General features: G+C 37.9%; 9 protein-coding genes and 1 non-coding gene across 21 annotated transcripts in view; 3 read left to right on the top strand and 7 right to left on the bottom strand.

The window, feature by feature from the left end:
• The first annotated feature begins 2,813 nt into the window (after positions 1-2,813).
• On the top strand, positions 2,814-3,668 carry LOC111480710 (alcohol dehydrogenase 1-like). Its single transcript, XM_023125885.1, has 4 exons — positions 2,814-3,008; positions 3,077-3,172; positions 3,267-3,428; positions 3,521-3,668. Exons 2-4 carry the CDS (start codon positions 3,089-3,091, stop codon positions 3,635-3,637), a joined length of 363 nt encoding a protein of 120 aa, XP_022981653.1. The 5' UTR covers positions 2,814-3,008; positions 3,077-3,088; the 3' UTR covers positions 3,638-3,668.
• Positions 3,669-9,862: 6,194 nt separating this feature from the next.
• Positions 9,863-19,223, bottom strand: LOC111480592 (alcohol dehydrogenase 1). Of its 3 annotated transcripts, XM_023125719.1 has the most exons (10): positions 19,089-19,223; positions 11,746-11,761; positions 11,521-11,657; positions 11,404-11,450; positions 10,980-11,305; positions 10,807-10,889; positions 10,667-10,742; positions 10,439-10,596; positions 10,198-10,359; positions 9,863-10,114 (listed from the first exon to the last, which is right to left on the bottom strand). In XM_023125719.1, the coding sequence occupies exons 1-10, from the start codon at positions 19,206-19,208 to the stop codon at positions 10,004-10,006; spliced, it is 1,236 nt and encodes a 411-aa protein (XP_022981487.1). In that variant the 5' UTR covers positions 19,209-19,223; the 3' UTR covers positions 9,863-10,003. The 3 variants fall into 3 exon arrangements, with proteins under 3 accessions (XP_022981487.1, XP_022981489.1, XP_022981488.1); XM_023125721.1 differs by lacking the exon at positions 11,746-11,761 and having other exon boundaries at positions 19,075-19,167; XM_023125720.1 differs by lacking the exon at positions 19,089-19,223 and having other exon boundaries at positions 11,746-11,866.
• LOC111480702 lies at positions 12,464-13,069 on the bottom strand. Its single transcript, XM_023125877.1, has one exon. It carries the CDS (start codon positions 13,051-13,053, stop codon positions 12,604-12,606), a length of 450 nt encoding a protein of 149 aa, XP_022981645.1. The 5' UTR covers positions 13,054-13,069; the 3' UTR covers positions 12,464-12,603.
• LOC111481319 (alcohol dehydrogenase 1-like) lies at positions 18,355-19,026 on the bottom strand (the record flags this gene model as incomplete). The annotated part of the gene is made up of 4 exons (XM_023126760.1): positions 18,355-18,502; positions 18,597-18,758; positions 18,848-18,943; positions 19,012-19,026. Coding segments are annotated over 4 exons (390 nt in total), but the record flags the coding sequence as incomplete, so codon positions are not given.
• A 5,675-nt stretch (positions 19,224-24,898) lies between the features above and the next one.
• On the bottom strand, positions 24,899-26,509 carry LOC111480757 (protein trichome berefringence-like 7). Its single transcript, XM_023125921.1, has 3 exons — positions 25,743-26,509; positions 25,512-25,670; positions 24,899-25,205 (listed from the first exon to the last, which is right to left on the bottom strand). The coding sequence occupies exons 1-3, from the start codon at positions 26,507-26,509 to the stop codon at positions 24,899-24,901; spliced, it is 1,233 nt and encodes a 410-aa protein (XP_022981689.1).
• A 2,062-nt stretch (positions 26,510-28,571) lies between these two features.
• LOC111480690 lies at positions 28,572-32,878 on the bottom strand. The gene is made up of 4 exons (XM_023125856.1): positions 32,807-32,878; positions 32,633-32,775; positions 32,173-32,518; positions 28,572-28,791 (listed from the first exon to the last, which is right to left on the bottom strand). The coding sequence occupies exons 2-4, from the start codon at positions 32,761-32,763 to the stop codon at positions 28,726-28,728; spliced, it is 543 nt and encodes a 180-aa protein (XP_022981624.1). The 5' UTR covers positions 32,764-32,775; positions 32,807-32,878; the 3' UTR covers positions 28,572-28,725.
• Positions 32,879-43,561: 10,683 nt separating this feature from the next.
• Positions 43,562-43,659, top strand: LOC111481330. The gene has a single exon (XR_002718044.1). It is a non-coding gene; the product is annotated as a small nucleolar RNA Z221/R21b (small nucleolar RNA).
• Positions 43,660-45,556: 1,897 nt separating this feature from the next.
• Positions 45,557-48,328, bottom strand: LOC111480621 (uncharacterized protein C57A10.07-like). Its single transcript, XM_023125764.1, has 3 exons — positions 47,374-48,328; positions 46,395-46,519; positions 45,557-46,191 (listed from the first exon to the last, which is right to left on the bottom strand). The coding sequence occupies exons 1-3, from the start codon at positions 47,966-47,968 to the stop codon at positions 45,871-45,873; spliced, it is 1,041 nt and encodes a 346-aa protein (XP_022981532.1). The 5' UTR covers positions 47,969-48,328; the 3' UTR covers positions 45,557-45,870.
• Positions 48,329-53,263: 4,935 nt separating this feature from the next.
• On the top strand, positions 53,264-56,145 carry LOC111480663. Of its 2 annotated transcripts, XR_002717884.1 has the most exons (10): positions 53,264-53,557; positions 53,651-53,716; positions 53,804-53,884; positions 54,008-54,061; positions 54,142-54,210; positions 55,163-55,225; positions 55,342-55,424; positions 55,521-55,586; positions 55,686-55,821; positions 55,918-56,145. XR_002717884.1 is itself a non-coding variant. In XM_023125823.1 (9 exons), exons 1-9 carry the CDS (start codon positions 53,339-53,341, stop codon positions 55,714-55,716), a joined length of 732 nt encoding a protein of 243 aa, XP_022981591.1. In that variant the 5' UTR covers positions 53,264-53,338; the 3' UTR covers positions 55,717-56,145. The 2 variants fall into 2 exon arrangements, 1 of the variants encoding a protein (XP_022981591.1); XM_023125823.1 differs by having other exon boundaries at positions 55,686-56,145.
• Positions 56,146-66,175: 10,030 nt separating this feature from the next.
• The window catches only part of LOC111480637, a 5,816-nt gene continuing 2,086 nt past the window's right edge, over positions 66,176-69,905 (bottom strand). Inside the window, exons 3-9 of one of the 9 annotated variants that reach the window (XR_002717881.1) lie at positions 69,455-69,540; positions 67,747-68,064; positions 67,449-67,670; positions 67,236-67,360; positions 66,859-67,018; positions 66,711-66,779; positions 66,176-66,606 (exon numbers count right to left, since the gene is read on the bottom strand). Coding sequence is in view for 4 of the 9 variants with exons in the window: in XM_023125786.1 (XP_022981554.1) it covers positions 66,767-66,779; positions 66,859-67,018; positions 67,236-67,360; positions 67,449-67,670; positions 67,747-68,064; positions 69,455-69,540 (924 nt within the window). In the remaining 5 variants the exon portion in view is untranslated. Of the gene's footprint in view, positions 67,019-67,235; positions 67,361-67,448; positions 67,671-67,746; positions 68,065-69,454; positions 69,541-69,905 lie in introns of those variants that run through there. The other 8 variants (XM_023125789.1, XR_002717880.1, XM_023125788.1 and 5 more) reach the window with 8 other exon arrangements.

Genomic DNA, 69,905 nt, shown 5'->3' with positions numbered 1-69,905 from the left:
ATGTCATCATCAATGTTAGCGAGTCCTTCTACCAACTTCTTTGACCACAAAGATCAGTATGAACTAGCTGCAGTTTTTTCGAGGCTCTCCATGCCTGTTTAGGAAAGGGTTGCCTATGTTGCTTCCCAAAATTACAAGTACGGCAAGGAGGTATGTCATCATCAATGTTAGCGAGTCCTACCAACTTCTTTGACCACAAAGATCAGTATGAACTAGCTGCAGTTTTTTCGAGGCTCTCCATGCCTGTTTAGGAAAGGGTTGCCTATGTTGCTTCCCAAAATTACAAGTACGGCAAGGAGGTATGTCATCATCAATGTTAGCGAGTCCTACCAACTTCTTTGACCACAAAGATCAGTATGAACTAGCTGCAGTTTTTTCGAGGCTCTCCATGCCTGTTTAGGAAAGGGTTGCCTATGTTGCTTCCCAAAATTACAAGTACGGCAAGGAGGTATGTCATCATCAATGTTAGCGAGTCCTTCTACCAGCTTCTTTGACCACAAAGATTAGTATGAACTAGCTGCAGTTTTTTTGAGGCTCTCCATGCCTGTTTAGGAAAGGGTTGCCTATGTTGCTTCCCAAAATTACAAGTACGACAATGAGGTATGTCATCATCAATGTCAACGAGTCCTTCTACAAGCTTCTTTGACCACAAAGATCAGTATGAACTAGCTGCAGTTTTTTCGAGGCTCTCCATGCCTATTTAGGAAAGAGTTGCCTATGTTGATTCCCAAAATTACAAGTACAGCAAGGAGGTATGTCATCTCAATGTCAGAGAGTCTTTCTACCAGCTTCTTTGACTACATCTGAAGCAAACCTCATTAATGAAAGTGCCCAAGTCTTTTGTGTCAAATCTCAGTGGCACTAGCTCTTGGATATAAAGGCTATCGGCTCTTTCTCCATCAGATTTAGAGCAAAGCTTTTTTCTTTCATTTTGAGATTGAACAAGTCTTTGCCATTAGGATCTTTGATAAAACACGGCTTATTCTCAAACAACACTTTATAGCCTTTATCAAGTAACCGACCAACTTTTATCAAGTAACTGACCAACACTTAAAGATTTTGATCAATTTTAGGTATCTGGAATAAATTTTGTACCTTCATAACTTGTTATAGGTACTATGCCTTTTTCTTTGACTTCCAAGTGTTCACCATTGCCAATTCTCACTCTCTTGACTTTAGTGTCTCTTAATTTCTCAAAAAACTCTTTGTCATATGTTATATGGTTTGTGCACCCACTGTCAATCAACCAGCTCTCGCTTGATTCTTTGCCTGAGAAACAAGTGACCACAAACAATTGATCTTCTTCTTCTTGATCAATTACCTGTGCCTCTACTTCTTTCACCTGTCCTTTGACTTTGCAGATCACAGCTTCATGTCCAAGTTGATTGCATTTGGGAGCATTTGGCATCAGGTCTTCTCCAACACTTGTATGGTGGATGACCTTTCTTCTCAATATGGTGGCAAGGTGGATAGGATTTTTTGAAACCTCCTCCTTTTCTCTTTTGATAATTGGCAGATGAGTTTCCATTCGACGATTGAATTTTGAAAATTTTCTTGTTTTTATAACTGCTATCGTCTTGATGCTTGACCGGTAAGGCACCTTCAATCACCCCTTATTGCCTCATAGATCTCATTTGCTATTGTGCTTGTAAAACATTCAAGAGCTCTGTAAGAGAAATTTTTGACAAGTCATTGGTGTTCTCTAGAGTAGTAATGGTAGCTTCAAACTTCTTTGGAATAGTGCCTAACAGCTTTTCAACGATCCTGGAATCATTTAACACATAACCAAGCAATCTCACCTTGTTGGCAATGTTGAGAAGTCTGTCAGAGTACTCTTTCACCGACTCCGACTCCTTCATCTTCTGCAACTTGAAATCCTTAATCAAATTAAGGACTTCCATTCCACGAATCCTCTCATCTTCTTCATATTCAACCTTAAGATAATCCCAGATTTCCTTTGCTATTTTGAGGGGCATTATTCGCATGAAGATTATTAACGACAAATAGGCAAACTTTTTCCTTTGATTTTCTTGTCTTCTTTTCCTTCTGTACTTTGATTTGTGGTTTAGTAGGATTTGCTGGAAGCAGAGGGACCTCGTAATCCTCTTCTATTGCTTCCCGAAGATCCAAAGCCTCTAGGTAAGTCTCCATACGAACTGCCCACATTTGATAATTGTCTCCATCAAAGGCTGGTGATGCAACAACTGAAAAACCGGATTCTCCTTCCATTTTGATCCGACAAATCTATTAAGAAGATAGCTTTGACACCATTGGTTAGTGAAAGAATGGGTGATTGAATGGTTGATGAGAATATTATATTATGGAGAGAAAGAAGGCTCTATATTATATTAATAAGATAGTAACTTAAAATAAAAAACTAAATCGAATAAGATACTAACTTAAATGAATTTAAACAAATACATAATCTTCAACATCCCTAACCACCAAGTTGCCATTTTTCTAACTATTTTCCCACCCTTTGTCGAATCCCAAAACGTCATCAAGAACCCAAGGAACCTAACAAAACCACATAGCCCACAGAGAGATTGAAAATAATTAACGGTTTTCTTTGGCACTGTGAATATGGCATTTCCAGTCCAAGGTCAACGCATGGGAGGTTTCAGAAGGTCAACGCATCCACCTCCAAGTTGTTCATTGGGTGTTTTCTCTTGTCCAAGTTGCCATTTTTGTGTGTCTACTTTTCTGTTGGTTTTTTAAATGCCAAAAGAAGCCAAACGCAGACAACAAAACCACATACGGTATTCATCGCCCACAAGGACGACTGCCCAATTATATTTATACTCCTAATCAATGCTTTTCCTAATACCCACTATAAAATACACCCTTCCAACTCTAAACATTCATCCATCAAAATACAAACCAAAACAACATCTGATTCTTGAAAGTCATGTCCAATACCGCCGGTCAAGTCATCAAATGCAAGGGTTCGAACCCCATATCATATCATATCAGAGTTGTGGAGAGCGTAGGAGAGGCCAGTCCAGCAGGTTAGGGTTTAGGGTTAATCAATTTTAGGGCAGTAACCAATTAATTTGATTTGAAAAAATGAACACAGGTGATTGCGGAGATGACCAATGGAGGCGTGGATCGAAGCGTTGAATGTACAGGAAGCGTCCAAGCAATGATCTCTGCGTTTGAATGTGTTCATGATGTAATTAATGATTATAGTTTCAGTTATTTGTTAGACAGGTATGTGTTTTAATATTAATTAGTGGATGATATGATATGATATGATATGTGATCAGGGGTGGGGCGTTGCTGTGCTTGTTGGGGTACCAAACAAAGATGATTCCTTCAAAACACATCCAATGAATTTCTTGAACGAGAAGACCCTGAAGGGAACGTTCTTTGGGAACTACAAGACCCGTTCCGACATTCCAAATGTGGTGGAGCAGTACTTGAAGAAGGTACATATGATTCATATACATATATATTAACTGAGGCAACCATATTCGCATCTCATTCATTAATAGCTTCGAATATGTATTAATTATGGCAGGAGTTGGAATTGGAGAAGTTCATTACTCACTCTGTCCCCTTTTCTGAGATCAACAAGGCATTCCATTACATGCTACAAGGACAGTCAATTCGATGCATCATCCGAATGGAGCATTGATATGTTTCCAAACCCCTTTGTGTTCCTCCTTCAAAAACCAAACAAATAACCAAAATAAAACATCTTCTTCTTTGTTCTCTTTTTTCGTCTTCTGGTAACAAACTGTTTTTCTTCTGTTTTGTTGTTTCTATAATTTCAAGTTTGGTTGTACATTTGAGTGTTGTGGATGTAATTACAGTTCGTTGAGTAATGTATTAATTCAAATTTCTTTCTTTATGTTCCATTCAATTACTTTCATCACAAATTTAATTGTCATAATAAGCATATCTTCCCTTTAATTTATTATCAATAATATGTGATTACATACATAATAGAGAACTTACAACACTCATCACTAAAAGCCTTAAATCAAATCGATATAAATTTGATTTGTCGATGATCAAGCATAAAAAACACTTACTTCTAAACTCAAGGTTTGAAGCACTTGTGACCACAACCAAGAAATTTTCATGCCTCAAGGTCTAATTATAAGGGTGAGAACTAACAATTTACCAAGTTTTAGTCACTTATATTCAAGCTATGGTGAACTCGTCAAAAGGAAAGTCTAGAAGACATTGGAGACATTCCCTGCACGTTGACCAAAGTTGAACTTCAAGATAGAGATACACTTTACATTTGCATTGAATGAACTCATAGTTGAATTTATAAAACTAGTCGAGGAGGGTTAATAAACACATTTCATTTATTGTATTATTTAATTCTAATTTAAATATTTATTTGTTATTTAAGCTAATTTTTAATATATGAGTTAATGTTATATGGTAACTTGGGTTACCATATTTCATCATTGACTAGTTATTTTAATAAGAAGGTTATGATATTTCTCTTTAACTAGCCAGTTTAATATAGAGGTTATGTGTCACATAAGTTAAGGTTGTCAAATGATATATAAAGCTTCTTTTCTTTCCTGACAAACATCACATTTTAGAATTGATGAGAACAGAGTTTCTATTTTAGATTTGTTGAGGGCCAAGTTTTTATTTTGCAAATTTTTGTGTTTAGAACTTGCATGTTAAAGTCATTCACTTTGCAAATTCTTGTGTTTAAAACTTGCATACTAAAGTCATTCAAGTGGTATTGATCAAATCTCTTGTGGGGTGATTTGAATCACAAGTTTAGAAACAAGTTTTCTTTATTCTTAATCTTGATCATCAAGGTAATCAGTTTCAAAACTTTTTCTTGGGTCGATATGTGAACGTTATGTTGTATGATATGACATGATAGGTGATAAAATGATATGATGTGTTAGAAGACATGATAAGTTATGATATGACTTATGTTTGACATGAATGATATATGATAAGATTGACATGCAAAAATGACGAATTGGCACAAGATATAACCCCGATATACACATGACAAGTTATGATAAAATGAAATGATATAAAGGAAAATGTTGAGGGAGTTCTTATACATGATAATGAAAGGAAAACTATTGGGACCTCATGCATCATTGCGTGCTCATGCATCAAGGGATACCCCTTATCTTCATTTACGATGGAATGGACGCGTACACTACGAGACAAGGATCGATCATTACATTTATTATAATACTGCGATGGTCACTATTCCTAACGAGTGTCCAGCATCAACAGCTACTAGAGAATGCTCGCCCGACAAGAAAGGGACCCAGGAGGTGTGCGAACCGACTAGTGGGTCCATACTCGCACGTGTGGGTCAAGTGTAGAATAGTAAATACACATCCAATTACCGGTTTAGGATAGCTGCCTAAAGAATATAGACTAATATGATAGGTCCTACTCATGATTGTATGTGCTTGCATCTAACTCCAATAGTGGGGTCACTTACAGAGTATTTCTCAAAATACTTAAGCCATGGGCTACTCTTATTTTTTCAGTAACGACAAGGCTCTCATGTACGGATGACGGTGGCATCTCAACTCACGAGATCATGACACATGCATAGAGTAGTTTGCCATTTAAATTTTGTAGACTATAGGTAGTGTAGATTAGTTGCATTTTCATTTAGTAGTATATAAGTTAGTATAGAACATTTTTACTTTATGTTATTTAAATTTTTGTTATTTATCTCAAAAGATCTTTCTAGAAAACACGCAAATTAACTATATTTTATGATAAAGTTTTGAATGAAATATTTTTGCATAAATGGTCTATGATATGAGTAAAGTAGCGACTCTAAGTAAGTAGAACTCTAGAGTCGTTACAAAAACGATCCAGAAATGAGCATTTGATGGAGGTGAGTATTATGAGTATTAGTTTTCGATTTTGGTTCAGATCCAAGCTCATAGATGAATATTTTAGTCAACAAAGGAATTTGACTTGAGGTCTATGTAAAAAGATAGGAAGAAAATAGAAATTCACGAAAACGTCAAAATTTTGGGTTTCACGAAAATAAAAGAAAATCCCTACGAGAGAAATCATATTTCATGATCGAACACACCCCGTTGAACATGCAGAAAAAATGCGTTTGTAGGGGCTCAAAATAAAGAATTGATGTTATGATCATCCTTATGCAATACGTGTTGTTTGTAACTGCATGTTAGATATCCTAGTCATGCTTGTTAAGGGTGTATTGTCTATAGCCACATGCTTGTTCTAAATCCTTTTACTTATTTTTCATGTTACGTTAATACAGGGGTTTGTCCATTCGTCAAAATCATGTATACATCTATCAAGGCTAAAATGCCTCAAAATGTACTAGGGATGTGACTAGTCGTCCATTCTTCCTATCCGGATAATGCACTATCAAAGCTTGGTTGTTGCTTAATTGCTTTCTGCCGATGACATTGTTTTCTTATAAATCGATTTCTAAATCTTTATCTATCCCTATTCCTAAAATACTTTCTAAGGAAGGGGTCAAAGGCTTAAGTACGTGTCACTCTTGCCAACTAAGACCCAAATTTTAGTTAGGTAACTTACTTGAGGTGAGAATAAGTGTTGCATAATCGCATTGTGAGTCCTGAAAAGTGCGATTGCGAAAATTGGTGTTAGAGTCGAATCAGCTCCTTGAATTTGAGTTAACAAACATGTCCACTCCAAAACAACTAGGCAAGTCCTAAAGATCGCAAATTAGTTGCATGAACGAGATTGCCATTAAAGTCAACAAGATCAACAAAATGGCAAGCCAATGCCCATACATAAATTAATATTGAGGGTTGAGACACTAGAAGACAAGGTCACAATAGCTATTGTGGCTTGGAGCATGGGGATAGCTCGACTGGCTCGAGCCTAGACAATTCCCAGAAAATATCATTAAATGGTTTATGAAATGTTGAGGACATAAGAGAAGCCCTGACTACAAAAAAAAGTGTCCCTCTATGCTTTCCAAGCCAAATTTGGAATGAATTTAACAGCTAACCAAAAGCTTTGAAAACTCTCGCTTCTTCTAGTGGAATGTGGTCATATGTATGTCGAGACCTTGGTTAATAATAAAGTAGCCAAGAACACTATTATATTTGGCTCACAACCTTATGACAGAGACCGAAACTAAGTGCTTAAACATCCTCTAGCATCGATACACAAGAAGGGTTAAAGGCGTCAATTTGGTAGCCCGCTAGGGACTTGGACTGAACAAACCAGTAGCCCGCTAGGGACTTGGACTGAACAAACCAATTTTTGATGGACAACTTCAAAGTCATATTAGGGATGGATTTCCTACTAAAAAACAAAGCCATCTCGTGCCCCTAGCAAAATGCTTAGTAGTGACAAGGTCCAACTCCATCATCATTCACACTAAAACCCATCAATCAAAAGGGATGAAGATGATGTCAACGCTATAGTTGAAAATGGATCTTACACATGATGAACCCACACTCACTGTAATTGTCATAGTTGAAGAGAAAAGCTAGAGTGAACAAACCCCAACAGAAACCTCACAGTTGCTAAAGGAAACCATGGCCAAAAGGTGAAACTAAGGTTTGTTCTGACCTAGGGAGATAGATCACAAAATCGCATGCCATACAGTGTGTTGCAGCACTCAATCTAAGTTGGTTGTACTCCACAAGAAACTAAATAGCTGGTTGAAGGATGAGTTTATTAGACCTGCAAAGGCTCCTATCAGCCATCATCTAAATGTTGGGGAGATGACACAAGCCAACACCTTCAATGAAGTACGAAGACAAACATCAAAAGTAATTCGTGTTTATTCGGGAAGAACATCCATATGGATGAAGAGAAGGGTCAGTCAGAAACGCAGGTCACGACAATTCCAAAGTAGAGAAAGGGTTCTTATCAAGCTAAAGATATATCAATTTTAATTCCAAAACAACAAAAATACGGACCAATCAAAACCATTCAAAAGATCAGAAAGTTATCAAATAGGATTCAATTCCTCCCATGGATGCAGATTATTCTTGTTATCCACGTTAATAACTTGAAACATTACTATCCCGATCAAAAAGATGTTAAGCACAAGGAGGCGACACGACCTCCACCAAAAAGGAAGTAGGAGAGATTCTAATTGAGAAGACACGAAAAGTTGACAAACTAAGAAGTGATTTTCAACATTTCCTAGTAGATTGAATGAGACTCCTTAGTGCTGAGATCGACTGGAAATGCGTCGAGAGACCTAAAGTCAGCCTCATCCTACATCACTGAGTTCATGAAGAGTCGATTGATAGAGACGTCAACCAATAGAGTAAGGGAGGATGTCATGGTCATGATTGTTCAAGATGTGTTGTATGTGGTCATAGCCAAATATCCTGGTCATGCTAGTCAAGGGCATGTTGCCTATGGCCGCATGCTCATTCCAAACCATTTTACTTATTTTCATGGTAGTTAAGTATTTACCATTCATGTTATGTCAACACAAGGGTGTATAAGTGTTTGCCAAAATTATATGTACACCTATCAAAGCTAAAATGCTTTGAAATGTACTAAAGGGAATGTTAGTAGTCATCAATTCTTCCTACCCGAGTTATATGCCATCAAAACTATGATGTGTTGCTTATTTGCTTTTAGCCTATAACATTGCTTTCTAAAACTTTATATGCATCCCTATTTCTAAAATGTTTTTGAGCAACTGGACCGAAAGCTTAAACCTACATTGCCTGTGCCAACAATGACCCAAATTCTAGTTTGCTAACTTACTTGAGAGTGAGGTAAGTGGCACACAACCACGTTGTGAGTCTAGATACAGTCCAATGGTGACACTTGGCATGCAAGGAAATTTATGAAAATAAAACAAGTTTTTTTCACTTGGTGGAGCTGGAAGGTGTGAATGCATGCACGAAAGAAAAGAAATAAATAAAGAGGAGATTGTGTAACCTTGAGTTCGAACGCATTCACAGCTGCGAAAAAAAGTCCTAAGAAAATTCGAGTGAACATATGCTCTAAGTGAAATTGAACGCTAAGTCTAGAGTCGATTGCACAAGGGGCGTCCACATGTGGTCAGTCACACGCAAGTCTCCCTCTAGTCATGTGTGTACCTATATTAGGTTCTTGGGTGGACTGGTTTTCTCCTATTTGATTGTTTTTAAATTTGATTTTGATTCTTATCCTATTATTGACTTGACTTAAGACGAGCTTGATAAATTTCATCGAATTTGGATAACTAATATAGCACAAAAAGATTAACTTAAGCCGTGATCATGAGCAAGCAAGTGACCGTAATGCATTTCTTTCAAGTAATACTTATATGCTAGCATACAAGTATGATCACCGAATATAGCTTATGTGTGCATTGAAGATTTCCTCCATACTAGAACTTCGATTTAAGTTAAAGAATTAAGATTTAGATTATGATCTTAGAGAACTGGTATATTTACGATGATAAAATCACGACGTTTTCAATAAGCCGATCACCCATAGATAATGAGTTGCGATCAAAGAACTAGACTTTAATGTTCCCAGAACACAATTAGCTACCAGAGCAATTCCAGAAAGTCATGAAAGAAGAAGTCAAGTTATAGTCTAGGAAAATGCCCTACACCACCTAGAAAAATGCCCTACAACACCTAGGTTACCATCACGACATTTAGGAAAGACCAAGATATTTCAGGCATTGTGAATTGTATCACCATAGCCAAAACCACTTCCTATTCCCTCTCGTATGATTCAATATTTCGAGCTTGACTCAAATTTATCAGATAAGATGGTCTATTGCCACTCTAATGTATGGAAATGGAAACCCCATCTAGAGCAGGACACAGAGGAAATTCTATGTGACTTTATGGTCCCGTGGAAGGGTTAATTTATGATAAGATTGTCTTTCATACTCGCACCTTTTATGGACTTCAAAAGAAAATGTACCAAAAATATCAGGATGAACATCGAACTCCCAATATTCGGAGCTTTATTAGTTTCACAGAGGGAAGAAATGCATACAAAAACCAAGAACAACATAGTTCCCCTCCAACAAAGCAAAACACAAAATCAGTCCACAATCTCACATCCTAATAATGCACCTAATTGACTCCCCCTTCAGCATGTACTCGAATGCCTTGTTGATCTCACCAAATGGCACCGAGTGTGTTATGAACTTCTCCAATTCCAGCTCCTTCACCAAACAAGCCAAACCACCCTCAGCAACAATCAAATAACTCTGTCATCTCTACAAACCTAAACAAACAGACATCTTACCTTCTTCAAGTACTTCTCCACCACCCCGGGAATGTCGGTTCGAGTCTTGTAGTTCCCAAAGAAAGTCCCCTTCAGCGTTCTCTCATTCAGGAAATTCATGGGATGAGTCTTGAACGCGTCGTCCTTGTTCGGCACCCCGACCAGCACCGCAACCCCCCAACCCTGTCAACCACACAACAAGTTCGTTTAATATTTCGGCTTCCTCAATGCAACACTCAGATTGAGATTCCTAAGGAGTTACATCATGGACACATTCGAACGCCGAGATCATTGCTTGAATGCTCCCGGTGCATTCGACACTCCGGTCGACTCCTCCATCGGTCATCCCGGCAATCACCTCCTGAACAGGCTTGCTATGATCCTTTGGATTCACAAACTCGTTGCAACCGAATTTCTTTGCTGCACTTGTTGGGAAAAATAACATCATAATCCATCCTAAACTATGAAAGGCCTTGTAATTTGATTTTACCTTCTTCAAATCGAGCTGGGTTCAGATCAACACCAATGATCCTGGATGCCCCCAAAATTCTTGCTCCTTCGGCAGCCTTCAATCCAGAGAAAATTCAGTGATTCGAAATAATGAAAATCAGAATCTGCAAGTAAACTTACTGCGAGCCCAACAGCTCCAAGTCCGAAAATTGCAACAGATGAGCCCTTTTTAGGCTTTGCAACATTCAAAGTGGCACCAAGTCCTAAATTTCAAACCTAATTGGGTTAATTCATGAATTCATGAATTCATGCTAGCGTAGTATTATAAAAACAGGGCATAAAGTTGTGGAAACCTGTGGATATTCCGCAGCTAAGAACACAAACTTTGTCGAGGGGGGCAGCTGGGTTGATCTTGGCGAGACAGCCGAAGTGAACAACGGTGTATTCGCTAAATGTGGAGGTTCCAACAAAGTGGTGAATGGGCTGTCCTTTTATGGAGAACCTTGACTTGCCATCACTTATCATAACACCACGGTCGGTGTTGATCCGAAGAAGATCGCACATGTTGCTCTCTTCCGATTTACAATGGAGACAATCCCCGCATTCCCCAGTGAACACAGGAAGAACGTGGTCTCCTGGTTGCAGATCCTTCACACCCTCCCCTACACTCTCCACAACTCTGATAACATAACACAACACAACACAACACATCTCAGAAACAGAACAACCTTAACAACACGAATCCCGAAACCGTCTCAAAATCATTCAAACATTTACCCTCCAGCTTCATGTCCAAAAATGCGAGGAAACAGGGGTGTTTGGCCCTGACAGAACACAAAAGAAGCCATTTTGAGAAGACCCACAGACTAAACAAACATGTTTGAAATTGTTTACCTTGGCCTCCCAGAAGTAGACATCAGTGTGGCAGAGGGCAGTAAAGAGAATCTTGACACGGACTTCATTAGCTTGAGGAGGGGCCACTTCCACTTCCTCGATCACCAGTGGCTTTCCGGCTTCCCATGCCACGGCAGCTGCACCAAATAATTATCATAGCTTCAAATCGGATCATGAAAAGGATAAAATTAAAGAGGTTTGAAGAATTGAAAATGGGGTTCGAACCTTTGCATTTGATGACTTGACCGGCAGTGGCCGACATAGCTTTGAGAAGATGAAAGATTCAGATGAGTGAGTATTTGATTAGAGGTTGTGTTTGTTGATGGAAATGGGGGATTTTATAGATTGAAAGAATGAATGGTAAAAGCAGTAGCGGTTGGCGCGGGGAGCAAAGCCGCTGGCGTGTCCAGTTATCCGACAGGGCGGGTTCGTAGTGGCGACGCGTGGTATTATTAATAAAGGTTTAGAAATGGTCAATGGGTTCACCGTCAAATACTCTTCAAGTATAAGTTGGAATAGAGATATTTCATCCACAATTGGGATAAGATTAACGGAAAGCATTGACGAGGATTGGGTTATCACCAAAACATTTTTCTACTTCTCATTCTTATACAAAATAATCATTTCAAAAACAAAACTTCCTCGTTTTTTCCATATAAATTATTAATTACTGTTAATTTATTCCTCTTATTAAAATATAAAATTAATGTAGGCATCAATAATTTGGTCCGATAATTGAGCGGTAACGAAAACATGGATATATTTCTCCTTCTCCGACCCCATTTATCTAATTGGGAGAAATTTCTTCCCACTCCCTCTCCAATTCCTTGTCTAAATGGGAAATCCCCACTTTGTTCGAGAAGAGTCCCTACAAGACTTTTACTCTATAGATTAAATGGACATCTTTACTCTATAATACTTCAATTTTTAAAAAATTGTGTACAGTAAAACCATGCAAATATAATTTTATTTAAATAAAATTTTGAAACAGTAAAAAATAATTATAGAATTAAAGTTGTAATTATCACTACAACATTATTATTTTTATAGGAATGATAAATTCAGATGGGCACCAACATGTTTTCAAGATTGGTGATGGGTAACATTAGAATCCAAAGTTGAAGAAGATGGTGGCACTTGGATTGTGCTAGAATTGCTTCCTTCATGCTTCCCATGCAAGCCAAACCCATGCCTATGCTCTTTCTTCTTTGCTATTTCGTCGATATGGACATCGTCCTCGATGGTCACCGTCACAGCCTGCCGCCCGTGGGCATCTTGTGCGACATCTTCATGGACCTTCCTGTGTCCATCAACACGGATGACCTCTGCAACTTCGTCTCGTGGACATGGTTTCTTGTTTCTCTTTTTGATGAAACAACAAAAGAATGCAGCTGCGACAAATGTGAAGAACAAAAGACATGAGCCTAAGGAAATGAAAACGATTACGATAACTGCGGTGTGACCGTTCGGGGACGGGGACGGGGGCGGGGGCGGAGGGATGCGACCGAGATTGGAAGTGTTTTGAGCGGCCATTTTGGTGTGTAAGTTGGTTGGTGAAAAGAGGTGCGTAGATTATGCGTATTTATAGAGTTTGATTGGTTGGTTTGTTTGGTTTGAGCGTTAGAATTGGAATGAAAGAATTGAAATGACTTGACTGTTATTCTAAGGATGGGTTTTTTTGGATTTCAAAACACTCCAACTCCCCCTATTTGCTTACAGTCTCTTACAAGCTTATTATTATTTTTTCTTTTTAATGCTAAGAATTTGCTGCTAATTGCTTTCCATTAATAAAATACTTAATTTAAACACATGAAATCTACTTATTTTGATGCACAAACAAGGACAATAATTTATGCTCTCAAATTACTTTAATAACACACCCATCATTATTACTATAAAAATGGATAAATCACTCGTTTTGGATTGGGCTATGGTCCAAACGTTAAAGATGAGTTTAATAGGTTGGATGAAAGTTCTACATTGACTAATTTAGGAAGTGATCGTGCTTTTATAATCAAAGAATATTCTCTCCATTGATATAAGATCTTTTAAAGAAGCCGAAAATAAAGTCATAAGCTAGAAGTTATTTTTATTAGATGGAGTTCAAATAAATAATAATTTTATGAATTAAATTTATTTATGATTTATTAAAATTAAAATGGGTTGAAACCAACTATTTGAATTATTATTAATTCTAAAAATATATTTTTGCTTATAGGATACAATTATATGCCATTCTTTTATTTTTATTTATTTAATTTCATTATTTTTTTAATGATTTATTCTTCCATAATACTTAAATAATTTAACAATTTGGAAGGTAATTTTTCATCCAGTAACAAATTTTAATTAAAAAGTTTGAAAATAAGTAAATATATATTTTATGAACTAACATTTTACTTTTATTAAAAAAATATTTGAATAATGACCGAACCACCTCAAGGTTCATCATCTAATAAGGATGGTTTATGTTGAAAAAATTTTCAACCTAAACAATTGGGTTGAGTTTAAAAAATGTCCTAGTTCGACTAAACTCATTCCATGAATGCCTCTAATCAAATTAAGAATATGCATGATTCAAAATATGAATTTTATACGCGTATTTGATACTCCTTAAATGTCACACAACCCAAATCTGCAACCCGTGACCCGGATGCCTGCAGCAACTGACTTGACAATCGGTGCCTCGACCTAACTTCAACTTGCACATGCATCAGCACCTTATTGCACCGCATCAAGTCTGTAGCAAAAAACTCCTTTGGCTTACACGGCTTGGTTGGCTCGGCTCAACTCTGCGGCTTAGAAATTAGTGTCTCGGCTCAGTAAAGGAGATAAATACTTATTTTGACCTTGGACTTGTATCGTGGCATTCCTCTAGCGATCGCAAGGTTTCTCTTGGAGTTTGCTCACTCTAGCTCTTTTCTTCAACCATGAAAATTAATGAGCGTGGGTTTATCATGAGTAAGATCCACTCTCAACTGTAGCGACGAAATCATCATCACCATCCATTCTCAACTGTAGCACCGAAATCATTGTCACCCCTTTTATTTTGTTAGTGAAAGAGTGAGTGTTTGAATAGTTGATAAGAAGATCATATTAGAAGAGCAAGAAGGCTCTATTAAGAAATCCACCTAAAAATATGGAGAATATCCGGTAACAAAGGAGTAAATCAAATCAAAACTATAAAGAGATTTAATCTGATACTAATGGATAGAAATCTAAACAAACATGTGATCTTTAACACTCTTCATTGTTTAGATGTTGTGAACTACAAGCTTTTTCCTGACCACTCATCTTACTCCAATTATCTTTCTGTTTAGATGTCGATCAACCAACTCCCAGGTTTTGTTTTTCTCGATCATTGAAAGCTCCTCCTTTGACAGGTGCATCATCAACCAAAACATCTTGTCATTCATCTTTAGACTCTTCTATTATGCAAGCTTCAAATGGTGTAGTTCTTCACAGCTTTTGTTGAAATTCGATTTTGCAAGTACACAACAGTGTTTGCTGCTTCTCCCCAAAAACGTTTCGGAAGATTCTTCTCATGAAGCATGCATCTTGTCATCTCCATTATGAATCTATTCCTCCTTTCACTAACGTCATTCTATTGAGAAGTGTATGGTGCTGTCAATTGATGTTCAATTCCAGCCTCTTCTCAAAACCTGTTAAAGGTTTCTGAGGTGTACTCCTTGTCATTATTTGATCTTATAGTATGAATTAAGCATGCACTATCATTCTCAACTCTAATATTTAATGATGGTGTTCGCTTTGGACCACAAAGATCAGTATGAACCAACTGCATATTTTCGAGGCTCTCCATGCCTGTTTAGGAAAGAGTTACCTATGTTGCTTCCCAAAATTACAAGCACAGCAAAGAGGCATGTCATCATCAATGTCAGCGAGTCCTTCTACCAGCTTCTTTGACTGCATCTGAAGCAAACATCGATGATGAAAGTGCTCAAGTCTTTTGTGCCAAATCCTAGTGGCACTAGCTTTGGACATAAAGGCCCTCTGCTCTTTGGATTTAGAGCAAAGTTTTTTCCCTTTTATTTTGACGTTGAACAAGTTTTTGCCACTAGCATCTCTGATCAAGCACTGACCAACACTTATAGCGATCAACACTTATTCTCAAACAACAATTTATTGCGTTTATCAAGGAACTGACCAACACTTAGAGTGAGTGATTGAATGGCTTAGAGTGAGTGATTGAATGGTTGATAAGAAGATCGTATTATAAAGAGCAAGAAGGCTCTATATATATACAGAAAATATATAAAGATATTAAAAAAACTACCTAAAAATATGCAGAAAATCGGGTAACAAACTGGTAAATCAAAATTAAATCAAATCAAAACTAATTATAGATTTAATCAACTGACAACAATCTAAACAAATACCTGATTTTAACATGTTTGAAGGGTGTTAGTCTGAATGATAATGTAGTTGGACCAGCATTTTTCTAGAGGCATGAGTATGACTTTGTGTTCGAGCAGGAAATCTATCTCTAGCATGACTTCGAAGTTAACCATCTTGGTAATCACAAAATCGGTTTGTTCAGTCTAAGTCCCCAGTTGGTTACCGCATTGACGCTTTCATCCTTCTTATGTATAGACGCTAGAGGATGTTCAATCACTTCGCTTCAGTCTTCGTCGTGAAGTTGTGAGTGGCTCCAAAGATATTAGTATCCTTAGCTACTCTATGATTAACTAAGGTTTCGACTTATATAAGACCCTATTCCACTAGCTCTTTTATCTCTCTCACTCTCTTCTAGAGATTAGATAAGCACTTTAGGGCCCCCGTGCAAGAGTTTTCAATACTTTCGACTAGCAGTATTTCGACTTCTAGTATTTCGACTTCTTCTATCTCATATTCAGCTTCTAAATTTGTTTCAAATTTTGCTTGGAAAGCATAGAGTGATGCATTTTGTGATATTCAGATTCTGTGGGCATCCTTAAATATGAAGCAAAACGAGGGCCCTTGACTATAGTTGTTCTGGTTGTGAGGTATCCGCCATAGAATTTTACCTCTCTATTGGAAGGATTTAGTGTTCGGTCCTCCAACTTCGAGTTTGTCACCTCCCCTGCCTTTAGGGGAGTTGGATATGTAATTCTCTACCTTCACTTGTCAAAGCTTGATTTCACCTTACATCGTGGGATTGGTCATTGCTAAGGTCAAACATTTGTTCGCGGATAGCATAGGGTGTAAAAAGGTTAAACTATTTTTTTATTTTTATTTATTTTTATTTTTTATTTTTATTATTATTATTATTATTTTATTTTATTTTATTATTATTATTTTTTTTTTTTGAGTTTGGTCTTTGCTCACCCTTCAGCCTTTTGACAAAATTGAATATTTTGTATTTATCTGACATTTGACGAATATTCAACATAAGCCTATAAAACTGCTTAACGTAGTCTTAGATATTCCTAATATGTCGTAGCTCCCTTAACTTACTCCTTGCTATTATCTCAACATTCTCTTGAAGAAATGTGAGAGGAATTCTTTGTTTTAAGCTCTCTCAAGTGTCTATGGTATATCAACTATCTTGAATGTCCATGTATTTGGATCTCCATAACAACTTTGCATAGTTGACTAGATGCATTATTGCCTGTGTGACCTTTGTCTCTTTTGTCGTAGTATTTGTGGCTCGAAAATATTATTTGAGGTCAAAGATAAAGTTTTCTAAATCCCTAGCATCTTGAACCCCACAAAAGGGCAAGCCCCTCGACCTTCACCTTATTATATTGGACCGCATCCCCCAGTTGGGGTTTGGTTCCCTACTAGTGTCATGGTGAGGGTTAGCTTGGCACTCAAATCTGCCACTACAGCTCTATCCACCTCAAGGACTGCTCTTATGTCCTAGTACATTTCATAAACCATTTGAATGATATTTTCTGGAATTATTTAGGTTTGTGCTAGTCGAGCTATCCTCACACTTGAAGTCAATAGCTGTTGTGACCTTGTCTTCTAGCGTCTTGACCCTCAACATTAGTTCATAGATAGGAATTTCCTCAAAGTGGCTTGCCATTTCTTCGATCTTGTCGGCTTTATTACAATCTCATTCATACGAGATTACTAGAATCTCATTTTGTTATGAACTTAACTTAGATAGAGCAATCAATCTTCAATCTTTACTAGTCCGATCAAATTCAAGGAGTCAATTTAGCTCTGATACCAACTATTGCAATTGCATTCCGTCAAATTCATAAAGCTTTATGCGATACTTACTCTCCCTCTTGAGTAAGGCAGCCAATACCTAAATAATTTGGAAATCAATTTATAAGAAAACAATGTTATAGGCCGAAAGTAATTAAGCAACAACTCATATTTGTGTAGTAATTAAGCAACAACCTCATATTTGTGTAGTAATTAAGCAACAACCTCAAATTCGATTCCAATCCTTTTTCCTCTTTCTTTTCTTCAAAACCTTTTTCTTTCTTTCTTTTTCCTTTTCTTTCCTTTTCTCTCTTTTCCCCCCAAATTATCACATGTTTCGTATCAATTTATATGAATTTGATTTAAGGCTTTTAGTGATGAGTGTTGTAAGATTTGTATTATGTATGTAATCACATGTTATTGATAATAAATTAAAGGGAAGATATGCTTATTATGACAATTAAATTTGTGATGAAAGTAATTGAATGGAACATAAAGAAAGAAATTTGAATTAATAATACATTACTCAACGAACTGTAATTACATCCACAACACTCAAATGTACAACCAAACTTGAAATTATAGAAACAACAAAACAGAAGAAAAACAGTTTGTTACCAGAAGACGATAAAAGAGAACAAAGAAGATGTTTTATTTTGGTTATTTGTTTGGTTTTTGAAGGAGGAACACAAAGGGGTTTGGAAACATATCAATGCTCCATTCGGATGATGCATCGAATTGACTGTCCTTGTAGCATGTAATGGAATGCCTTGTTGATCTCAGAAAAGGGGACAGAGTTAGTAATGAACTTCTCCAATTCCAACTCCTGCCATAATTAATACATATTCGAAGCTATTAATGAATGAGATGCGAATATGGTTGCCTCAGTTAATATATATATATATATGAATCGTATGTACCTTCTTCAAGTACTGCTCCACCACATTTGGAATGTCGGAACGGGTCTTGTAGTTCCCAAAGAACGTTCCCTTCAGGGTCTTCTCGTTCAAGAAATTCATTGGATGTGTTTTGAAGGAATCATCTTTGTTTGGTACCCCAACAAGCACAGCAACGCCCCACCCCTGATCACATATCATATCATATCATCCACTAATTAATATTAAAACACATACCTGTCTAACAAATAACTGAAACTATAATCATTAATTACATCATGAACACATTCAAACGCAGAGATCATTGCTTGGACGCTTCCTGTACATTCAACGCTTCGATCCACGCCTCCATTGGTCATCTCCGCAATCACCTGTGTTCATTTTTTCAAATCAAATTAATTGGTTACTGCCCTAAAATTGATTAACCCTAAACCCTAACCTGCTGGACTGGCCTCTCCTACGCTCTCCACAACTCTGATATGATATGATATGGGGTTCGAACCCTTGCATTTGATGACTTGACCGGCGGTATTGGACATGACTTTCAAGAATCAGATGTTGTTTTGGTTTGTATTTTGATGGATGAATGTTTAGAGTTGGAAGGGTGTATTTTATAGTGGGTATTAGGAAAAGCATTGATTAGGAGTATAAATATAATTGGGCAGTCGTCCTTGTGGGCGATGAATACCGTATGTGGTTTTGTTGTCTGCGTTTGGCTTCTTTTGGCATTTAAAAAACCAACAGAAAAGTAGAGACACAAAAATGGCAACTTGGACAAGAGAAACACCCAATAAACAACTTGGAGGTGGATGCGTTGACCTTCTGAAACCTCCCATGCGTTGACCTTGGACTGGAAATGCTATATTCACAGTGCCAAAGAAAACCGTTAATTATTTTCAATCTCTCTGTGGGCTATGTGGTTTTGTCAGGTTCCTTGGGTTCTTGATGACGCTTTGGGATTTGACAAAGGGTGGGAAAATAGTTAGAAATATGGCAACTTGGTGGTTAGGGACGTTGAAGATTATGTATTTGTTTAAATTCATTTAAGTTAGTATCTTATTTGATTTAGTTTTTTATTTTAAGTTACTATCTTATTAATATAATATAGAGCCTTCTTTCTCTCCATAATATAATATTCTCATCAACCATTCAATCACCCATTCTTTCACTAACCAGTCTTTGATGGAGACAATTATCAAATGTGGGCAGTTCGTATGGAGACTTACCTAGAGGCTTTGGATCTTTGGGAAGCAATAGAAGAGGATTACGAGGTCCCTCTGCTTCCAGCAAATCCTACTATACCACAAATCAAAGTACAAAAGGAAAAGAAGACAAGAAAATCAAAGGAAAAAGCTTGCCTATTTGCCGTTAATAATCTTCATGCGAATAATGTCCCTCAAAATAGCAAAGGAAATCTGGGATTATCTCAAGGTTGAATATGAAGAAGATGAGAGGATTCGTGGAATGGAAGTCCTTAATTTGATTAAGGATTTCAAGTTGCAGAAGATGAAGGAGTCGGAGTCGGTGAAAGAGTACTCTGACAGACTTCTCAACATTGCCAACAAGGTGAGATTGCTTGGTTCTGTGTTAAATGATTCCAGGATCGTTGAAAAGCTGTTAGTCACTATTCCAAAGAAGTTTGAAGCTACCATTACTACTCTAGAGAAAACCAAAGACTTGTCAAAGATTTCTCTTACAGAGCTCTTGAATGTTTTACAAGCACAAGAGCAAATGAGGTCTATGAGGCAAGAAGGGGTGATTGAAGGTGCCTTACCGGTTAAGCATCAAGACGATAGCAGGTATAAAAACAAGAAAATTTTCAAAATTCAATCGTCGAATGGAGAATCATCTGCCAATTATCAAAAGACAAAAGGAGGAGGTTTCAAAAAATCCTATCCACCTTGCCACCATATTGAGAAGAAAGGTCATCCACCATACAAGTGTTGGAGAAGACCTGATGCCAAATGCTCCAAATGCAATCAACTTGGACATGAAGCTGTGATCTGCAAAGTCAAAGGACAGGTGAAAGAAGTAGAGGCACAGGTAATTGATCAAGAAGAAGAAGATCAATTGTTTGTGGTCACTTGTTTCTCAGGCAAAGAATCAAGCGAGAGCTGGTTGATTGGCAGTGGGTGCACAAACCATATAACATATGACAAAGAGTTTTTTGAGAAATTAAGAGACACTGAAGTCAAGAGAGTGAGAATTGGCAATGGTGAACACTTGGAAGTCAAAGGAAAAGGCACAGTACCTATAACAAGTTATGAAGGTACAAAATTTATTCCAGATACCTAAAATTGATCAAAATCTTTAAGTGTTGGTCAGTTACTTGATAAAGGTTGGTCGGTTACTTGATAAAGGCTGTAAAGTGTTGTCTGAGAATAAGCAGTGTTTTATCAAAGATCCTAATGACAAAGACTTGTTCAATCTCAAAATGACAGAAAAAAGCTTTGCTCTAAATCTGATGGAGAAAGAGCCGATGGCCTTTATATCCAGAGCTAGTGCCACTGAGATTTGGCACAAAAGACTTGGGCACTTTCATTAATGAGGTTTGCTTCAGATGTAGTCAAAGAAGCTGGTAGAAAGACTCGCTGACATTGATGATGACATACCTCCTTGCCGTACTTGTAATTTTGGGAAGCAACATAGGCAACCCTTTCCTAAACAGGAATGGAGAGCCTCGAAAAAACTGCAGCTAGTTCATACTGATCTTTGTGGTCAAAGAAGCTGGTAGAAGGACTCGCTGACATTGATGATGACATACCTCCTTGCCATACTTGTAATTTTGGGAAGGAACATAGGCAACCCTTTCCTAAACAGGCATGGAGAGCCTCGAAAAAACTGCAGCTAGTTCATACTGATCTTTGTGGTCAAAGAAGTTGGTAGAAGGACTCACTTACATTGATGATGACCTACCTCCTTACCGTACTTGTAATTTTGGGAAGCAACATAGGCAACCCTTTCCTAAACATGCATGGAGAGCCTCGAAAAAACTGCAACTGGTTCATACTGATCTTTGTGGTCCTTAGAGAATGCCATCATTAAATGAAGTTGCAAGTGTACTTTGGAAATTCAAAGTCAGAGTTGAGAATGAAAGTGCATGCTTGATTCAAACTATATGATCAGATTATGGTAAGGAGTACACTTCAAAAACTTTTAACAGGTATTGTGAAGAGGCTGGAATTGAACATCAATTGACAACACCATACACTCCTCAACAGAATGACGTCAGTGAAAGGAGGAATAGATTCATAATGGAGATGACGAGATGCATGCTTCATGAGAAGGATCTTCCAAAACATTTTTGGGGAAAAGCAGCAAACATTGTTGTGTGCTTGCAAAATCGAATTTCAACAAAAGGGGTGAAGGACCTGACACCATTTGAAGTTTGGTATGGTTACAAACCTTCTTTAAAGTTCCTTAGAATATTTGGATGTCTTTGCTTCACTTATATTCTACCGGTCAAGCATGATAAGCTTGACAAAAAGGCAGAAGCTGACATCTTTGTTCGGTGTAGCACTATATTCAAAGCTTACAGAGTTTTTAAACCACATTAGTCGTGTTATTGTGAGCTGAGATGTTCATTTTGCTGGAAATGAGCAATGGAATTGGGAAGAACTGACGAAGGTAAATAAGATTTCTAATGCACCAAACAATTTAATCTTTGCTAGCATGTTAGAAGAGTCGGAAGATAAACGACAAGAAGAGTCTGAAGATGAACGAGAAGATGTTTTGGTTGATGATGCACCTGTCAGAGGAGGACCTTTCGGTGATCGAGAAAAACAAAACTTGGGAGTTGGTTGATCGACATCTAAACAGAAAGATAATTGGAGTAAGAAGGGTGTTAAAAAAAAAGTTGGGAGTTCACAACATCTCAACAATGAAGAGTGTTAAAGATCACATATTTGTTTAGATTGCTATCACTTAGTATCTGATTAAATCTCCATTAGAAGTTGATTTAGTTTTGATTTGATTTAGTTTTTGATTTGTTCAAACCACATTTTTGCAAATTTTTAGGTAGATTTTCAAAATATATTTTTGTATTATCTATATATATATAGAGCATTCTTGCTCTTCATAATATTATCTCCTCATCAACCATTCAGTCACTCATTCTTTCACGAACATAGGACAAACGTGAAGAAGAGGAAATTCAGATTGGGGACTACAAAACCTTGATTGTTCCCTTTTTGCTGTTTTATATTATATTATTGTCACGACCAGAGTTTCGAAGCTTCAAATTTTAGATAAGACAAAATTAAAAATAAATAAAAATAAAATAAAAGATGAAAAATCCATAAAATTTAAATCTAAATAAAGTCAACAACACCAAAAATAAATAAAAGTTAAATCCAATTATAGGGTATTATTTAAAATATTACAAATGGGGAAACAAGTTTGTGATACAATTATAAAATAAAATACAATGACTATAAAATTAAAAAAAAAAAAAAAATTACACTCCAGAATACTTCCTTTGAAAAGGAGAAAATGTGTGAGTGTAAAAATATACTTAGTAAGCAACCTACTTATAGACTTTCACCATATCCTTAACCTAGGAGATATCCACGGGATTTTCTTTGGGCTCTAGAAAGTTCAACCTAAAATGACCTTGACCATTTCTACACATGATAGTGGCACTAAACATAGAATAACCTCAACACACTACCCTATCTGAAAAATTTGAGTCAAGCTCGAAGCATTGAATTGTACGGAAGGGAATAGGTAGTGGTCTTGGCTACGGTGATACCATTCACTATGCGAGTAAACATAGTAAACTATCTTGCTCTTTCCTGAATGTTGTGGTCGTAAACTAGGTGTTGTAGGGCATTTTGATGGTTTATAACTTGGAATTTTTGTTTCCATGACTTCCTAACTTGCTCTTAGAGCTAATTGTGTTCTGGGAACATTAAAGTCTAATTCTTTGATCAAACAGTGATCGGCTTATTGAAAACATCCTGATTTCATCATCGTGAAACCTTTAAGGTCATAATGTTGACTTAGATGATCTATTCATGTTTATATAGGGATTTAAATCTATTAATCACCTAAATCTTAGTTCATTAACTTAAATTAGAGTTCCTCACATAGCAAAAAAAACTTCTTGTATAGCAAGACGTATTGAATTATGCATATATAAGTTATATCAAGTAACCATGCTTGCAGCTTATATATGCATAACTTAGTACGTCATGCTAACGTGATTGTGTGCCACTTACCTCACCCTTAAGTAAGTTAGCAAACTAGAATTTGGGTTTTCGTTGGCACAGACGATGTATACTTAAACCTCATGTTTTTATTTCACAAAAATTATTTTTGAAAAAAATATTGTAGACTATAATTTAGATTGTCGTTTGGCACAAGCGACATATGCTTGAGCCTTGGGTCTCGTTCCTCAAAATACATTTTAGAATCACGGGTAAAGAAACTTTTAGAAAGTATTTGAAATCGGTTTGTAAGAAAGCAATGTTATAGGCTAAAATAAATAGTATCAACCATAGCTTTGATAACATATAACATGAATTTAGCCTTGACATGATTTTGGCTTTGATAGGTGTACACATATAGCTTTGGAACATCAACCATATAGTTTTGACAGGTGTAGACATAATTTTGGCAAACAGTCGTACACCCTTGTATTGACAGAACATGAATAGTAAAGGCTTAACTAATGTGAAAACAAGTAAAAAGGTTTGGAACATGCATGCGGTCATAGGCAACACACCTTGTACAAGCATGATCGAGGCATTCGATTGTGACCATAGGCAACACGTCTTGGACAAGAATGATCATGACATCCTCCCCTACTCAATTGGTTGACGTCTCAGTCAACCGACTTATCATGAACTTAGTGATGTAGGATGAGGCTGACTTTAAAACTCTTGATGCATTTCCAATTGATCCTAACATTAAGGAGTCTCTTTCAATCTTCCAGGAACTGTTGAAAATTACTTCTTTGCTCGTTGACTCGAATACCCAACCACTAACCCAATATCCAAACCCTCTATCCACGACCCAAATACCAAGCCTCAGCACAACGCAACCAAAACCAGCACCAAGATCCACAACTCGCGACTTAGATCTACAACTGAGACCCACTTCCAACCCGAGACCCATGCATTTAAATTCTTGCAAATGTTGTGTGTGATCGTTTAAGTTATAAAGTATTTGTACTCATTATCACTAAAGTCATGAAATGTGTATACGCTCAAGACCTAGAGAGTATGAAAGCTCGGTTAATCGTGTACATGAAATTGATATCATAGAGTTAGGAGGTAAAAACAATGTTTTACCCCCAAACAAAAAATAATGTAAAACATAGGGTTTCAATTGTGGTGGGAATTAAAAGAGGAGATTGTAGGAAGAAAATAAGTGAAGATAATTTGATTCCAAATATCGGGAAGGCCAGGAAGACACCAATGACCACAATCTTGCATGCCTGGATTGTCTCCCCAATTCCCCACATGAGCGTCGCTTCTATACGATCCCATCGCCGTTAAATGCATCACTCTCACCGGAACCCTCTTCATCCTCTTCCTCAAAACTTCAATTATTATGTCTGACTTTTCACTCTTCTCTCTTCCGTTCGTCTCCTTCAATGGCTCCCGACTCACATCGCATTGGTTCGGCCCTCTGCATGCACCATTAATCTATTAGGAGTCATACTCTTAACTTAATCATGTCAATAAAGAAGGTATGAGCCTCGAAAGTGCAGTAAAAAGTGACCAAGTGTCGAATAAAAGGTGTACTTTGTTCGAGGACTCCAAAAAAGGAGTTGAGCCTCGATTAAAGAGAGGTTATTTGAGGGCTCCTTAGGCCTCAGAAGAGGCTCTATATGGTACTTTTGTTTCATGTTGACTAATTTATGAAATTATCGTGGGCTTATAAATAAGAAATACATCTCAATTGGAACGAGGCCAATAATAAGATCAACGTTACCTCCAATGAGTAGACTCAATAGTGCGGAAGAAAACGGCTGTCCTATTCGGGTTGATATTAGCCTCAGCCCAATCAGCCCACGTATTCAACGCCATCTTATACCCATCAATCACAGACATTCCCATCACCAATGAGTCCCCTATTTGAAAAAAGCACCTCCTGTCCATCCATATGATCAAGTATGATAATATAGTAAACTATAATTCAGTATGACATATCCTTAACACTTACATCTCGTTGAAAAGTCGATTTTCAGTCCACCAACCACCAGTGTTGAAAACCAAAACATCTGAATCAACCCATTGGTCACGGATATCGTCCACTTCGTCCAATCTAACCGTCATCCTCACATTGTTCGGTGCACCCGCCGGCACTTTATAATCCTTCTTCATTAAAAACACGGACCTATAAAAATCCACGCTGATATTATGGTCCCTAAACCTCACTCCCAAATGCCGAATTGTCTTAGTGATATTACTCCCATTGATTTCATAAACGCTCTCCTTATTCTCCACTCCTTCCATCAGCATACAAACCCACGACTCCCATTGTGTACGGCTGAGTGAGTCGCCGACAATCACTACCCGTTTTCCTCTCAGCATCTCCAGCGCTTTCCCAGCCTCGAACCTTGGAATGTCGCATTGCTTTGGCTTCCACCGCCAGTTGATGTACGCCGTGTCCTTACGCCCGTTTTCCAAGCAGCTGAACCCTCGCTCCGCGAAGGGGCAGTCGGTGGAGTTGTAGATTGGGTAGGTGGAGGAGTTGTCCTCTACCCATTGGCCGTCGAAGACGTTGCAGTGTGGTGGGACCGTGGGGGTGAGGTGGAGGATTTTGTGGATGTTGGGGAAGAGGAGTGTGTAGGTAGAGGCGATGGCGATGAGGAAGGTGAGGAAGCAAGGGAGGATCCATACTTGGTTGAAGCAATGGAGGGTTGTTCTTGATTTGGCATTGTTGAAGCTTGGAAGAGTTGAGTAGGAGCTTTGCTTGTTCACCACCATTGTTGTACTCTGAATTATGGGTTATGAATTATGGGTTAAGCAGAGGAGATGGAGAATGGGAGTTTAAAGAAACAATATGGAAACCGTTGATTTGTTGTTACATTTCAATTCTTTTCTGTATTGAATTAGGAGATTAAGTTTTGGAGTTTTTGAAATGGGAGAAACTTCAAATTTAAACTGATTTATTGTGTATTAATTACAATAAATACTTAATCTCTATGTAAGTTAATTAGCAACATTAAGAGATTATAGTTTATCATATATAGTTGATCAATATCTAAATCCCGTATTTTATTTTGTAACCCCTTAAGTCTCATCACTATATCTAGACACTATAACTCTAAATCGTCTTATTGGGTTAATGCTTACTCCTTAACACCCTAGGACATTATCCAAGTCTTGCTTACTTAGAATTGTTAGCATTAACTTTAGGTCACGTTCGAAAGCTTGTCTACTGGTGTAGATACAATTAACGTGTTTTCTAGAGGCTCTAATCCTATTGATCATGTTCATCAAGTCTTTCTATCCTGCAAGAATGCATAAAACTAAATTCTAACATCATAAATACTAAACAGTTAATGACTAGCATGTCAGATTATTGGGAGTGAGTCTCACGTTAGTTAATTTAGTAGAAGATCATGGATTTATAAGTGAAGAATACTATCTTTATTGGTATGAGGCCTTTTGATGAAGCCTAAAGCAAAGCTACGAGAGCTTATGCTCAAAGTGGAAAATATCATATCATTGTGGAGATCCATGATTCCTAACATAGCAGAGTACTTGTCACAACAACGTCGGGCTCTTTAGCATTCTAGGCCATCATGTTGTGAAGTCTCCTAACCTCCCATGTTCATGTTGTGAAGTCTCCTAACCTCCCATGTTGTGGAGTCTCCTAACCTCCTCGGTCTTGTCCTGCTAGCTGGTTAATCTCTTAGGTCATCATAATGCATAAAATAATATTGACATATTTTTTTAATTTAAGTTTTACTACCAAACAAAATTTAGAAACCATGAAAACATAGAATTCAGTTTTTACCAAGGTGATTAAGTTTATGGCCTAGAGTCTAGATAAGCCCAAACACCTACGGTCGGTGACCAGCGCCACGACTCGTGACCCGTGACCTGTACCACGACTCATGACCCGTGACCTGTGCCTCGACTCGCAACCCGCACCTCGACCCCAAAATGCCTGCACACACATTGGCCCTCTATTGCGCCAAGTGGCACACTTGTAGCATGCATCCCTCGACTCAGTCGTTTTAAATGACTCGACTCGGCTCTGCGGCTCAAAGCACGCTCATTCGACTCCTAAGTGAGTTAAGAACTCCTGCTTGAGTGACTCGTTAATTAAGAAGATTAATATTTCACACAATGATCATATGTGACTCAATCTTAATCTTGAGTGAGTTAAGAACTCGTACCTGTGAGGACTTGTTATTCGATTTGCATGAGTATGAATGACTCTTGTAGTCAATTCAATATACCTACCACTTTAGGGACCGGACCAAATAGAGAACTAGAAATCACTTAGATGAAATTCACTCCACTTTCTAGATTTGACCACACAAGATGTTGAAACATAATAAGAAGTAATTCACTCCTTTCCACGTAAATGAGTGGTTCTTTTAAAGGTTAATTTAGAGATTTGATCCATGGAGCCCACTATTTCAATTGTCGGAGATGGACTTGATTTATAATTGAACTATAAACAAATTATTCTATATAAAATGAATAATGAATATAATTTGTCTTATAAAACAGACTTATAAAGGACGGACATGTTTGATAAATTAATTTGACATTATTGATGCTTATAATTTGTAGGGGCTCAATTAAGGTTAAAATTAATATTTAATACATTAAATATATTAAATAAAAAATAGATATATTTTGAAATGTTTAAATTAATAATTAATATATTAAATAAATAAAAGAAAAATATATTTAATTGAAGGTTCACAATTACTGGTATTTTTTTTGCTCAGCAACTTATCTGAAAAATCACTCACAAAAAAAAAAATATTAAAAATGATTTATCATTAACCACTTTTTACAAAACTTATAATAAAAGTAAATTTTGCTAAATTATAATTTAGAAGTATCAAACACTTTATTGAATCTTTGTTCTCCACACGGCATTGTTCTAATAATAATAAAAAATAATTTAAAATTTCACACAACTTTACTTACAATCTTGGTGGCGATGAACTACGGATCTAATCCTCAATTTCAAATGATACCCCATTTTCCTTTCCCAGGTCGTAAGTAGTATGATCAACAACCTACCAGGAGAAAGAGAAGTTAGATGAAGTAATATTAAATTGTAATAGGTATTAAATGAACCATGGCATTCTAGAATAAGATGATTTCGAACTTCAACAAATGGACATAAACATTATTTCAACCTAATATGATCCCTTAGAAATTCTCTATTTCGTATTATCGGCATCTCACGATATCAGCTTCATTTTAATGAAAAACAAATAGTTGTTCTAAAATAATTTTGGTGGTTTAGAGTTAAAAATTCAAGTTTTAAATCACACCCCATAATCAGAATATATTACAAAAAATCATATTGAGAATTTAACATTACCGGGCATCGCGGTTTTAAGTTACGAAGAGTAAAAGAGAATATAAGAAAAAGGAATAGAAAAAATGGAAAAGAAAAGGAAAAGTACTAGCATAGTCATCTTTTTCTTCTCACGACTTTTTTCACGACTTTTTCACGAAACCACCAGCCTAGACTACCACAGTTACCAATACTTATCTAATGTGATAAAGTCCAATTCAATAATGGTATGATATTTTAGAAAAATGATTTAAGTTTTCATCCCAATACTTTTACTATAAATACTCCTCCACCCTACCAAGGTTTTCATCCCAAGAAATTCCAATTCCAAGCACAACAGAATGTATGAGTTTCTACAAGGTGTTCTAGATTGGTGTTAATAAAGAGCATGAGTGTTTCCCATAAAGAGTTGTGTTCAACAATTTGGTAACAGAGGAAGGTTGGTGTAAGTTATCTGTTCTCTTAGAATTCTAAATGTGCTCTGTGGTTGCGGCTCTGTTTGATTTTTCAGATCAAAAACAATTTCTTGATATAATTAGTGAATCATTTCTTTGTGTCATGAGTTGTCTGTGACTCTACAAGTTTTGTGTCAAAAGAGTTTTTTTTAGTATTATTGAGGCATACCCAACACGATGGGTGATTTCCAAATTGTTAGAGGAATCAAGAAACTCAACAACAGCAACTACAACACATGGACAACATGCATGATGTTCCATTTACAAGGACATGACCTTTGAAAGGTCGTTTGTGGGAGAAAAACTACGCTGCCAGAAGATGATTCTAATGGCGTCTTGTGCAAATGGAGAATCAAAGCGGACAAGACAATGTATGCCTTGAAGACCACAATCGGAGAAGAAATGTCAGAGCACCTGATGTGGCGCGACATGTCTGACATGGGAATATAGAATCAGTCAGGCAACGAACTCCCTTATCATCTATATTCAAGAAAATAATCTCCCTTAATGATCAGGTTGAGCATTGAGTGAGTTATTCCCAAAGAAAATTGGCCAACAGAGCAAAAGGTGAACACATTTAGATGTGAAATTTATGAAAACTGATATGAGATGTAAATTTCGACTTCCTGACATTGCAGCAATTACGAGTGTTAGTAAGACCTTGGTCGACCAAGGGAAGAACCAGAATGGTAACCACACCATAGGAGGGGTTGAAGGATAAGCAGATAGCTTGCCACTCATAGGGGCATTGATGACGATAGCAAGGAAGCCTTCTTACTAAACCACAAAGTGTTAAAAAGGAGAGAAGTCAGAATGAACCTCAAGAAAACACCTAAGGAGGGCATTGCATGAGTAGATACGAGCTCGAACGGTGTTTCAGAGAGATTTCTGATAGAAAAGCTAAACTGTCATGTAGGCACAACATTCAAATGGTTACGAACGCCTCATGTGGCGAGAAGAGTTGAACCTAAACACTGACTCACTGGTTCAAGCCATCTGTGATATCTATGTTAGAGATACAGTGGCGCTATTACATGAAGTTAGAAAAATGAAGAAAGTAGTTCCTACCAGGGGGGGTAAGATATTTGTCTAACAAACTTATGTTGACAAAAATAGCGGCCAAGGGTCGTCGCTATTAGGCTACAATTGTTGCATGTACAGTTAGTAGCACGAATTCACTAACATCAGGCATGATACGAAAGCGACATCCCAGAAGTTGACATACCACGATAGACCCTGTGTAATAACGAGATGGACGAGATTGAGAATCTACTACTGCTGGTATATGCAATAAGGACATTGATACGAGAATATGCTCAACTCTAGAATTTTAGAGACCTTCATAAGAGCCACATATCTTAAAACCCGACATAAGGGTCTGCTACTTCAAAGCCTGTTACAAAGGCCGGATAAACTAGAGTAGAGCTTGCCATAGAGCCTAATAATTATATACTCCTATACCAGAAGTGTATAGAATTGTAAGCACAAGTCTTATAGGGCAAGAATAGACTAGAGCCTAGTCAATGGCTAAGGATTATAGTTGAGCACAAAGCCTAAGGATATGTTATGAAGTATACGTTGACGAGAGCCTACAAGTAGGTTGCTTATTGAGTATTTTTATACTCATTCCATATTATTCTATATATTTTTTTTTTTTTTTCAAATGGGAATGTTGATAGCAGGAGCGTGCTGAGCCATGCAACTCCAGGACTATCCTTTAGATTGAATCATCTTCCTTGTTGTCATTTTATTATTATTTGAAATGTTGTTTCTTGAAACTTATATACTTTTTGTAAGTCGTTTTGACTTGACGCACCTTTAAATTACTTTTATCGATTTGAATGCATATTTGAATTTCAAATTCCATGTGTATTCCACTTTACAAAAAGAAAATTTTACCACCCTTTACTTTGAGTGTACATGGCAACTTGTGATTCAAGGCATCGAAAATTAGGCCATTATAATAACAATTTTTTTCTTGCCTCTTGAGTTTGAGTTTATTGTGATAGTCTATTGCAATTCCAACCTACCGCTGAAGAATGATTTTGGAATACTGTGAATGTAAAAGATTTCCAAAATCTAATACGTATCTTTGAGAGGATGACAAAGACATAGGAATGACAAAAAAAAGTTCCCCAAGACTAATAGTTGAAATGGACATAGGAAAGACAAAAGATTCGCTACGTCTTGTATATAGTTGAAAGGTTGGCATGAACATAGGAAATATAAGAGATTTCTGAAATCAAGTATCTATCCTTGAAAGGTTGACATGGACGTGGGAAAGACAGAAAGATTCCCTAATACATTTAAAAGGTGAATTGGACAGGAATTCTAACTTCTAATGTGTATGTTTTCATTGGTTAGCTATCAAATGTATATGTTAATTGTTTGGATGGCAACTTCCTCCACCTAGTTTCAGAAACTACAAGAGGGAAAATAAAATAAAGAAGTTTTGCTTTCTCATATTCTACCTTTTCCCTTTAAGATAAAAAATCTGGGTTGAATCTTCAGAATTAATTCAACAAAACAGTTTGTTCAGTTCACTTTACGAATTCAACACTGCAATAGAAAAAGAAAAGGCAAAAAGAAAAGGCAAAAAGAAAAGGGCAGAATCATAGAAAGAAAGAGAGAGAACTCACATTGGTATTAGTCAATTCCAAGTTGTAGAAATCCCTGGCGCTTTCTCTAAACAGAGGACCAGCATGCCATGTCCCTTTATTCAGCTTCACAAACTTGGCCCCTGAAATTTTGAACACCTTAATTTCATCAACACAAGGCGGCAGAAACAGATGGCCACTCTTAGATCTCAAAACCGATTCGCTCTTATCAATTCCAGTTTTATGTTCATCGTCCACAATTGACGGCTTCGCAACCGCAAGATACCAAGGCTGCCGATCCACCGATCCAAGGCACTGCGTTACTCTCGCATGATGCGTAATCATCGAGAAATTGAAAGGCCGATTCTCGATATGGAGAATGTAAAACCTGTTCGCTCAGATCAGAGCTATCTAATTCAGAACCCTAGAATCGAGATTTTGCAAAGCAATTCGGGGGAATCGTGACGGAAGAGGATTTAAAGGGATTTTGTTGGTGATTTACCTAGGTGTTCCATTGCTGAGGTCTAATTGAGCGTCATCAGGTCCAAATCCAAGGCCGTCGTCTGTAGGCTCGATGACTTGGCCATACTCCGCGAAGCTCTCTGGCGTGGCTTCCATGGCCTTCAGCTTCATCCTCGGTTTCAATTTTCCTTTTTTTTTTTTTCTGTTCGGTTGAAGAAATCGTATTTCCAGTTTATGTGTGGCCCGACTTTATACCCATTTCCAATGTCAGATTATCACATTTAAATTAGGTGGACACATTTTAGATCGATAATAAGTAGGTGGACAGCATTTTCCCAAAATCAATCAAATTTGCAAGCATAAGATGTTAAATTAAAACTTTAAGTTGCCAAAAGTTGAATGAACTAATACCTTCCCAATAAAATTTGTTTATATTCACATTTTTCCTTTTTTTTTTTTATTTATTTGAATTACCAGTTTCATGTACGTTATTCAGTTTTTTATTTCATCCGTTAATTATGTAATTGGTTTGTTCGTCGAACTTGTTATTTTTCTACTTGGGCATGAGTGAGACATGTTGAGGATGGTTGGGAGTAAGTCCTACATTAGCTAATTTAGGGTCATGATTCCTAACGTGATATTAGAGTCATGCCCTAAACTTAGCCATGACAATAGAATCCTCAAATATCGAACAAAGAATTGTGAGCCTCGAAAGTGTAGTCAAGGGTGACTAAAGTGTCTAACAAATAATGTACTTTGCGTCAACTAGACTTTTTTTACTTTTGGGATTTTTTTTTTCTTTCTCTTCACAATTGCATCTCTCGATTCTCTTTAATAACTCTACTCTTTTACTACTTTGATCGAGTGCTCTTCATCCTCGTAGTCACTTCCATACCGTTCTTGATCACTTATTTTCAATCGAAGTCAACCATTACACTTGATTGTCTCAATGATGGTAACTACTTGAATTAGTGCTACAAATCTCTTGGTATATGAACCCGAAAAATAGTATGGTAACTTGAGGGGAGAGTTTCTTTTTATTAAGATGATTTTCAATTTTCTCTCTAAATAAAAATATAAAATTGATGGCTATTTAAAGAGATAAAAAGGCTATACATTATTTCTTCTAAAAATGCTCCAACATTAATAACTTCTTATAGAAATGTCCTACCATTCATAACTTCTCTTAAAAATACTACATGGTTAATAACTTCTCCTAGCCATACTCAACAATTAATAACTTCAAGTAAAAAATGCTCAACAATTAATAGATCGTCCAAATACTAAATCACTCATAAGTCAAACTTATTGACTCATATTCTCACCTATGAGCTTGACTAAATGTATGCATGTGCTTTGTGGTGCAAACGAACTCCACAACATTTTGTGGTTTCTCGACACACTCACATATAAAGTGGAAACGAGTGTCAATGTAACGACCCGGGAAAAAGAAAAAGAAAAAAAAAGAAAAAAAAGAACAATAAAAATAAAAAGAAGAAAAAAAAAACTCAGTCGCCGAGTTTCGCGGACCCCACGCGAAACGATAGCCACACCTCGCTCAGCCTTCAGCCCACGACTCCCAGAATTGATCAGAATACCTGCAAACAGAGAAAAGAACGAAAATACGAGAGAGAGAGAGAGAGAGAGAGAGAGAGAGATTTTGGATAACGTCGCGAGTTTTCAATTCCTCCGACAAGCCCTAAACCACCCTAAAATCGACGCCAAATGCTTAGTTACCACCACAAGAAGGATCCCTAACGAAAGCACAATAACTCAGGGTACGTTTGTTCCTTTTCGTAAGCGTCGTCGTCGGAAATCGAGGTTGAAAAATTGGATTTTCCTAAACGTTCTTAGATTTGTGGTTTTAGGAAATTTTGAGCCATTAAACTTCGAGGAAGGAAAGAAGGACGACAAACTAGGAGGAAAAGGAAGAAAGAGAACCGAAATCGGCAACGGAAACACCGCGGGAAGGAGAGAGAAAATGTGCTAGAAAATCGACCAAAGCCGGGTAAGGAAGACGAGATCTACGGATCCGAGTCAACCCGAACCCAAAACCCGATAGATCAGCCCGACTTCTTTCCCATCAGCCTCTACCTTCGACCTAGCTCAACTAGGGCGGCCCAAACCTCTATCCAACCTAGAAGCCACGGTTCAGCTATACCGACCCAAGACCAGACCCATGGTCCAATCGAACCGACCTGCAACCCAAATGCTCGTGGCCTAATCTAGTAAACCGAGGGCCAACAAACAGCTTGGCCTAGTAGCCTTCTATAGTAGTCGGCCCGAACTAGAGTGCGACACGCACCTCGACCCTACGCTCATCGCACGACGTGGCACGCTCTGCTTCTACCACTTGGCACACAACGCCGCAAGCGATCCCTTGGCTCGACTCGGTGCAAACAACTTGGCACCTCCCAGCAACGGTTTGGCTCGGCTCCCCTGTTTTCAGCCCAGTTTCCACTATTTCGACCCTTCCGGACCTATTTTCGGCCCCGATTAAGGTATCTGAGGCCGTTTTAGAGCCGTATTTCACATTTATTAAATTATTGGTAAATTAATTGTGAAATACTAATGGAAGGTGGCAAACGGTGTGATAGGAAATAAACCCCAACAATGTAGGAAGCAGCTCTCACGAAACGGGAGCTTGCGTTTAGCTAATTAGGAAGTACTTCGGCCAAGGCCAACCAAGTAAGTGGCTTTAGTATAGGATAGGCTAAAGATTGTTTGAATTATGATGATGTATGAGTATGATGTTGTGCTGTGATGTATGTTAAATGTATGTTATTTATGTTTCGATGCATGACTTACATGTTATACTTGATGCACTTCATGGCTCCTATGATGAGTATGATGCATGCATGACAATGTTATTAACATGATAATGTTTTCCATGGGGATTCACACTCGCACGTGTGAGTCGTGTGTAGGGAAGTACTACACATCCAATTTGTCTGAGACTGCCACCCTTAAGATGATTAGAGATAGGTTCTTAATTCATGATTGCATGTGTTTGCATTTGCATGGCCCCTATAATGGGGTCACTTATTGAGTATTTCTCTGAAATACTTAGGCCGTGTGCCATATTGTTTTTCAGGTAAAGGCAAGGCGCCCATGTACGGTTGACGGCAACATCATGATCAGAGACTGTGGCGCGTGCATAGGATAGTTGCATATTTAAAATTCCTAGTCTTGGTCAGGATAGGGTGTTTACATTTCTTTATTTAAATTATTTAATTTGCAATTGTTATCTTATTTTGAACTCCTGTATGATGTTTGAAACACGCAAGTCCGGCAGTGTTTTCTAATGTTTTAACGTATTTTGAAGTTTTAAATTTTTCTGCTAATAAAGATAAGCATTCTTAGAGTTATATTCTACATTAGAGATGAGCATGAGACATTAGTAGCGACTCTGAGTATGTGGAAATTTAGGGTCGTTATAGTCAATATGTTTGTTGCATCCATGAAATACCAAATTCTTTATTGATGTAGTTGCAAATATGATGTCAAGAATTACCTGCTTTAGCTCACTTCTGGTCACCTTGTTCAATAAGTTTCTCAATATCACTTCCCAAATTTTGAGTCTTTAGGAAGCGAGGTTGAGACGGATAAACTACGCAAAGAAAACATGTATGATTTGAAACAATGAAAAATCTAATAAATTTTGAACAATTTAAAATCAATACTAGACATATTAAAACTAACGTAAAAATTTATAAGTACATATGTATTATGTTGTTTACAAAGAAGGAAATGGGTTCAGGATACAAAAATACATGGTATGAACTCTATAGAATGTAGACATAATAGATTTCTCGAGTTGATACCCCTCTATGGTTGCAAGATATCACAATCGCACTTTTGATGGTAGCGGACTTGCGATTGTGCGGCACTCACTTCCCAGTAGCAAGTGAGTTAAGTCAATTCGTTCTTGCGTCGCCTATGGCCAAGCAACGTATGCTCGAGTCTCTGGCCCCAGTTCAAGAAGAAAGTTTTAGAAAACGTGGGCAGAGAGAGATCTTGAAAGAGAGTTTTGAAAATAAAATATGAGAGATTGAAATTGGTGTTATATAGGATGCAAGCAAAAAAGCAACAACAACGACTTACAATATATAACTATCGGGTAGGGAGAAGTTGACAACTAGACATACCCCCTACAGTACATTTTGAGGCGATTCAGGTCTGACAGGCCTAGATATGATTTCGCCGAAACATCATACTTCCTAGAAATACAAAATTAAAGCATTACAACATGGAAAAACATAAAGGGTTTGGCTTGACATGAGCATGCGGTCATGGGAAACACGTCGTGGACGAGCATGACCGTGACATCCTCCCCCATCTAATTGGTTGACGTCCGTATCAACTAACTATTTTCAAACTTGGTGATGTGGGTTGCGGCGGAGTCCAGATCTTCGGCGCGTTCCCAGCTTGTTTCTTTCGTAGGGAGGTTCTTCCACTTGACAAGGAATTCACGAATCCTCCCTACATGTCTTCCTACCTTCCTAACCATGTCGGCCTGGATTACCTCGACTTCTTTGATGTCTTTTATTTTCAAATCGATGCCCGATCTGGTATTTGTATTTCGCTAATCGTCGTTTGGATCTGGGTGTTAGGGCTTCAGGTTACTCACATGAATTACTGGGTGGATTTTCATCCATGTGGGCAACACAACTTTGTAAGAAGTAGCCACAATCTTTTTTAGAACTTCAACTAGGCCTTCATATTTTCGAACAAGTTTTTGGTCCTTTCGACTGCGGAATCTGATCTGTTTTGGCCTCAACTTGATGAGGACTTGGTCTCCTGCTCGAAATTGGAGGGGGCGGCGATTCTTGTCCGCCCACTTCTTCATGTGTTTGAAAGCTTTTTCCAAATACACTCGAGCTATATCTGTTGTCTGCTTCCATTCTTTGGTGAAAACCTGAGCTTGGGGTTTTTTCATGCATAAGAATGATCAATAATATGGGGCAAGGTCAGATGTCGCCTACTTACAATTTCGAAGGGGCTCATTCCCATAGATGAATTCGTTTGACAATTGAAATAGAATTGAACAACATCTAGTAGTTGTACCAGTTCTTCTGACGAGCGTCGATGAAGTGATGTAAGTATTCTTCGAGCAAGCAGTTGAACCATTTTGTCTATCCATTGATTTGGGGATGGTAGCTCGAGAAGATGTTTAAAGTCGTTCCCAAAAAGGCGACTAACTCAGTCCAGAATGTGCCAATGAATCTACCATCCATATCGCTGACGATGATCGACAGAATGCCCCATATCTTCACAATGTGTTTGAAAAATAGTTGGGCTGTTAGTTCGACCGAGAATATTTTAGGGGTGGGATTGAACATTGCATACTTCGAGAATCGGTCTATGATAACCAAGATGGCTTCATACTCACCGATTTTTGGGAGGTGTGTTATGAAGTCAAGAGACACACTTTCCCAAGGCCTTGTTGGCACTGGTAGACGTTTCAAAAGTCCCGAGACTTTGGCTTTCTCGACTTTATCCTGTTGGCAGATGGGGCACGTCTTGGTGTACTGTATTATGTTGTCATGTATATTTGGCCAAAAAGACCCCTAGGTCTTCGGCCCATAAAGTATCATGACATTCTTGGATGAGCTTCTTCCTTAGTTCTCCTATTCTTGGGACACATAGTTTGTTTCTTTTTGTCATTAGAAGGTCTCTCTCGACCCAAAATTGTCGTGTCTTCCCAGCTTTAGTTAATTCAACGACGACTTTGGCCAACGGGTCTCTATGTAAATGTTCTTTGATTATGTCACACATCGACTCATCGATCTTACTTGAGTGAATATGGGCTAACATGCATAGGGCTGCATGTTCGCTCTTCTGACTCAACGCGTCGGCTGCTTAGTTACTCTTTCCTATCTTGTGTTCAAATTTGAAGTCGAATTCAGCCAACGACTCTTGCCACCGAGCTTGTTTTGCTGTCAACTTCAGTTGATTAAAGAAGTGACAAATGACATTATTATTTGTCTTCACCATGAATTGTGATCCCTAAAGGTACTATCTCCAGACTCGCTGGCAATGGACCACCGCTAGCATTTCTTTTTTAGAGACAGTGTACCTCCTTTCTACATCATTGAACTTTGGACTTTCGTAAGCGATGGGGTGACCTTCTTAGATAAGGACACCACCTAGGGCAAAGTCGGAAGCATCTGTCTCTATTTCAAATGGCTTAGAAACATCCACCAACCTAAGGACAAGACCCCTCGTCATGGCTGTCTTTAGATCTTCGAAGGCCATTTGACATTCATTTGACCACAACCAAAGGTGGTCTTTCTTCAGGAGTTCTATTGCTGGGGCAGCTCGTCGTGAAAACCCTTCGACGAACCGCCTATAATAGTTTGCCAATTCCAATAAGGATCGTACATCAGATATGAAGTAAGAGTTTTCCAATCTTGGATAGTTTTTATCTTGTCACTATCCATACTGATCTGCCCACATCTGATAACATGTCCAAGGAAGTTGATGCACGTATGTGCGAAGTTAACAACAACGACTTACAATATAAAACTATCAGGTAGGGGGAAGTTGACAACTAGTCATATCTCCCTATAGTATATTTTGAGGAGATTCATGTCTGGCAGACCTAGACATGATTTCGCCGAAACGTCATACTCTTTAGAAATACAATAGTAAAGCATTACAACATGGAAAAACATAAAGGGTTCGGCTTGGCATGGGCATGCGGCCATGGGAAATACGCCCTAAACGAGTATGACTGTGATACAAAGCACCTAAGCACCCCTCACCTCATTCACACAACACTATTTATATGAAAAATAAATGTAGGGGTGAGTATAAAATTATACCTAGTAAGAAACCTACTTATAGGCTCTTATCGCATCCTGAACTTAGTAGAGTACCATGGGTTATTCTTTTGACTCTAGGTATATGACTCTGGTCACTCACAGACTTATATAGCTAGCTTAACCTATGCATTGGTCAACCAGGTGGTGATAGTATGGTGGTGCTAGCCTGCTCGTCATTTGTAGGAGGTTAGTTGGTGAACTCATCCCACAAGAACATATAGTCATCCAAAGTCGGGGGAGTGACCCACCTATGCGTGCCAACTCCAATTTCTACCTACGTGATCCACATTCCTATTGGGTTTTATGACCTAAAACTTATAGTTTGTAAACAAAAACATATTCTATTTTCAATAAAGTTATTATTGTTGTTTATTCAGTAAAGATTGTTATTGAATAAAGTGAACTTTACGATCATTAATCTAGATCCAATAAACTAAGAACACTCTGACTATAGTATGATTACTTGAACTATATGTAGAGACATAAGAGTTGATCAAGTTCAAGTATATAGTCAAAATGATCTATAGTACAAGGATAAGGCTGAGTACCTTATTCTAGGGACACTATGGATGCGACCCACTTTTGTATATGAAATAAACAATGTGATCACTAAAATTGTACATGTGGAGACATGTGAGTGGGGGCGTCCTATGCAATGAGTATTGCATATGATCGGACCATGAAAAAAATCACTCTCACTTTATAATGTCGTTTATTGTTGAGACTGATTTTCTTTTCATTCGATGACCTAGGTAACTTGATCTTAATCCTGAGCTAACGATGAACTCTTGTTTATTCGGAATTATCCTTAGATTTGCATGGGTGAGAGTGGCTCAAGTTCGCCGACTCAATAGACCTCCCATTTCAGGGGTAAGACTAGGTAAATGGCTGGGGACGTGGGGTGTAAGATGGAATTCACTCCTACCCACTTTTAGGGATAGAAGAGAGGTAGTTCCCTTAAGTACTGACCCTAGGTCTTGAACAAGGGGCCCCACCCTCTCATTGGCACGAGAGGGATTCGGTTTACTAGTTGGACCACAAACCAATTGTTCATTAGAAGATCAGTGAGACATAAGGAACAAAAAGTAACTTCAGGGGTAAAACGGTAAATTGACCCAGCTTTAGTTACGAACAACCTGTGAAGGGTCGACTTACTAATCATGGTTATATCAAATGGACAGAAATATATCTATAGTGAGGGGAGTGCAACTACTAGGCTATAGTGGAATGTCCTAGTAGTTAATGAATGTTGGTTAACAAGGTTAATGAGTTTAACCGGTTAATCTTGGATCGTTGGAGCCCATGATCTATAGGTCCATTAGGTCCCTCTGTTAGCTCATATCGGACTAAACCATAGAACAGTGTCTAGTGAGTTCGAAGTGTTCGAATTCAAATTAGAGAAAATGCGCTACACATATATGCGATATATTTAACCGCATTTTTGTTTCATTTACGAATTAAACAAAAAGAGAGAATCTGAGAGATATTTAAATAAAATTTAAATATCTTAATCAAATATGTGTCGGAATTAATTGGGATTGACATTTGAATTAATATTAAATATTAATTAAATAGTTTAATTAATCCTTTAATATTACTTTAATTTGGAATTAATAATTCAAATTGATTGTTGAATCAAAAGGAAGAAAGTCAAAATGTTAGAGTTCATTTAATGGAAAAATCCATGTTAGTGGAATTTTGAGGTATCAAAATTTGGTTTAACCAAACTTGCATGCTTGCCCAATAAACCTCACAAATTTGAGTGTCAAAATTTGGTTAACTCAAGCATGCATGCTTGTCACATAATCCCAAACATTTGAGTTTAGGGTTTAGAGTGTCAAAATTTGGTTGATTCAAGCATGCATGCTTGCCACATAATCTCAAACATTTTGAGTGTTAAAATTTGGTGATCTCAAATTTGCATGAACATGCAAACATGACTCTATAAATAGAGTGATCATAATACATGAAAGGTCTTCTTCTTGAGAAAAACCTCTCACAAACACTCTCTTCATATATACAAAATCCCTCCCAAGTTTAAGTCACTCACTTGATTCCACAATCCCGTTCTAAGGTCGGAGGATAGTGGAGAAGACACTAGTGGTCGTTCGAAACCGGTTCGTGAAGAAAAAGGAATTTGAACTACAAAATGTTAGTATTCAAACTCATTAAGTTTTAATACTTATGGACATGCTAGTTATTTACTATAATTGATGTTTTAGAAGTGCCTAAGATCCAAATTGCTTCCGCATGTGTTATATTAACACCATCCCCCCCCCAAGAAGAATCAGTTGTGCAAGGTAGTCCAACTAAACAGTCAAGTCATACATCCCTAACTGACGCTATGTCTGGCTCAACGATACTATAACTGGAGTGAAAAGAGGCTAGTTCAGATGGGAGCACTAGAGACTAGCCATGCAAATCGTCCCTCACGACTCTAAGGTGCTCGAACTACTAGAGGTAATTTGTCCTAGGTCATAGTTTAGACAAAGTGACTCTAGCGCTCTAATCTTATTATGTTACTACTACTTACACTCTACAGGGAGATCATACATTCAATCACCTGAGGTTAATGTATATTAAATCATGCCTATAGTCACACATGCTCAATTGAGCGATAACATCAATCAAACACCTGTTTCGTAAATAACAAAATTCTCATCCTTCTTTCTAGCATAATCATGTACAAAACTGTAGTGAAACAATCAGTAACTAAACACAAGTTTAATCGATCACTTTAAGCTTTATACTAGCATGCATGCATATCCAAGCGGTGCCTATAAGTATTACTTACCTAGTTTCTATGTGGTTACTTACTTGATTACCACGTACCTTCCCTAATTTATTTTTCTGCTTGTAGGATGCTCCAAATATCTTGAAAACCCATTAGTAGATCTTAGCTCCAATAGAATTAAGGTAAGTTGTGATGTCCCATATTGGTTGGGAAGGAGAACAAATCACCATTTATAAGGGTGTGGAAACCTTCCCCTAGCAAACACGTTTTAAAGCCTTGAGAGGAAGCCTGAAAGGGAAACCCCAAATAAGACAATATCTGCTAGCGGTGGATATGAGTCATTACAAATGGTATCAGAGACACGAGGCGGCGTGCAGTAAGGACGCTGGGCCCCAAAGGAGGGTGGATTTGGGGGCGGTCCCACATCGATTGGAGGAAGGAAAGAGTACATAAGATTGAAATTGGGGTGAAAAACAATAAAAGAGAGATCAAACGTAGTGAAAAGGGCCACATACATGCTTCCCACACACGCTCACATGCTACAAAAGGATACCATGTGTGTCGTGTTGTGCAGTTGCATGTCGCAGAAATCAATTCAAGTCAGCCGGAGGGATGTAGGTCATGATTTATGGGTTAGTTTCAAAGGCGTGGATCAGATGCGGTTAGACGTGGGTTGAATTGTCCGATTCACTAGCGACGCATGTCCCTCTAGTAAGTCGATGCACTACTTCGTCCAATTTCTAACACATATCGACGACATACACAGATGCGCTATCTGGCCAAATGGTCGATATGCGTCCCTCAATTCCTTCAACGTGTGTGATTAACTTAGGATAGAATCACTCAACTATATTTGAAAGGACAATATAGTTTCAGAAAGTCGTAACTAATAGAATAGGATCACTCATGAATCTGTGGATGGTCATTAGGTATAAAAATTCAGAATTATTCGAACCGGAGGTGAGCTTACTACTAGTAGAACAAAAGGCTGAGGGGGCTAACTGATGATGGATTTTCGGGTGACCACATGGTTTACGTGTTTAAACTTTGAGCCAATCAATAATTCTATGGAAAGTATAGTTTCAAAAAGTCCTATGAGTGAGTTGAAAATATAAAATATACCAAGATTTAAGCCAGGCCCAGGCCCAGGCCCGTGGTTTCGTATCTCGAGTCCCTTCCGGCCATTGAATGGCAGCAATGTAAATTCAAAATAATCATCGGGGTAAAATAGTAAAATAAGTAATGCAAATTAGGGCTTCTCCTTCGACGCCTATATAACCATGAGAGCCGCTTCCATTATCAATTGAATCGCCAAGAGACAACTTCTTCGTCGAAGAGTTCGTTTGTTTCTCTACCGTAGGTTTTATTTTGACTTTTAAATTTTGAATTAGAAAAATGCGAAAAGTTGCGGCAGTGATGAGGATCTGAGATTGTCATGCACCACTCTGATGATGCTTGCATCAATATGTGCTGATAAGTTTCTCAATACCCATTGAATCTGAGCTTCTTCTTTCTCAATTTCTCTCCGATCCTCTCTTTCTCTGTGTTTCTATCTGTTTGTTCTCGTGGTTTTCAGGTTATCGAGTCGAACATTTGAAGTTTTAGATTCTAATTCTGATTTTGATTTTGTATTTGTTGGAGATGAAATTAAGGAACCAAATGATGGGCGTCTTCTTAGGAAGGCGCAACCATGATGCGGACCGTACAGCGTTTAGCTACTGGGGATTAATTTTGGTCTCTGATGGTTCCTTCTTTTATTTATTTATTTATTTATTATTATTATTATTATTATTTTTTTGTGGGATTTGAGTCCTCGGCCCTTTGAATGGATATGCCGCACTCGACTTAGCTGAAAATGGTACTCTGATGGTTCCTTATTCGTCACTTCTCCACATGATTTTCGATTTTCATGTTTTTCAGCATGATGCATGCTATTGTGTTACATTCGAAGTGATTTTGAATGGTTAAAATTACTTTCATTTACGAAATCTCACTAAGTTCAAAGTTATTCTAATGTTTCTGTCTACGTATTTTTTAATGTTAACGTATCATCGATTAGTTTGAATGGTAAATGCCCATTGTTTTCGTATCGTTCTCAAACATGTGTTTGTTTCTATCAACTATTGAATCTATCTGCTTAAATGATTTTAATCGTTAATTGTTTAGATGCATTAAAATGATTTTCTAATCGCAACTTTCCTATCAGTCTTTTGTGGAATTTCAGATCTCAAATGTAATTGTGAGAAGATAGTAGCCTTGGTGGGGGATGTCATTGCAGGCGTCTAATTGTTGTAATTCAAAAACCCTCTTGTTTACCAGATAGCAGGTTTATAATTGTTCTGTGTTAAATTCTCAAATAGTAGTGATTACTCTGTTTTGAGAATTTTAAAATATCAACACCCTCGAAGGGGAGGGTTCCTAGGAAACATACTACCGATTTACCCTTTCAAGAACTCCACCTCCACCTCCACCTCATGTCATATCATAGAAGAAACACTAATGTATTTGCTGGCGCTCGATGTAATCAAATATTGGTTGATGGGCAGACCAAAAGGTTCAAATAGATTTTTCTGGATCTGTTGTCAGCTTTCACATTGGATTGTACAGGCAACAGATGAGAGATGATTTTTGCATATAACAATACTTTCCAGACAATCTGACATCGTTCCAGTAACAAGCTATGTACACGAGTTCATCCATCAGTTATGCTAATATGAGATTGAGGATTAAGTTTTTTAACGCTCATTTACCAAGGGTCAGATTAAGGCTAGCAACATTGTTACCACTGATGTATATTACGTGATTGAAATCATATTTTATGCCTATATATTCACGATTTTTATTAAGTAAATTATATCATTTTCATACTACCATGGGTCAGTAGTAACATTGATTGTTTTCCTAGTAGCAAGTAAGACATGTTTGAGCATTATGCTACGTATTTTAATTGTTTATTATTTTTTTTAATTTCCCTTGTAATTCATTCCAAATATAGTCATTTTGTCACAAAAATTCCTCTTAATTGGACCTATATTTTCAGGTTTGCTTTCTAATCTAACCCAATTTTCAGGTTTCTCCTTTTGATTGAAACTCGGGGGAAGATAAGCTTCAATCTTATGAGCATACCCCAACCCTTGCCTCCAATCGCTAGAAGAAAGTGTGAACTCCCGCGAATCTCAAAATTTTCAGTCGATGTGTTTCATGTCTGCTACAGCATGCGTGACTTTGAATGAAGACTCAAGACTAATCAAAACTTGCTAATTAGATTCTACAATTTGATTCTACAATGTGAAGTCCCTTTCATTGGTTGTAGCATTTATTTACTACATTATGGTTGATGTTTGTGTAAAGGACATGTCATTATTTAGTTAATGAGGTTAAATAGTGAGAGCAGATCCAATCATAAATACAAAAATTATCATCTATACACCAAACAAAATTTTACATTCATAATTATTCCATGCCTGTAAACTCAAGTTCCAACAACATAGTAATAGAATGATAGCAGTGCATTTGTAAATACTAAATCCTACATAATCTTCTCCAACAAATTCACGTTTTCATCTCTTTATATCAAGCCATCCATTAGAATAGCACCTTGTGTTGTGCTGTGTTTTGTTCACATTAAGAATGTTAGATCTAACCTGGTTGTTTAGGCAAAACCATTGGTCCACAGTATAACACTACTCCGTCCTACTGAAATCATGCCGATACACCTCATACAGTCCACGGCAGGGATCCCGGATAAGGAGCTGCTCTACAATATTTGAAAAGGCCAGCAATCTCGGGACACCCGTTTGGATAAGGTATCGACCGATGAAAAGGGTCTCTTCCAAGCTTTTTGCGGTAGAGGGCACCTTGGCATCCGAAGGGATCGTCTTGGAACTGAGCTCGTACCAATGCTTCGCCTTTTAGAGCAGCTTCTTTCAATGTCATTGAAGCTGGTGTGCCAGCGTAGAAGAACCTTGATTTCGGAAAGTTAATGGCCGACCTATGCAAATTTGCAAATCTCTTCTCTTTAAAATCGTAGCTTACCACCTGATAATTCAAATATAATTAGTACCACTTCCAATAATTGCTTCACAATACAACACAAATTGACCAACACACCCCTTATCCTCCTAACAAATTAACATAGAAAACCAACTACACAAGAGAAGGAGAAGCCTTTCCCTTTATGTCTCAAACATTCATGTACATATTTCTACTCTTTAAAACGTTCTTCAACTAAAATGACTTACGGTAATGTTCTGAGGGTATTTTCCAGTTAGCTCCCGGAACCGACAAACGCTGAATAGGAGATTCTCAAAGCTGTCCCTGGCATGCTCCTCTGTGAGTGCTCTTGACCTCACATTCTCCTTCTTCCCTAGAGAGATCACCACAATTTGTAAGATATTCATGTTATCATTACCATGATCAAATTACTATCTATAATAGCATACTTTCTATGATCTTTCCATGTAATTATAAGCTATTAAATGCTCATACTTAATGCATGAAACATACTTTGGAATGACTACAACTTGAATCAGCACTACAAATTAGATGGAATGTAGGCTGGGAGAATAAGCTTATGCAAATGCACAAGCACAAGATGTATGAATAGAAAATAGAAAATAACGTGGACTAGAAAATATTGTCTGCTTTGGTCTGATAGGGAGAGGTTTCTACACCCTTATAAAGAATGTTTCGTTCTCCTCTCTAACCGATGTGGGATCTCACAATCCACCCGCTTGGGGGCCCAACGTCCTTGCTGGCACACCGCTCGATGTCTGGTTTTGCTACCATTTATAACAGCCCAAGCCCACCGCTAGCAAATCGCTTTACCCATTATGTATCGCCTTTTGCCTCACGGTTTTAGAACATGTCTATTAGGGAGAGGTTCCAGACCGATTTCTCCTCTCCAACCAAGGTGGGATCTCACAAATAATTACAAAAGAGTAGCCATAAATACTAGCTAATGCAGACATACAAATCCATTTCATTTACTAGATTCAAATCAGAAGGCAGCACCAAATCTAAGTATCATTAACGATTTCTATAAAAAAATGAAAACTAGTTAAGATCAAGAATTATTATACCGAAAAGGTTTACTGTAAATCGATTAAATGAAGAGTACAACAAGACTTAGAAAGCCAGAAGAACAGAAATTCATGTACTTGATCATTCAGATAACCTATGAACGTGATATCAAGAGTTACGAAATGCAAGAAAATTTACCAAACCATTGTTGAGATTCAGCAACAGCCCAATAACTCTGTGCCTCACTTCGAGGACCAGCATTTTTTCTAGTCTCTCCACCACTAAACAGCAACAATGCAGCATCATCCCACGCTGCAGTCTCAATTCCCTCTTTAATATGTGAAATAAACGTAGCAGCTTGGCCTGGATGCTTCTGATACGACTCCAAAACCCATGATTCTTCCTTCTCAACCTTCTCACAGCTACTGCTTACATAAACCGAATGACCCGCAACCATTACAAGATTCTGAAGCTTCGGAAATGGGAATCCCTCCGAATTTACATTCGATTTCTCGTAATAATTGGTCATTCGATAGTGGTTTTCGTACACAGACAGGATTAACAAAAGTGTAACTCCAATTGACAAACAGATGAACAAAACTACAACTGGATGCAGCTTGTAATAGTAGTGGATCCGGTTACTAACAGATTTGAACATTCTAACGAGATAGATTGGGGAACTTTTGGTCTTTCGAATTCTTTTTAGGGTTCCTCCAGATTCTAAATCGAAATCGCCTCTTGTATATGCATTGAAGGGGTTGGGAGTGGAGGACCCATATGAAAAATTGCTCATGGTATCACAAATCTAGGCGATGGGTATCGAGACGGGAATGAATTGAACATACCCGAAAGGTGAAATGGAAAGTTGATGCTATTGGATGATTGATTCCTTAAACGATCATCAAATTCAATCAATTTTAGGATGAAAGGTGGAAGCAACTGACCAGATCTGCGTGCAAGAGAGTCAAACGATCCATCAAGAACAGATAAATACACTTCCAAGCTTTGAATAGGGAAGTCGAGCAGAGATCGAATGACGTATTACTCACAGCACGACACCTACGGTAGAGAAATTTCAAACACTGTGCTGCCCATTGGTATTTATAGGGATGATTATTCTCCAATTTCTTTTAGAAGCGAATGGAGTTCAAATCACAATACAATTTGAGACAACGAGCTCAAGGAGCCAAATCTAAATCTTGACTTTCGTCTGCTGTTCATTAGTTCTTTGAAGTAGTCGAATGGAAGACACAATCAAAACTCTACATTTAGGGATAAAATGATGATTTGAGTAAGATTCAATCATTTCTCACAACTAGTGATATTCATTTAATCCGCAATGTCGAGACCTTGTGAAATTCAAGACGGGATATCTTAAGATTTCTCAATGTTAAATAATTGGACTCGAGAGACGAAGATTATACTTTTGTCTTTGTCCCCACCCAATTTCCCAACTTGTCCTGCCCCTACTTCAAAGTAGAGACACACGTTGCGGGATAGCCCAACCTGATTCAAACTCGAGATCCGAAGTTCTGGTACCCAACCCAAATTGACGACTGACCTGTTGATCAATCCAACCTGACTCTACAACCTATATGAGTGCATCATGCATTGTTTAGGGAGCGTGACTCGAGCCTAGAGCACACATGAGATCACACATAAGACCTTATTCTGGCTCTTGAAAGTCGTGAGTAGTGTACGTGAGTCCCTTTTTTTTTATCCGTTTGGCCTCTATTGTCAGCTTTTTTTCCCGATTTTGATATTGAGCTTAATTTTGTTTGGTCTAAAGCCTACAGTAAATTTTTAGAAAATTTGGAGCCTCCTACTATCAGAAAAGTGAACTCGGGAAGTCACGCTACAACCACATAAGTAACCACACATGTCCTTAGAAGTAATACTTGTAGGTATCATTTAGTAACCCATGCATGGTAGTAAAACAAAACTCTAGGTTAATAGATTCAGTATGACCTAAGCCTAAGACAATCGGATAAGCATGAGAATAGTTACACTTGTTATTAGCATAACTGAATTATTTTTTGCATGATGTAATAGATTGTTTTTCCGCTGCTTGTACTTAATCGTGTTATATTGGAAAATAGGAATTTATCATGTGCTCCGGGTGCTTGGTGGATGTTATCATGTGTTGAGACGACTAGGTGTTCCAACCTTGTAAAATGGCCAAGGGTCTCCTAAATAGGGTCACTGAGCTATAAGCTCGTTCTTGAGGGGTGAATGAGACCACATAGGTTGACTCAGTAGCTAGGTAGCACATGAGGGGTTGCTCCCTCCAAATCTAGGTGACTTTATGGTTTTGTGGCAAGGTTTAGGGTTTAGACTAGCAAACACCATACTCTCCCACCAAAGCTTAATGAGGTAGCACCTCAACCCAAAATACTAGATATTCACCCCATAGCCAAACCAAACTATCTAAGTCAAAGAACGAAAAGGGTTGGACAACCATACAAACCTCTAGGGTTAACATTCATACTAGAGATTTGTTCATACTTCAGGCCTCCCAATGGCATAGATAGCCGAAGAGATAGGGCCATAACTGCCTAGAACCTAGAGAAAAGTTTGTGGATGCCTACTTGGTTAAAAATACAATAGGAGCTTGTAAGTGAGTTGCTTACTAAGTATTTTTATACTCGCCCCTTTCTATATTTTCTTTTTCAAGTGAAGGATGTCGTTGGTCGAGAGTGGGTGCTTGTGAGCTCTACAGCCACAGAGAAGAGTCGACATATCCATATGGGTTGTCATTGCATATGTTTTGTATCTGATCCCATTCCCTCTTTTGTCTGCATATCCATAAACATATCAGGTTTCATAAACGTTTTATATTGGTTTTAATAATGGTGTTTGAATAACTTTAAATCACGCGAAATTTTATTGTATTTTCATTGTTAACACTTATACATGTTTACTTTCTAAAGTTTAGAGAAAATTCCATGGTAATCCATAGACAAGGATGCAATGGAAGCCTACAATTAGGCTCATACTTAACACGTTGCTTATTGAATATTTTTATACTCACTTCATTCTTCATTTTTTTTTTTGTCAGGTGACTACTGACCACGAGTCAAGGTGGGGGTGTGCTCAGGAGTAATGGAGGAAGTAATCCCGAGGTGTCCATCCTGCCTATGTATTTTGAGACTTTTTTTAGAATATCGGCTAAAATCACCTCGCATAAATTATGTATGAAAGTTCTCTATTTATAATCAAATAACTTACCACGATATAAAAGTAGTAATAAATAGAAAGAATAATATATAGAAATATACCTATGGTATAAGATAAACCTCTCGTATTAAATATGATATATATATATATATCTGTATCCTATAATTATATATAAAAAATGATATAATTTAGAGTTAGATAAACAAATTATATAATAAATTATAATTTTTATTTTATTTAAAATTATATAACAAATTCATTCCAAAAGGTCTGGTTCGTAATTAGATTTCAATTTATTTTTAATTATAGTATTGCTCGTTTTAATTACCTAAATTTAAAATATTTTATTTTATTTGTCTTGTTTTATCTTTTTCATTACGGTTTAATATTCATAACCTGAACACCGTTAAAAGAGATACGCTCCGAACTTAACAGAGCTTGAAAGGGCCTGAGATGCAGCCGCACGTGGGCAACGATGGCTCAAATTCAACATATCTTAATCAATTTGAATCTTTAAATATATATTTATATTTTATTATATATATATATATATATATATATATATATATATGCATAAATTATTATTTTAATATGCAATATACAAATACAATAAATATAATTCTCTTTTATATTTAATATTAATTTGACTACTTCAAATTCAATATATATTTTTATTTTATATTTATTATATCTAATATATTTAATATTAATTTTAATCATTCAAATTAAATATATTTTATTTAAATATTTTAAAATGTTATTTTAACTAAATAGATCATTTTAATGTTACTAGGGTAATAGGGAGCCTTTATGGACTAATAACCTCCGATTATTCAAATTTAATTAATCAAATTTCATTCAGTAGGTTACTATAGATTTAAAGTTGCACTCTGATGCATTTTAAAACAATTGTGTCTATAGACATAATCATTACAACCAAGTCGATCATTTATGAGTTGTTCATAATTATTACTAGATCAAAAGTTTGTTTCACCCATGTAATCACTCTTTCATCTTGTGTATCCGTGTTTCTTTCATGACTAATTTGTTTATTATCCTCTTAGGCAAGTGAGAGAGCGAGGTTATATTGTTCTAAGTCTTGAAATCAAATACTTAAGAAACTCATCTTATTGTTGTTTTATGAGAATGAGTGAATCCTATCTGGTAAGGTTATGTTCCCGAATCTCTAATTTTTTGAAGTCTCAAAATAGTATGCATATTGAACCGACTATAAAAGTCATTCTCATTCATGCAAATCAAAAAAACAAATGACACAAGTGAGTTTATAACTCACTCAAGATTAAAACCATATTAACACCGTTAAATCTCCCCTTTTCTTTCAATCTTAATCTTGAATATTCACTTATACTTCACCTATTTTGAATATTCACTTAATTGACATATTTTTAATTTAAGTTTTAGTACCAAACACAATTTAAAAACAATGACAATATGGAATTTGATTTTTACGAGGCAATTAAGTGTATATTCAAAATAGGTGAAGTATCGACGTAAGTGAGAATGAATTTGAATGATGAAAACAAGAAAATTTGGAGCAAGATAGAACTTTGGCTAAGACCAACTAAGTAAGTGGTTTTACTATCGATTTGGTTAGAAATTGATGTTATATGATGACATGTGCTCTATGGTCTTGCACGTGTCATATGCTTGATATGTGTGAAATGTTTATGAAACGATATGGTTAAGATATGTTTTTATGAAACAACATGACTATGATATGTTTATGAAATGATAGGACTATGATACAATTATGAAACGTTATAACTATGATACAATTATGAAACGATATTACTATGAAATATTTATGAAACGATATGAATATGATATGTTTATGAAACAATATGACTAGGATATGTTTATGAATGATATGACTGTGACCTGTTCTTGAAATGGTAGGACTGTGATATGTTTACGAAATGATAAGTCGAAAATATGTTCATGATATAATGTGACTATGAGATGATACATGAATGTTATGATATGTATTATGATGTGATGTACTGATGACATGATAAATGTTATGGTGTATACATTTGGCGATATAGTACATGATGTTACATGATATGCTGATGATATGATATATGTATGATATGACACGATGCATGATATGATAAAATGTGTTGACATGATGCACAACCCTAAAATTTGTATGAAAAGTTATGATAATGATGAGATAGGATATGAACGAAAATGGAAGAGAGTTGTTTTACATGGTAATGAATGAAAATGTTACGATCTCATGCATCATTGTGTGTTCATGCATTGGGGAACACCCCTCATTACGATGACACAGACGCGTATGTTACGAGATAGAAAAATGATCATTATGTTTACCATAATGATGCTACAACCGTCATTATTCTTAATGGGTGTTCGACATCAATAACTACCAAGAATGCTCGCCCGACAAGAAAGGGGCCTAGGAGGTGCGTGAACCGACTGGTGGGTCCATACTCACATGTGTGGGCTATGTGTAGAACAGTAAATACACATCCAATTAGCCCGGTTAGGATAGTCGCCTAAGGAATATATACTGATATAATAGGTCCCACTTATGATCGTATGTGTTTGCATCTAATCCCAATAGTGGAGTCGCTAAGTGAGTATTTCTTAAAATGCTAAGCCATGTGCTAAGTAAAGGAAGACCTATATGATTGACGATGAGATCATAATTTGAAACCATGACACATATATAGAATATTTGTACTATTAGACTTAAGTTAGAATATGATGTTTTTAATTTTAACTTTTTATTTATTTCATTCCGTACTTTGTTGTGTCATTTTAAAAATATTTTTAAACACAGACAGTGTATGACGACGCTTATTTACTGGTCATGATAACCAATCCCCCGGAAGGAAAAAAAATAACATAAACAAATAGACTTAAGAGAGATTATTTCTCTTGTACCAGTACGAAGCAACGGCCTCCCACTGCCCTGTTCGAAGTTCGAACCTTATCGACCATGGCTGCTACAACTTGTAGTCTTTCATCAATCGCCTCACCATTTCTTCCCCAGGCGTTTAGGTCAGTCGCCACACGAATTCAAATCACCCCATCCCCATGCTTCTCCAAAATGAGGTTTCAACCCTTTCGTCTTCGGACACGGAGAAGTTTTGTTATTCGATGCGCTCGAACCGAATCCAAAGTGGTCACGTTAGGCTCCAGAGCCCCAGATTTTGAGGTAATCAAACCCCAATTCGATATCTAGACACTTCAAATTGATCCCCCAATTTTCAGTGATGATAATTTGTTTTTGGTCGGACAATTGGTTTAGCTTCCTGAACCTCTTACAGGCAAAGTATGGAAATTAGAAGATTTTGAACCCTATCCTGCTTTACTGGTGAAGTTCATTTTCATTTGCTTCAATTATTGTTTGGTTCTGTTTTAGACTTTAGTGTTTGTTTAAGCAATTCTTCATTGCTTGCAGGTTATGTTTATTTGTAATCATTGCCCATTTGTTATACACTTGAAAAAGGATATTGTGAAACTTTCGAATTTCTATATGAAGGTACAAAGGATATGGTTCTTTTTCCTTTTTCTCATTGCTTGCTTTTGAGATCCGTGTGTTGTTTCAACAAGAACTTTGAAGTCCAACCATTGTGATTCATTATGTCATACTGTGATCTTTCAGAAAGGACTGGCTGTTGTAGCCATATCTTCAAACTCTGTTGCTACGCATCCACAGGTTCGGTTAACTTCGTAATTGGAATTACAAGTTGCTTTGACGGATTGGTTAATTGTCAGGCCGTGCAAATTTCATGACAGGATGGACCAGAGTTTATGGCAGAAGAAGCAAAAGCATTCAAATACCCCTTTCCATATTTATATGATGATGTATGTTTCTTTAAACCTTATGCTATTGTTTTTATTTAGCCATTACTTGTGTAAAATAATGTGATTTTGTTGTTTATGACTTTAGATACAGTGCATGCTATGATCATGATGATTTAGGCTTGTTTTATCTCGTTATGTCTTTTCATGTAATGATATTGTAGCAATTTAGGCACATGCTTGTGAGCACGGCATACACATCCTAACAGAATCTAAAATCGAATGTACTGATTTGTGTCACAATTGCACTCTTGCGGCAACGAGATAACGATTATGCGACATTTGTTCTTGACTTACGGACAATGTTGGTGTATGCTCGAACCTTGAGTCATGTTTGAGAGAAATGTTTTAGAAATGAGCAACAACGGCTTTGATAGCATATAACCTAGGTAGGAAGAATTGACAACTAGTCACATCCCCCTATAGTACATTTTGAAGCATTTTAGCCCTAAAAGGTGTAGACATGATTTTGATGACTGGTCATACACTCCCGTATAGACACAACAAGAATAGTAAAGGTCTATCTAACATGAAAGGAAGTAAAAGGGGTATGTTACGGGCATGCAGTGATGGACAACACGTCCTAGAAAAATATGACTGGGACATCCAACATGCAGTTACATGCAACGTGCCTTGGACTAGTATGACCGTGACACCTTGCACCTTACATTGTTGAGCAATTACTGTTCTGAATATCATTGCTAGAACTTTTATCTATTTGCACTTTTTTTTCGAAACAATAAAATTACATGTATAGCTGTGAGAATTGTGAGGGCCTGAAGACTTGTAGATGATGATGCCCCTTACGTTGGAAAGCAATTGGAACTCTAATGTTTCTTGTAATAGTAATGCTTAGTCATTTTGATCTTACAAGCTGTGTATCAAAGAATTCTTATCATCTTTTCTATTGAAGCATTGATATCAATTTGAAAGCTAATTGTACGTCCAATTGCAGTCACAGGAAGTTGCAAGGGATTTTGGGGCAGTTTGCACACCAGAGTTCTTTCTATTCAAAAAGGTTCTCTGTTAAACTTCATTGTTCATTTTTAATGTAATTTTAACTAGCATACTTGATTTTCAATCTTGCTTTAAGAAACCAAGATTTATTGAGTACAGTGCTCAAGTATGCAACAGGTTGGGCGAAGGCCATTTGAGTTGGTTTATCACGGTCAATTTGATGATTCTCGACCATCAAATAGCAAGCCTGTCACTGGGAGGTCAGTGTCCTGGGTTTAATTTTCATTTTCTGATCTGTACATTCAAATTGCAGTTGTTTGAAGTTAATAACTAAATTGTTACTATAATTTAAGTAGGGATTTAAGTTTGGCATTAGATTGTGTTCTCAGTGGCCAACCAGTATCTTCAGTGCAGAAACCCAGGTCTTTTTTCTGATATTCCATCAACTCTCTGCATATGTTTCATGGAATCACTAAATTGCATATAGTATGACTAATTCTTACCTTAAAACTTTCCTTCAGTGTTGGATGTAGTATAAAATGGCATCCGTAGAAGAAGCAATGATTACTAATCTCATTTTCTGCTTCCCGAAGATCAAATCTCCGAGCAAAGGCATTCAATGCAACACAGATTGTTAAAGCCGAACCAAAAAGCAATGTGATTTCTTGAATCATTTGATCCATCCTATTCCTGTAATGTTTTCTTTTTTTTTTCTTTTCATTTTTATAGAGATGTTTCCTTTTATATTGCCAGGGCCGTCAAATGAAGAGAAAAAAAAAGGATATCGTTTTCTTTTTTCTGATCCAAGTTCAATACGAATTTAACCGAGTGTATCATCCACATTTTATAAAATGTATGAAATATGCAAGTAAATTTTGGTCTTGCTGCTTTTATTGCTTCATAACGGGGAACAAACCATTTTGTGCTGAAAGCAAGTATAGGACTTTCATTGCAAAACTCATCTTTACAGCTTGATCTTTATTTGTCTAATGCCAATAGTTTGTCTTGCTATGATGTGTATTTGTTGGTTGAGCTGCCCCCAGACAACTCAGTAGGTTATGAAGGCAAAAATTTCTTTTCATGGTCCCCTCCCTGTATTGGTTTCACCAGCTGCTACCAAACTTATGTTTCATGAAGGTTTCTTGGTAAAGTAACTGCAGGTTTGATTCCCTTTAGTTCATTTATGCAATGGGAAATACAGCATTGCAATCTGCATCAGAATGTAACAAGCTGGACGTACTCAGTGTGAAAAACGAGAGAGAGATCTTCAAGCAGAAGTACAGATTCAGCCTTGTCATTATTGCTGCTACATACTTCCAACCTATTCAAATAAATGTCATACTTAACAAGGAAATAATCGGTGAACTGAATTGTTCTTCAGATTTGTTTTTAAATCTATGGTTCTGCTGAAGGTACAGCTCTAACTAGAGGCTCGGATGATCTAGAAAAACTGGAATAGTGAATTGTTGCTTTTGGATTTGACTCTCATGCTTGATCTCCTTGAGCATGGCCGTGATGTCTTTCATTGTTGGTCGTTCCTCGGCGAAGCATTGACATAGAGGAAAGCCATGTCAAGTTGTGTGGTCAAGCTCGTCCAAGACATGTTGTTCATGACATGCCAAACCCATTTACTTGCTTTCATGTTGTATTACTTTCTTAAGTTTATTTCTCCTGCAAGACTATTTGGCAAATCATGTCTAGACCTAAATTGCCTTAACATATATTATAGAGGACCAAGTAGTCATCAAACCTTCTCCGACCAAGTATTATAATCTCTCTTGCTTACATGTTTTTTTATGCAAATTGACTTTCACAATGCTTACTTCCAACATGTTTTCAATGATTTCCTTGCCCACGTTTTCTAAAATTCTCTCCCAAAATGTAGCTCGAGGCTCGACCATACACCTGAATTATCTGCGAAATTCAATTTTGACATGACTAGCTTGTTCGCTGGGTTAGAACACTAGTCCGCTACCAAGAAAAGTGCAATTGTGACAAATGGTATGAGAGCTTTGTTAGCTCCTTAATGCATTGAGACTGAAACAAAGTCGATGACAAAATTGACACCTAAATCACAAGTCAACCGACTTATCCTGATAGAAGAAGAAATGTTGTTCCTAAAAGAAGTCCTTGACACTGTTCGCTTCTTGGAAGGACGAGTGACAGAATTGAATGGAAAAGTCGAGGGCATAGACACAATCGACTGCCACCTAGATGGGTTACTAATGTTTAGAGTTGACTCCCTAGAAGAAAGAGTTGCCCGAACAAGTAGCTCAGAACATATTGGTAGCCCCGATAGCTCTATCGCACACATGAAGGAACGTGTTGAATAGCTAGGCGGTTTGTAGAAGACCATTCTAAAGTAGGCTCTTTTTCTTTGAAATTCAAGTCTCAATCCCGTTTCTTTGAAACACGGTGAAAAGCCGTGGATGGTACCCTGCTGACAGTTGAACAAAAATTGGCCGGAGCAAAACTTTTTTTTGGTGTAGGTTGTCAATCATATGTGTCGAAATCATCAATTTTAGAATTCTTCACAATAATGCTAAACAATATTGGCCGTGACGTTTTTTCGCATGAGTGCTTTGAACGGCCCTTAGGGTTTCCAAATTAGGATGACAATTTTAAACTTGTACATATAATGCCGTAGGCTCTATCAATTCTAGTCCCATTACTTTTTCCTAACAGAATATTTAGATGTTGGAAAGAGAAAATAACTTTTCGAAATTAACCTAGAAAAGCTGCCGATGGTACCCCGACATGGGTTAACAAAAATTGTTTAGAAGTGAAAATGTTTATGGATGTTGGTTGCCAATCATATTGTCGAAATCATTAAATTTGAGCATTCCGCATAACAATGTGGAAAAATATCGATCGTGACTCAGTTTCTCACATGCGTGCTTCAAACGGCTCGAATAGCATTTCTTGTCACGCCGAATATTTTACTACGGACTGTGACTAACAACGACATGAATGCACAAAATAATTTAGATATGCAATATAGAAAAATCATTTACTTTCAATAACGTTTCAAACGACAAACAAAAACAATTAACAGTTTGGAAACAAATTAGGAAAGAATGCAAATACAAAATAAAGACTGACTGACGCCTCGGGACAACCCATTCCTTTGTGACAATCTCCGTCTCCATCATGCCCGCCCTTGACCAACACCTCGGGCTCCTGAAAAAGGAAAACATAACAAGGATAAGTATAAAAATTATACTCAGTAAGTCACCTACCTGTAGGCTCTCATCACATCCTAACTCAACAGGTTCCCATAGTCTCCTAATTCGGTTCTAGGACATCTAGTTCTAATCTTAGTCTCTTGGGGCTTGCCCCTTGGGCTTTACCGGTCCATTGTCCTTTCATTGGATACCTAAAGGTTTCTTAAGCCAAACTGATATGGTCGATATCGCTCTATGAGGTGCTACCTTTGCATGGCTATCTGAGACTACATGGTATCTAGCCTAGGAGTGTGTTGAGTACCTCCTAAGCCCATATAGTCCCCCTATGGGGGGAGGGGGGGGGGCACGACCCAACCCGTTCCCATGCAGCTAATGGGCTGTACAAAGTGGGGACGCATTTCCCATGCGAAATGGCTAGGAGCAGTAAGAACTGGTCAGGACCCCTGATCCTCCCACGAAGTTATAGATACCGTTCACACACTAGCAATCTATGAACACTCCTGAGGTACCTTGTCGTCGTGGTAATCTACTAAGTTCCTAGGGGAAGGTTAGGTCTAGCTAGAGTAACTTGTCGCTCCTAACTGCAAATCCCTAAGCTTATCATAGTAATGGGCCATAGAAAATAAGAGAGTGTGCATGCACGTAGGCTCAAAGGGGCGATGGCCTCCATCAAGCACCCAGAACGCAAAGTTTGCGCTCAATGTTAAGCACCCGGAACACAGAATACACAATTCCAACATGAATTAAACACATGCATACGTACAGCGGAAATTTAAAGTATGATTGCACGCTCAAATAATTCACCCAAAACTTCACATAATATTACACATCATCAGCTCATAACAATCAGTCTAGGAGGCTACCACCTAAGGTGAATAACTAGCATGCATGCAGTACAAGCGAATCCTACAAGTATTTCTTCCTAAACACTAGGTAGTTCCTACCTGGTTGACGCGTGCCCTTTTGTTGGCATTTCTATGCCTGTGAGGTGTCCAAAAATACTGATTTTCTTCAATAAGGTCCCTATTCACATAAAAACAGTATTAGAACTGGGATCGAGACAAAAGTCAGGCAAACAGAGGGCAAACGGGCCAAAACAGGCATCTCACTCGCCGGCTGTGCGCCGACCATGCGCGAGGAAGGGCCAGTTGCAGGCTGCACGCTGCTGCTTCTGCGCAGTCACGGGTCGGGCGGTCCAATTCAGCTTGACTTGGCTCGGGTTTGCGATTCGGCTCGGAGTTTGCAGGCAACACGTGTCGTCGTTTCACTGGAGCTGCGTTGCTCCCGCCGATGATCGACGTGTGTCCGGTGCCGAGCCGCCCTCCACCGCTCGCCGGCCAACATGTGGCTGGTGAATTTTTTTTCTTCTTCTCTCTCCCCTGTAATCCTTAACACAATCATATTTTCGATTTTCAAAACTTCTTCACAGATCGTGCGTAGAATTGTTCCTAGGTAAATATATCAACATTTTAGGACTTGATTCACATAGGAAAAGCTCAGATTTAAAAAATGTTGTTTAGAACTTTACCTTGCAAAACATTCTTGGATCTTGACGGAGTGTCGGCCTCGCTAGCCTATCAATCCTTGTACAGGTCTCGTCTGAAGGTGGATTTCGACGGTGGTCCGATGAAACTCGGCAATGACTCTTTTCTGTTTCCTCTCAATTTTCTAAGTTTAGGTTTTAAGCTTCTACATATAGTGTTGTAGGCATTTTTTTTTCCTTCAAAAATTCAAGTCTTAATACTGTTTCCTAAGGAATTATTGAGATATTGGAAAAAGTCGCCGATGGTACCCGTCTTAGTTCAAACCAAAATTTTCTAGAAGTGAAACCATTTTTGGGTGTTGGTTGACATTCATATGTGTCGAAATTGTCGAATGTGGGCATTCCTCACAATAATGTCAAACAATATCGACCGTGACTCAATTTTCTCACGCACATGCTTCGATTGTTCCTCTTAGGGTTTCGGTTTTAAGCCTATACGTACAGTGCTATAGGTTTTTTTTCTTCGAAACTCAAGTCCCAGTACTATTTCTAAGGGAATATTGAGATATTGGAAAGAGAAAATAGTTTTCGGAACTGGCATAGAACGCAAGTGAAAAGCCGCATATGGTACCTTGACGTCGATCAAATAAAACTGACCGGGAACAAAACCATTTTCGGTGTTGGTTGCCGATCATACGTGCTGAAATCATCGAATTTGAACATTTATTAAACAATGTTGAAAAATATCGATCGTGACTCTATTTCTTCTCGCACGAGTGCTGTGAACGACTTAATTTTCACTAACAAAATGAACCTATGTACATGTATTCGATTTTACATTTGTTTTGGAAATGTTGTCTAATAGTTTGAAAATCCCTCAAAATTTTATGGTATTTCCATAATTTTATGTAGTTTCCATAGTTTTCTCATACATTTATCTTCTATTGCTAGTTGCATCTCGTATTTCAATACCTCCAGTGACAAATTGGTATCTGAGTTTAGGTCCTGTAGACATTGTAGACATTTAAGGCAGAAAGGCAGAGAGTCTTTCATGACAGACAGATAATGTTTGAAACTGGTTTTGACCCGGCCGGTAAGGGGCGCTGCAGTTCCGCCACCTGAGGCAGAGTGGTACTCACCTCAAGATGAGGCTGAAGAGCTACCTCTAATCGTCGACCAGGTTATGCATTGACACAACTGCCCTGAATAGGGTGAATGTGGCCAGAGAGACCCCCTAGAAGTAGCTCCTAAGACACCAGCGCCGCCTGCCCAACTGTCTGGGACCCTCACCTTCAAGATTCTTCATTGCCCTACTTATATGCTGAATGGAGACAGTGAATTGCGGGTGGGAAACCACCCGTACGACACTCCATCCTAATAAGGGTCTAGTTTCATAGGGACAGTTCAGGGAGGCGTTTCTTCTAAAATATTACCCTATCCTGGCTTGCATAAAAAAACACACAACCTTTCTGGAGTCGAAGCAGGGAGATAGATCAGTTCAAAATTATAATCTAGAATTCAACAGACGGGCCAAATTAGCTCCCTAGCTACTCTAGGAACCTAGTAGACCTCCATGACATTTAGGATAACTAAGGTAGTTTTCCATACTAATAATAGTATGAACGGTGTCAACAGAGTTTCCCCTGGTACTAATACTATTGAGCTAGGCCTAGGTCGGTTAGGCTAGTGCATCAAGATGATCACATGCTCTAACATGGCCTGGAGTCTCCTCAACGGGACTATGCTCTAAACTCGTCCTGAAAAGGGGCATAGGACCACATAGGTTGACAGAATAACTCGTTGGCACATTGGGGGTCAAACCCGCAAACTAGGGTAACGGTTTTGTGGAAGGGTCGACTAGCTAACCTTTTGTAACAATACTGAAAGAAAAAAAAGAAAAAGGAAAAGGAAAAGGAAAGGAAGAAGAAGGAAAAAAAACTCAAACGCACCTCGCTCAGCCTTCAGCCCACGACCCCAGAACACCTCAAAATACCTCCAAAAAGGAAAAAAGAAAGAAAATACAAGAGAGAGAGAGAGTAAGATTTGAGTAACGCCAGCGAGTTGCCAACTTTTTTCGACCAGTCCAAAGCCACCTGAAAACCGACGCCACGCTCAGTTACCATCACGAGAAGGATCCCTAACGAGAGCACAATAACTCAAGGTATGTTTTGTGCCTTTTTGTAAGCGTCGTCGTCGGTAACCGAGGTCAGAAAATTGGGTTTTTCTAATCGTTCTTGGATATGTGGTTTTAGGAACTTTTAAGCCACAAAACTTCGAGGAAGGAAAGAGGAACGACGAACAGAGAGGATAATGAAGAAAGAGGACCGTAATCGGCAGCAGAAACGCCGCGGGAAGGAGAGAGAAAATGCACCGAAAAATTGTGCAGAAGTCGGGTAAGGAAGAAGGAACCAACAGATCCGGGTCAGCCCGAACCTAATACCCAAACCTGAGGCCCAAACCAATCAAGTCCAGCCCGTGAAATCGAGGCCCAAATTTCGATTGGACCCAAACCTCAATCCAGCCCAACCGCTAACGGTTCAGCTGAACCAACCTGAGACTAGACCCAAGGTCCAACCGAACGGGCTTGCAACCCAAACACCTGTGGCCCAGTCCAGTAAGCTGAGGCCCAACAATTAGTCTGGCCTAGTAGCCTTCTGCAGCCGACAACCCGAGCCACGACCCGAACTGGACTGTGACCCGCGCCTCGACCCGACGCCACCGTACGACATGGCACGTTCTGATGATGCCACGTGGCACACAGCGGCGTAGGTGGTCCGTCGGCTAGGCTCGGCACAAACGGCTTGGGCTCCCTCCGGTGACCTTCTGGCGGCTCCCAGCGGCTATTCGGCTTGGCTCACCTGTTTTCGGCCCAGTTTCCACTATTTCAACCCTCCCATACTTGTTTTTTTTGCCCCGATTAAGGTATTCGAGGCCGTTTTAGAGTCGTATTTCACATTTATTATGTTATTGGTAAATTAATTGTGAAATATTAACGGAAAGTGGCGAACGGTGTGACAGGAAACAAATCCCGACAAAGTAGGAAGTAACTCTCACAGAACAGGAGCTTACGTTTAACTAATTAGGGAGTATGTCGGCCAAGGCCAACCAAGTAAGTGACCTTACTATAGGATAGGCTAAAAAATTGTATGAGCATGATGTTGTGTTATGTTGTATGTTATACATATGTTGATTATGTTTCGATTCATGACGTACATGTTATGTTTGAAGCACTTGATGGCTTTACGATGAGTACGATGAGTATGATGTGTACATGGCTTTTCCATGTTGAGCATGCTTTATGATGATGATTGCCATATTGCATCATGTTGTTAGATCGACATAGGACACAACCCTAAGAGTATGAAAATGATATTAATGTAAATATCCACGAGCACGTGTTACATAGTGTAACCAAGAGATGAGACTAGAGGGTTGTGTCATAAGAGATGTATAATTGAACGTAGAGAGACCTCATGCATATTGTTTGTTCATAAGCATAGGGCTATTTCCCCTAGAGATGATGAGTGCAAACGCACACCGTATGATGAGTGTCACGGTCCTACCTTCTTGACCGTGCGGCGTCGTGATCTATACACGCTCACGACTAGCCTTAAAGGGAATTAAGCCCCATATGTATTTTTCGCCCCGGCTTTGTGGCTTCGTCGGACCTTAGGCGAGGTTTGTGTTAGCCAATCGAACATCGCTTGTGCAGAATCCAAGCTTATTCAACCACATATGCCGCCTGTGCGTGTATGTTCAATCGTCTACGACACATCCGACTTGCCTCTACGCTAGGCCAACTCATTCGATTCGACCTTGCCTCTACTCGAGCCAAGGTCTCTCAATAGTCGCATCTCATCTTGTCATCTCGATCCCCATCGATAGGGTCCATATGTCTTGGCGCCATCCCGAGTCTCGGGATGTTGTCGGCCATCATAACTCATTCGGTCATGCCATCGAGAATGGGCCCGCGTGTCGTTCATCTCATCGGGACTTCTCGAACATCCATTCATCCGGGTTCTATCGAGGCATAGGCCCTTCCGTGCCCATGTCAAGTCATTTACAGATACCGTCCTAGATAGCGGGTGTATATAGCAACCTCCAACACGCGGGCTAGGGCGCAATACTAGTACACCCGTGCCGTCCGGTACTGTCCTTCAAAAATCCATTTCAAAGGAAGTCGCCCGAGACACTCATCTCGGCACGCTCGCCCACACTGTGGCACATATGTGCCACAGGGTAGCTCACTTAGGCCAAAGGGCCCAGGGGTGGTGGAGAGCTAACACCATGGTACCCCCATAGTACATTTTGAGCCATTTTCATTCTAACAAGTGTAGACATGATTTTGGTGAGTTGTCATACGGTGTCGTGCATTGTCCGTCCAATGTCCGATTGACACCAAACTTGGCGAGCATTCATATTTCATATGGACGGACTTAACTCCCGAACCGCATGCCCAAATTCCTTCCGAAACTCCGACTTTTGAGGTTAAGGCCCGGGGCCCTACCTGGCCCTTCAACAAGTCTATCTTGTCCTTCATGTCTATGTTGATGTCTCTGTTATGCTTATGTCTCAACATATATCTTCAATACCCACTTTGTGTGGTGGTGTGTTGGATGATGCATCGTCCTCCTTGATCGCATCATGGCATTCTTCTATGTTGGCCCGCATATGGCCGGATGGGGCGTCTCTTGAGGGACGCCCCTTTGCTTGTCATGGCGTGAGGGTCACAACCTACTCTCTTCATACTATGGTTGTGACATTCTCCTCCACTTAACTTAGTCATCATCCTCGATGACTTACTCGAGTCACAATCATATTGCAGATTGTGACAATGAGCGCGAATGCGCACAGATGAGGGTGTTCATGAGGCGCATGACACTATGGGGTTCCGCTGACCTCCAGACGTCGCTACAGATTAGCTTGACCAGAGGGTCTGGGGGTGTGCGATCGCCCTAGGAATTCACACTCACACGTGTGAATCGTGTATAGGGAAGTACTACACATCTCATTTGTTCGAGACTGGATGCCACCCTTATGATTATTAGACATAGGTCCCTAATTCATGATTGCATGTGTTTGCATTAGCATAGCCCCTATAGTGGAGTCACTTATTGAGTATTTCTCGAAATACTCAGGCCGTGTGCCATATTGTTTTTCAGGTAAAGGCAAGGCGCCCATGTACGGTTGACGGCAACATCATGATCAGAGACTGTGACGCATGCATAGGATCGTTGCATATTTAAAATTTCTAGTCTTGGTTAGAATAGGGTGTTTGCATTTCATTCGTTTAAATTATTTAATTTGTAATTGTTTTTATCTTATTTTGAACTCCAGCATGATGTTTGAAAGACGTAAGTTTGTCAGTGTTCTCTAGTGATTTAATGTATTTTGAAGTTTTAAATTTTTCACTATTTAAGATGAGCATTTTTAAAGTTATATTATGCATTAGAGATAAGCATGAGTCGTTAGAGGCGACTCTGGATATGTGAAAATTTAGGGTCGTTACACCTTCCAAGGATGTTGTTTAGACTAGTAGACATTGTAATGTCCCCATCAAAATTTTATGAGGTATCGCCTCAATCCAGGAAACCAAGAACAGAAAAGATTGAACAATCTTTACCGACTCCAAGAGGTGAGATTTAGACCAGATATTTACTTACTACTTCGAGTCCTCTCCAGTGCTCAGGTAGTAGAAGAGATTAGATCAGAACTACCTCATCATACAACTAAGGAGACAATTCTATCATTTTTCAAAGAGAGTCACCATCCCCCTTGCACGAGAGACAATTTTGGAAAACATGCTTTGTTAGGACATGTTTTTGTGTCCAGATTGTCTACATTCCGACACTCTTTCTTTTGCACAAAGTCTTTCTTCTATCAATTGCTAATTACTAGCGTTGGATCCTTTAGTAAAGTGTCACCATTCTTTACTTTTATAGATGTTTAAGTGGTTTTAGTAAGATTTAGTGCCATTAACAATAATCAGATGCTCTGATATTTGTGTACCTTCCTCCATTCGCAATTTGCAATGTGTGTAGTACATTCTTGACTTGTACTTACCACAAGTCAGAATTCATTTCCATCGAATTTCTCAATATCAATTAAATTGTATTGTAGTATATTTGCGAGTAATGAACAACTCATACTATTCATAATACCGGCTGTAGTTTGTTTTAAGTAAAACTTTTTGAATGTGAAAGTTTAAACAATGGTGCACAACCACAGAGCATACTCACAAATTTGCTTAATTGAACCATGAGTGTGCCTTTTATTGTTCAACGTTTATGTTGGGTGTAAAAGAACAATAACCTCTCCCTCTAGAATCATCAGCTAAATCACAAACCCATAGCTCAAACAGACAAATATTAAGTAATAGATTGTTCGACAAAAAATAATATTAGTGTAGACATACGTATTAAGATTTTTTCCTTTATAACAATTCATTGCATGTCATGTCTTTTTTTTTTTTTTCCTGCCTTCTTAGACCTTTCTTTCGAGCTCTAATCATCCCAAGCCGGAATTAATAGTATCTCCAAAGGACCAATATACTATCACATATCACCAACAAATAGGTGAACCAAAGCCACAAGACAAAAGCCATCCCCAACAAAAGGTTAAAGAACTACAAAAGGCTAGTAAAGGGTGGCATTCCCCCAAACTTCATGTGGCCTCCTCTCCTTGGCATATGGCATTGAAGCACAAAAACCAGAACTTTGGACAGTTACGTAAATGGCCTCAGAAGAGCTGAGATCAGGTAGGAACTATGTACATCTACATCAGTAAAGAAACACAAGACAATACAGATTCATCATCTACTGATCCTCCAAAATTGTTTCAAGCACGAACATTAGAAAACTCCTGAGCTCTCACCATTCCTCATGTCTGACCTCTTCATCATCGCCTTTTGGTCACAACTGTATTTTTGTTGGTCTCATAGTTTGAATCTACAGCCAGTTAAGCCAGATTACTGGTTTTGTTTAACCAATAAGTCATGATAGAGGAGAGCAAGAAGAAACAAGTGACCTAGAATAATGAAGAATACTGGCATTGATTAAAGGACTTATAGGGCTTTGCATACAAGGTAATGACTCAGTAAAACTTCTCTCAGAAGCCACATTATTTCTTGGTTGTGCAGCTTGCTTTCCTCGGAACACGCCCCACAAATAGTACTTTGTTTGAAATCCTGCACATGAATTTGCTCAATGCTTTATACAAGATGCTGGAAATTGCATTCTTAAATGAATTGTGCCTACTAGGAAAAAGACTACGTATCCAAGAAAAACTCAGAAATTATATCTCCAATGCAAAGAAACCTCAAAGTCGACACATCATTCCTAGTTTTCAATTTACCAAGATTGACTCAACAAACTGAAAATTATGAAAAGTTCATGAGGCCTTACTCCAGTATCGCATTGGTAACATGGACGAAGTAAAAACTAATAGCTCAGCATTTTTCAACACAGCTTTCATGGCTAGGTCCTTGCACATCATTGCATTGACCAGAAGATCAAATGCCCTTTGGCTTCTGCAACAAAAATAAAGACATTGTCACAAATAGGAGCAGGAGAGAGACAGACAGATACAAATGAAAGTAGAAGCATAGAATCCATTACCTTTCGTCTTCTGGAAAGAAATAAAGAGCAATACTTAGATCAGTTGGCCCTAATTTCTCAAATCCTCTAGGCCATATTTCACATCTACAGAGTAATTCAACAGGGAGTGACTCGGGTAACGATTTTGCCTCCTCATACACTTTTGAGCATGCTAAGCTAGACATATGGGCAACAAATACACCAACTCTGGCAAAATTTTTGACCCAAAATTTTAACGTTCCCCTGTCATGACCAGAACACCAGTTTTACAATATTTTACAAATTTGATATAAAATAAACATAAATAAAAGGCTCTTACCTCCAAATGGGATCTACTATAGGCCGTGCAACATAACAGTTGTGCCCTAAAAAGTTGGATGCATCAGATGATGTTGTGACTTCACCATGATTGGCCCCACCTTCTCGAACTTGCTCTCCCAGCCCTCCAGGTGTTGTATCATTTTTCTTTTCACTGCAATGTGCCTCAGGTGTTGTATCATTTTTCTTTGATTGTTCGACACACTTTTTCTTTAACTTGACATCAGATTTTACTGCTGGCATTATAATTGCCTCACAATCTTCACAAAACCAAGTAACATACTCATCAAAAGTTTTTGGCAATGCATCTAAGCAATAGCTGCACAATAAAATGATCAAGGTTGAAGGTACTAAATAAATTAGATATCTATTTCCTTAATAAAATCAACAGTGAAATGAAATCCAATCAAGCATTCAGCCAAGCACGTAATTAGCATCGAAGCAAAGGAAATTACTCCATTGACATTTTAGATTTCCGCCCTTTTACAATCTTCTATTAAAAAAGGGGGGCCAAAAATTGAACAAACCACAAGAAAGCGATCTTTTGCATATTAACTAATGGATAACAAACACGAAGGTTGTTTTGGGCACATCTCTGCACAAGAAGTCTCAATGGCTCAATCTCTCTCTTTTTAATTTATATTTAAAATTAATGCTTTTGTTAAGATGAAAGAAAGAAGAAAGCAAGGCCAACAAAAGATTGAAAAAACCAATACAGAGAGTAAAAAAAAGATAACAATTTCAAAAGCCAGCCCCAACGCTCACTAATCAAACATAAAGGGTAATTACAGAAAAAGCAAAACCTGATGAAAGGAGTCAAAATGTGACGATCGCACACTATACGCATGACCTATTTAAATTTTGGAGACATATTTCTTTCCAACGAAATTAACTACAACAAAGCAAGATAACCAGTTTGATAATACTAAGTGCCTTTTTATCCTGAAATGATGGATACAAGCTACTTGACGCTCTCACCTTGTGAGGTCGAGCGCACAAAGTAAGAAATTTAACCATCTTTAGATTCTTTCACCTTCTTTATCCTGTTTCATTAGCTGAAACTTCTCTTATAATATATTTAACTATTATTAGATTTTTTAAGAAATAAGAAATTTAATTTCTCCAAACAACTATAATACCTGAGTTGTTGTGTTTTTAAAGCAACTTAAATGATTATTGATGACAAGACTAGGTGGAGTTTGCCACCTATACCAGTTGGTGGCCAAGGAAAAAGATTCCAAAGAGGGGGAAACCAACTAGTCTCCAAATAAAAATCTATGTATATCTCATCATGTACCTTTTAGTGCATTTACCTAAACTTTATCTTGTCATTGAAAATGGCCTTTTCCCAATTATTATTTTCTGTTTAATATAAAAAATAATCAAGAAAAAAAGCTATAATGCACACGCTCCTCCATTTATTGCAATTACATTTAAAGAATAATAATAAATTATTCATCTCACTTCATGAGGACAATATCTTATGCCTTTTGCCTACAACATAACAACAAATGAAATGATTACAATGTTATTTCATGCCTATAAAACACGAGTTGGTGTCAAGTGCCAGATCTGTGGCTCCAGTGCAAGAGTATAAAAGATTAGACAATTTGATACATTTAACAATTATAGAAAACCAATGATAATTAAGATTTGATATAATGAAAATGCTACATAACCAAACATAACCAATGGTCAGTAATGCATACCGATGGATAGGATAAGTCTGGCATTTTTTACAATAATTTAAAGCCTCAACAAAACCTCTGTCTCCACATTTCTGACAAATGTCAACCTGCAGTGTTAGAAATGGCCATTATTGACAATCTAAGAACCAAATAAACTGCAGAAGAGAAAGCGCTCTTCAGAATAAAACGCGAGTACTGGCACCCTATTTTCTCCCTCACCAGTATTTGTTATGAACAAGAGTTACAAAACCACCAATTTAGCAGACAAGAAAAGCTATTGCTTGCACAAATTAATCCTCCATTCTTAGGATGAGTGGAGGTCATTGGGTATAGAAAACTTCTTGTTAAAGCTAGATCTAGGCAAGCCGTATGATAAGGTGGATTGGTCCTTCCTTGTTGCCATCCTTGAGTTGAAGGGCATTGGCATAGATGGAGAAGGTGGATATTGGGATGTCTTTCTTCGAAAAATATC

This window comes from Cucurbita maxima, unplaced genomic scaffold, assembly GCF_002738345.1.
Source record: "Cucurbita maxima cultivar Rimu unplaced genomic scaffold, Cmax_1.0 Cma_Scf00006, whole genome shotgun sequence".
Classification (NCBI taxonomy): Eukaryota; Viridiplantae; Streptophyta; class Magnoliopsida; order Cucurbitales; family Cucurbitaceae; genus Cucurbita; species Cucurbita maxima.
Note: the sequence above shows the minus strand (reverse complement) of the source record. Positions and strands in the feature narration are given on the sequence as shown.

Bases quoted from the DNA above. Each gene is read 5' to 3' on its own strand.
- LOC111480663 (XM_023125823.1), top strand. From the start codon at position 53,339: ATGGCTGCTACAACTTGTAGTCTTTCATCAATCGCCTCACCATTTCTT. The intron at 53,558-53,650 runs GTAATCAAACCC...CAATTGGTTTAG, and splicing joins CCAGAGCCCCAGATTTTGAG to CTTCCTGAACCTCTTACAGG. The intron at 55,425-55,520 runs GTCAGTGTCCTG...TAATTTAAGTAG, and splicing joins AGCAAGCCTGTCACTGGGAG to GGATTTAAGTTTGGCATTAG.
- LOC111480690 (XM_023125856.1), bottom strand. From the start codon at position 32,763: ATGAAGCTGAAGGCCATGGAAGCCACGCCAGAGAGCTTCGCGGAGTAT. The intron at 32,519-32,632 runs GTAAATCACCAA...CTGAGCGAACAG, and splicing joins CTCAGCAATGGAACACCTAG to GTTTTACATTCTCCATATCG. The intron at 28,792-32,172 runs GTGAGTTCTCTC...TTCTCCTGGTAG, and splicing joins TGGAATTGACTAATACCAAT to GTTGTTGATCATACTACTTA.
- LOC111480621 (XM_023125764.1), bottom strand. From the start codon at position 47,968: ATGAGCAATTTTTCATATGGGTCCTCCACTCCCAACCCCTTCAATGCA. The intron at 46,520-47,373 runs GTAAATTTTCTT...TGATCTCTCTAG, and splicing joins TGAATCTCAACAATGGTTTG to GGAAGAAGGAGAATGTGAGG. The intron at 46,192-46,394 runs GTAAGTCATTTT...TTGAATTATCAG, and splicing joins AATACCCTCAGAACATTACC to GTGGTAAGCTACGATTTTAA.
- LOC111480757 (XM_023125921.1), bottom strand. From the start codon at position 26,509: ATGGTGGTGAACAAGCAAAGCTCCTACTCAACTCTTCCAAGCTTCAAC. The intron at 25,671-25,742 runs GTAAGTGTTAAG...ATGGATGGACAG, and splicing joins AATCGACTTTTCAACGAGAT to GAGGTGCTTTTTTCAAATAG. The intron at 25,206-25,511 runs GTAACGTTGATC...TGGTGCATGCAG, and splicing joins ATTGAGTCTACTCATTGGAG to AGGGCCGAACCAATGCGATG.
- LOC111480710 (XM_023125885.1), top strand. From the start codon at position 3,089: ATGACCAATGGAGGCGTGGATCGAAGCGTTGAATGTACAGGAAGCGTC. The intron at 3,173-3,266 runs GTAATTAATGAT...ATATGTGATCAG, and splicing joins CGTTTGAATGTGTTCATGAT to GGGTGGGGCGTTGCTGTGCT. The intron at 3,429-3,520 runs GTACATATGATT...TAATTATGGCAG, and splicing joins TGGAGCAGTACTTGAAGAAG to GAGTTGGAATTGGAGAAGTT.
- LOC111480592 (XM_023125719.1), bottom strand. From the start codon at position 19,208: ATGCTTTTCCTAATACCCACTATAAAATACACCCTTCCAACTCTAAAC. The intron at 11,306-11,403 runs GTAAATGTTTGA...TTATGTTATCAG, and splicing joins TTTGGACATGAAGCTGGAGG to AGTTGTGGAGAGTGTAGGGG. The intron at 10,360-10,438 runs GTAACTCCTTAG...TGTGGTTGACAG, and splicing joins CGTTCGAATGTGTCCATGAT to GGTTGGGGGGTTGCGGTGCT.
- LOC111480702 (XM_023125877.1), bottom strand. From the start codon at position 13,053: ATGGCCGCTCAAAACACTTCCAATCTCGGTCGCATCCCTCCGCCCCCG.